We start from the raw sequence: 56,494 nt of genomic DNA on the forward strand, positions 1-56,494 counted from the left end.
TTTTTTTTTTTTTTTTTTTACAAATTTCACTTTGGAATAATTAATGTTCTTTCACATAGGGATGATAGTAGAAATATCAACATCTGATGTATTCATTGGACTGTGGTTGTAAAACTGGTGCTCGTGAACTAACCTTGCACAATTGAAGGTAAAACCCACCAAGAATAGGATTGGTCAGCATTGAATTACCAGTGTAAAATCAAATTCATATAAATATAATGAAAATTAGTGTTTTACTGTGTTCTCCTGAGGCACTGTGTGCTTTTTCTTTAATCTGGAGGAAACCTGTGTTTCAGAGTATAGGGGACTTCTCTTGCTTGTTGTCCTTTTCTCCCTACCCCCGTGTGGATCATACGTCTTCCTCCTTTGATGGAATAAGAAACAAACATTTATCAATAAGAATTGTTTAAATGGCAACAATGGATAGATGTGGTTTTGCTCTTTTACAAGTCCAGTTAATTTTGATTTGAATGTTTTTTTACTGTAGTTTTGGAGTACAGCATACACTCAGTTTAAACAAAGTTGTGGGGTTTTTTTTTGTCTTGAACTTTCTGTTTAGGCTTCAAAATGAGAAAAAACTGAAGAACATTTTTAAAACATCATCTTTTGGGCCTTGTGTCTAGTACACGTTGTTTTTGCAATGAACTGTTGTAGATCTCCAGGGACTGTTACAGAAAACTTGTGTGTCCGTTGGTGTTTGAGGATTTAGTTGCTGTGTGTTTGAAGTGGTGTGTAACGCAGTGATTTCTGTCCATCTGTTCAGATGTGATTGGAATGGCGTTGGTATTTCTCAGGTGGATTGAAACTGTGCGGAATTGTGTGACTCAGATGTCGTTGGCACCCTTCAGCGTTGTACAGGTCACTGTATTATGCAACGCAAAGATAGCACAGGAAGAGATTTCAGTAATTTCACTGGTATGGTTTTGGAGTGGGAGAGCCATTAAGTTCTCTGTACTAAAAATGCTGAATTATTTTTTCTTAGTGGTTGTGTGGGAGTTTGTTGTGTGCTAAATGACGCGATGGCACTATTCTGTTCTCCACTCCAGTTTTCAGATATTGTACTTCTTACACTTTCAGGGTGGTAATAGAAGGAAAAGTTTAGATTTTGATTTTTGAGGAGACTATTTTTCTGTGCTTTCCAGAATTCTTGTACATTTACAAAGGTCTATAGGGTCTGAATTAGATTTCACCAACCTAAAATGCTACAACTGATGTTTAGTGTCCTTCTTGCACAGAACTTAAATTTGCGAATCGATTCTTTACGCCTCTGTCTCTGAAGATATTGGAACTAGTTGATTATGTGGTAGGTCCTCGTGTATAGTCTCTACTCATGAAAACTTTCATCCTGATGTTGTTGTGTTCTTCTGGATTTTGCCTTCCGCTGCAAAAAATAATACTGAGAAGAACATTAGATCCACACTAGAGATTTAAATTACAGAGGTTTTAAACCTATGATATTAAGATTAAGTACCTACACTGTTTTCTGACTCCAGTGAAGTCTCTCTTCTGGTATGTGGCTTTAATCCTGTCCGGGGTTGGTTTTCAATCAACTGAGCTATAACCTGGCAGCTGTACGCCCTTTCATGCTCACCACAAATCTGTTAGAAAATATTCTGACGTTCTCAAATATATTTGTTTAAACTTTTTAACTAAAGAGTTCTTTTATCATTAGAGGAAGAAAAGCAAGTTGCAGTAACTATGAACAAATAAGTTTTGGGAAGAATGGTGAGTAGATTTTCAAATGATCAGTGCTTGAAAGGAACCTTTAATGTTCTTAATAGATAACATCTGAGATGAAAATAACACTCTTGTCCAGGCTTCAGCTGCCTCCCATCTTATTTACTGCAAGGCCTCCTCTCTGGCCTTGTATTCGGAAAGCTGTTACAAATATGATTTTCCAAACTCATCATTTTAACTCCATCATCTTCCCCTTGCACCCATGCACCCTCGTTAGGAAGGAAGACCTCGTCCTTTGCCATCTCCCAGTCACTGTTCAGAGTTGCTCTGACCTCCTCCGCCATAGATGCCAGGTTTCCTTGCTTGGACTGCTTTACCAAGAAACTTCCGCAAACAGCAGAAAGCAAAGAATGGATAATAGCCAAATACATTTACTATTTTTTTTGATAAATTAGTTTTGCTGCGATCAGGCTATTTTGTGTTTCCTCTGAAGGTGTTGAATTTTATTTTGAAAAACTTTACAAGAACTTGCTCTTCATAATTTCACATCAGAATATCGTTAAAAACAGAGTTTGCTTTTTAAATACATCTTACAGAAAAAATATTAAGCAGCTGCTTCAATTTAGCTCAACAAAGCTCAAATGTTGAATATTTTCTGTTCAAGTAAGGAATGACCTATCTAAAGGCACAGTGGTTATACTTGCACGCTTTAGGAGATATGATCGAGCATTATTTTGCTTAATACTAGATATTGCTTTCAAGATACAAGGGAAAAAACATAATAATACTGTTCTTACACATATTCGGTATATGGTAACATTTGAAATATTTAATCTGTGATTTATGGTACAAAGAAGAGGAGCATCTGTTCCTAAAACATTAATGCACATCATGTTATCCTTTTAAATCTTTCACAATAGAGTTACTGTCCTGTCTTTAGTATGGAAGGAAAAGCAAAGCAGGACCTCTCCTCTTTGTGGTAGAAGAATGTCCCATTCAGCGTTACTGTGCTGCTTTTAAAAAATGTCTGTGCTAAAGCCAAGACTTTGAAATGACAAAGAAAGAAACGCACTGTCCTTAGTATCTCCCAAGTATGTGAAATGCTCTTCAACATTGCTCCATGAAAGCTGTTTTTAAGTGGTATAAATAAAATGGGCAAGATCCATTGATTTAGAATTTTTTTTTGGTGAACTTTACACTTGATACACTGACATATGATGTTTGGCACCATCTATGATAGTTTTGTATCCTATCTGCTTTCTCTGCATTCCTTTTACTGCATTGTAAGACTATGAAAAACACAGAATTAGCAATGTAAACGAGTATTTTTTGAGAAGATAAGGGAAAATTGGTCCACATAGTGTGTTAATTAAAGGATGAATAATATTTTTCCAAAGAAAATTGTTTAGTCACATATTGTCTCTTCAACTTTCCATCTGAAACAGTCGTTTTATGATAGCAGTATTAAATAGTGCTCAGAATTTGCTTTCCAAATGTGAATCCAAGCAGCTATTTGTACGTGGCCCAGACCTATCTGTCCACAGGATTTTCCAGTTCACTGTAAGATCAAATCTCACATGTTATATGATCGTTTGCAGCACTTTGCTTTTCCAGCCAAGCTCTTTATGACCAGACACAGACAGCGAGAATGAACTTTGAAACAGCAAACTTTTTGTACCTTAAGACAATAGTATCTGTACCTGATGTGAAGACACTGATGAGACTTCAAGAGCTTCAGTGACTTGTTAAAGTCAAATAAAACTATAGAATTTGAATTGCCTTTTTTTTTTTTTTTGTAATTATTATTGGGAGCAGACAAATGAACACTGGGATCTTCCAGGTATCTGTCACAGTGATGTTTGGAATTAACAGTCCAGCCCACTGTGTAAAGTTAAATATAACAAAGAGGCAATAAACAAGAAAGTGGCAAAATCTAAATTAGAAATCTGATATTCTGGCATGAAACACATTTTCTAAGTGTTTAAAAAGCCCTCTAAGTCCACAGATTTTAATTTTCTCAATTTCATCTGGATTTTTTTTTTTAGCTGATTGTTTTAAATTACAGATGATCGCATAGTCCTCGTTTTCTACTTCTGTTGAATAAATTCCCTGGCCTTCCAGGAGTCATAAAGAGAGTGAATCTCCTCTTTCTCTCGTGGATTTAACCATGTAGTAAACCTGAGCCCTTATTTTTAACCAGCAAGCGATCTCTCTGATGGTCTGCTGAGACTTCTGCGCACACCATAGTATTTGCTGAGAGAAGTACTCTCTGGTACTGCGTGCGTGTACGTGTTCGTTTGTGCTGTGTGTTGTCTATCAGACAACTGAAGAAACCATGAGCGCAGGAGAGCGCAGGGTTATTTTCAGAATCTCTCGTATATTGTACCAGTCCTCTAACCTTAGGGGCTCAGAAGTTAACGGGAACTGCGTCTCTGCTAGCCAAGTCCTTTGTACCGTATGGAAGATTATACATCGAGCATGACATTCTTCTGGCTATCTTTCTTTTATATTTACATGGAAATTAAACCTTTTCCCCCCCCCCATGAGAATAGCAAGATGAAAAACTCCAGTTCTGTGTCCAGGGTTTGTGATATTCGTGGATGTGTGTGTGTTGTACGCTGCCTTCTGCCAGAACTCCCAGCGTCTTAACTGCTTTCTGCGGTGGGAGGAGGTTTTGGTGAACAGAGCTTTAAAGCCAGTTCCTCAACCTTCCTTTTAGCGCAAGCTTTAAATCACATTGCTGGATTTGTAGGTTAACATATAGCCTGGTTGTCACTCCCTTCCTTATATTTAATGATTGATAGTGAATAAAGTCAGAGCTCTGCGCTCTCTGTCAATCACCACCCCTGTGAACTCGTGCAGGAGCAAAGGACTCGGGATAATTGGCAGAAGTTCATTTAAAAAGATGATATTGAATCTCCTACATATCAGCCAAAATATTATTTCTCTAGAAATGGGTGTTTATTTTTGTAGGTTAGGATTTGGCATGTCTTGTTTTATTTTTTTTTCAGGTTAATTAATCTTTCTGCCTTTGTATCGCAGCTACCAGTCATTTCTCTCTGCTGCAGATGCCAGCTTTGCACCCAGCCTTGGTAGGAAAATAAACCCAGCGACTCCGAATAATGGAATGTGTTCATTTGAGTGTTTATATGGGCAGGTGTTTCCTTTCATTTGTCCTTGTTTTAAAGGAGTGACTGACAGCGCCTCGCGAAAGAGCGGAACCTAGCTTTGCTTCTAGTCTTACTGCTGGTGTTCACGGGTCCAACTGGGGAAGTGTATCCCAAAGGAAAGACGTGAGAAACAGTTCAGTGTCTGTCATCTCCCTGGGTGGGTAAACACATCCACGCATCAGGAGCCAGTCTGAAAGCCACAGTCACTCTCCTCTGATTTTTGTTCTCTTGACATAGGTTTTCTTGATGCTAACCTTAAAGCTCGCTCATCCTGTTTCCATAGAAATTCCTGTTTGCAGAGCAGCCCCAGCTGCCTCTTGTCTTCTCGCACGTGCCGCCCGAAACAGAGGAATGGTCAGCTGTGCTGTGAGATAAAAGAAATGGACTTAATACAGTAAAAAAAAAAAAAGATTTGAAAATAGCGTTGAAAAGCGAACTAGTTCTGGATTCGGTAGAATGGAGATAAAGGCAATTTTTCTGATCTTAAAAAAACATTGAAGAGGAGCTAGAAATGAGTCTGTCATTGAAATGAGCTTCTGAGTGCAGAGGGGAAATCAGATAAAAGTGTCAGGACTTTTAACAGTGGAAGTAGAAATGATCAAGAGCCACTTCTCTGCTATAATATTTGGCTTAAAGAAATGCAAGGAAGTACCTTTCCACATAGCACTCAGAATGCATTCAAAATGCAGCAAGGCCATTAGGAAGATTAAATGAAAGAAAAATACTTCAGGGCAAAACGAAAAAGGTGTGTGATTAACTGTGTTACAGATGAGTGTGTCCATTTATGCTTCATTATTTTTAAGAAAAACATGTTCTTTGACTGTATTCCTCTTCCCCAACCCTTCAAATGTTATTTTTGGTTGGGTAGCCTTTCAGGAATAGAAGCAGCTGTGTATGGTTGTACTCGGTGTTTGGCTATTACGGTGTATGGACTAAATAACCTGACTCAGCTAGATTCTATCTAGATATTGCAGATAATGCCCGATAAGACATGTAAAGAACCATTTCAGTAAGCATCAAAGGATGTTGAAGTGCTAGGAACTTTAAATGATGCATCTTGAATCAATAGTATTTATGTACTTAATGGTTCAGAGAGAACTTCATCAAACTCCTAGGTTTTTTTTTTTTCTCTCTTTCCTTGTTCAGGCTGTCTTCTCCCATGCCACACCGCTTGTTCAGAGGAGCTCTGCCTCCCTCCTATCTGGCGCTGTACTTCCTCATCTCACCAGTTTTCTCTGTGCCAGTCTCAGGCTATTTGCTCTATGCAAAGTGCCAGATGTGTTGGCAGGCTGGTAGGAATTATTTTTCTGGGTGATAAGGAATAGTTTAGCTTTTATGCCCTCAAGTAGCTGCAGTGAGACAGTAGAGTTGTGGTTAGCTTTACTCATGCGAGTTCCACTTAATGCAAAATTATTATAAAGCAAATTCCCTTTTTGTTGAAGCTTTTAAAGCAGGAGGAAAATGCAAGACATAATTGAACGTGAATCTAGTGTTCATAGGTCAGAATAACAAGATAGTGTCTTTTTTCGAGGCTGTTAGCAATAAAAGATGAGTTTCATGCGGTGGAAACAGTATGTTCTGGACTTTGTGCCAGTTAAAAAAAAAAAAAGAGATTATTTTGCAAATTGAAAAAAATCTTTTGTTCATGTAGGTTGATCGCATTTGTTAAACATGACTGCAGGTGAAAGGTGTTCCGTAAGCAGTAATGACTCTTCGACATAATTCTGTGAATGGGTAAGGCAGTAAGATTTTGGTAGGAAGTAGAATCATTTACTCAGGCTTCCTAGAATTTCTTTGGAAAACTTACACATTTATCCAGAGACGTTTTTGCTTTGCCAGCTCTGCCCAAATTTTTATAAAACAGTCAATTTATCTTCAGGAACAGACTGTTGTTTTCCCTGATAATGTTAACCAGACTTGCGGCGAGGCTAGACACAGTGGCATTCAAAACAAGTCATAATTAATCTGAACCACCTTATTTTTCAGATGACACCTGGTACTGTGAGCAGAAAACAGCTAGTGTGCCCCATGACATAGTTCAGGATAAAAAGTAAGGTTCAAATAAAATATATAGTAAAAAAAAATTGCAAGTGTATAAAAATATATTCAGAACAGAGCAGTAAGTTCTCATTTCAACAGAAGAAACTTTGAGAGACTAGCTGCTACGTACATCAGCAATAAATATTTTTCCTTACCAAGTATGATAGTTGATAATCTGATGTTTATAGTGATATATCAGTATTGCGTAATCTAACATTTGCTTCATACTGTCATTATTCATCGCAGTAAGCTTGCATCTAGCATGTGGTATGACTCAACCCAAAGGTCATGTTGGAAAAGTGTTTTTTAGTCTTTGAGTTGCTTTTGTGTTATATTTTATTGCATGCTTTTGGCTTGTAGCCTAGTAAAATGCAGGCTGCGTAATCCATGCCAGTATTTGGAAATAAAGATGCTGCTTGCTCAGGGGTCCTGGTCAATGTGAAAGGATAAGCTCCGCTGTCTGAACTCTGTCACCCTGGGCTGTGACTAGCAGGGTTATGGAAACCGGGAATTTGTGACTTTGTATATACCGTGAAACTCTCCTTGAAAGGCATTTAAGGAAAGATAAATCTTGTAAGTGAATGACTTGTCCACCTTTCTACCATTCTGAAGGTGTGTGAAAGAACAAGGAAACGCTGTAAAGCTCTGGGATGGAACCGCTGAGTGATCCCTAAGTTGGGAAGCTTTGTTTCACTCCACGGGATTGAGCAAACGTAGAAATCAAATCCAAATGGTTTGTGTCATGAACATTGAAATAGTACTGGACAGTTGTTCTGTCCAGTTCCTATTATCATGGTCTAGATTTGTACAGGAAATCTTGTTTTTTATCTGGAATGAAAGTCTTGTCCTAGGTCCTGTGTTGCATCCTCCACTCCAGCAGGGCTTGGTCATCCTTATGAACTCTCTTCTAGTTTCTGGTTAGTCTTGAATCCACTAACTTTTGGCGTTGTCTGCAAAGATGAATTTCAAGCGAGGGCTTAGTATTCCTCTTAAAATGAATAGTTTTTTTCCCACCAAACTGAGAGGCTGGGACAGAAATAAAAAAAAATTCTTGATATATAAAATGTGCGTGTGTATGCAGAAGAGAAGTTGGGTACAGTTCTGCTGCTGGTGACCTTACACTGGAATAGAAGGGAAGATGCACTTGGCAGATGATTAGCGATTGATTCATTATCTTTACGCTGGGCCTGGTAAACTCTGTGTTTAGGAAGTAATGTAGACTACTTTGAGAATACTGTGGGTTTGCAGTAATCTTCATTTTTAGGGGATGGCTGACTTGATGAGTGAGAGAACACTGTGAATACAGTGTGCTTGTTCAGCTGTTGGCCTCTGGTATGAGACACTTTAAAAAGATATCTGAGAGTGAGTTAGGCATCCAGACTGATTGCACCAGTTCCTCGTGTAGGCCAGAACATTAATGGCAATAATTTTTGGTCAACATTGGTGTGGATTTGAGAATAATTTATCTGTAGCAAATCTTGTGAGCCTACTAGTCATGCCAAATTTTAAAGAACTTGACGGAGACTATGAAGAAAACTGGAAGAGCTCATGATGACTTAAGAAGTGTTGACTGTAACTTGAACCTGATTATTTAATTCTGTGCCACAATTAAAATTTCCACAATCTCTGTTTTCAGAGGATTACCCCAATGGGACATGGCTCGGAGATGAAAATAATCCTGAGATGCGGGTCCGTTGCCCCATCACCCCTGCTGACATGCTGCACATCAGCACGAACTGCCGCACAGCCGAGAAGATGGCACTGACATTGCTTGATTACCTCTTCCATCGGGAAATCCAGGCCATCTCCAACCTTTCGGGCCAGGGGAAGCACGGGAAGAAGCAACTTGATCCCCTCATGATTTATGGAATTCGCTGTGAGTATAATACTGCAACTTTTGAGTTTATACTGTGTAGGTAGGGCAGAAACTGTCTGCTACTTGCAGTTAAACTGTTTTTTAAGAACAGGGGTCTGTCTGTATTGTTGTTACCAGACAGATGTTGTGTTAGCTTTTGTTTCTGAAGGAATCCTAATGGGCTGGTTTGGTTTGGTTTGTTGTGGGTGTTCACCAGAAATTCCTCAATCTTGAAATCTGAATTCAGATTTCTTTGCAACTATCAGCTGTGAGTGCACCAAGTGTAGCAAATATCAGAGAAATACTACTATCTCAGATAATGGAGCAAAAAATAAATTACACTAATTTGAATATTGTTTGAGTGTTCAAAACAGTATGGTATTGAATCTCCATTTTTTACTTTCTGTTTATATGTATTATTTCAAAAGACTTGCTGACATTGAGATGGAAAAAATTTGCAATCTCTACTAAAGGAGAGATTAAGTATCACAAAGTCTGTGGATTCATAACAGGAATGCATGCGATGCTGATGTTCTTCTGTCTGCTCCAGTCTGGTTATTAAAACTATTATGCAGTAATGGACAGTTATTACTTTCTATTGAAGATGCAATTTTTGTCAGTTTAAAAGGAATCAAATGTGTTTTGCATATGGAATAGATACAGAATATAGCAGACATAGCCACTAGTTTTAAGTGAAGAGAAGAATCTGGACATATGCATCTTGCTCTGATACGGTGACTTGTAGTAGAGGATTACTCGGTGAGTACTTTGAGGACAGCCAGGTCTGTTCCATGCGCTGTAGTGTAAATGTTTTCCAGTAAAGGAGGTGGGCGAACGCGTCTCAAACAGCCAAGTGTCTGACACAAGTGTTACAGCTCTCGTGTGATACCTTTGCTATGCATGTAAAGAGGAAACACAATTATTAGTGTGGAATTAAGAGAGAGTCTAAAAGTCACCCACTTGACTAATTGAACTGGATTTTCCTATACCACTAGATCTCGCTGTTAAAAGATTCTTTATAGTCGCATCTTATGTAGGTCACCAGTGGATTAGTAGAGTGGGAGTAATCTGTTATACTAGTGTTCTGTATGAAGCTGCCAATTTGAAATGCCAGTTCAGGCTTAAGGACATAGAGCTTATTTTGAATGGTGCTTGAAGAATTTGATGTTTTGTTTTTAGACTTCTGTTAGGGCAATGTGTTTGATAGTTACACGGATGAAAATGTGAAGAATATTTGAGGATGAGACTGCTGTGCTTTCTTGACCCTGAACTGAGCTGAGGAAATACACTCCTCTTGATCTGCTTTTGTTTCTAGTCGTTCGCTGGCTATCTCGGGGAAGCTGCTGGGCAGAACTAACCCCTTCAGTTTGCTGCATGAGGGCAATTTTTGTTGCTTACCTGAAGCAGAAGACTCTAGGCCTCTACTGCAAATATATTAAATAGGTATTTTTAAGGGAGATTGTGCTTCAAAGTAATTTTGATCTCCAAAACCTTTTTATCTGTTGATCTCATCAGTGTAAATGACCTTGTTCCATTGTGGTTTTAGAACTTAGATTTTTGTTGACCATAGGTTTTAGAAAGATGAAGAAATAATTCTCGCTCCAATGTTAAAGCAAGTCACTAGCAGCCCTTTACCCCATCCCTTAAATCTGTGAACACAAATCAAATGAGTGAGTTTGTAACTATTTGTGTAGGAAGAGCAGGTTTGTGAGAATGCGAGCATGGGGAAGGAATGTGCTCAAGCTAGGGATTATGGCATTCATATGAGGCATTCTGACTGTGAAGAAACTGGATTCTAGAAGTGATTGCTGCAGTTGGAAAAGGTCTGCAACGGCAGAAATGGACCAGCAGTGGGTCATTCTGATCGATGGGCACAGGAACCACTGTCTGTGTCTTGATGTCTGTCATAGGTGTGGTTCGGAGGTTTGGGATCCAGGTGTCCGAAACGTCTTTATTTCTTCTTCATGTTGACTACTTTGCTGCTTTCTTTTGGGAACCAGTCCATAACAAACTCTAGGGATTGTGTATGCCTTCTGAAAAAAATAGAACCCGTGTGAATTTGACCAGAATTTACTTTTTTGGGTACCTAATTGTTAATGGTTATTAAGATTCACGATTAGCAATGACAATGAATCCTGTCGCAGCAAAGGAAGAAAATGCATGAACTTGATGAAGCAGCAAATTTAATAGTAATGACACTGGCCCAGGAATGATGATGTCATGTAATATGACATCACTGCAAATAATTAAGTTGAAATTAAATTTGATTTTGGTAGCCTGTTTATGAATTTGCTATGATGGGAGTGTGCACATGGATAACTCCTGACTTTCGAGGATGAGATGCTGGCCATGTTCAGTTCGGTGGCAGAACTCCTTTTGAGGTCGGCTGTGCCACGATTTCATCTCTAATATTTGTCAGAGAGGTGCTGGGAAGAGCCCTGGCATGCCATAACCACTTTGTCTTACCAATCCACAGACCATCTGTTTTCTATTGGTGAAGTGTTGTTCCATAAAATCTATCAAAAACCGAGCGCAGCGCTAGCATGGGAACTAAATTAGGATGTTGTCCTAACAATGTGGTTTGCTTCTGCTCTGAGCAGTAATACTTTGATGCATTATTTTAAACTTAAATGAAAAATCTAATGTCATCAGCCTCGCATTTGCCAATCATAGCTAGAAAAGCTCAAGCCAATAGGAAGGATTTTGTTTTTCCTTTTGTTTCCAGTTTCTTAAAGTTTGTCAGTGGAAAGATATTCCTTTTCTTTTTTTTTTTCTAGAAAAAGAAGACTAACCAAATCTGTATTTAATAGAGAGAATATTTCATATAATATGCAGAAACTATAGAAAATGAAGAGATGTTTATTAAAAATTCTTGCTATACTGCATAAGGTTTACTGCAAGAGAGATGAAAGATTATCTTTGGAAGTATAAATTTTCACTTGCGGTAGAAATTTGCTTGTGGGGTAGCAGTGGTATTGAAGAGAGTTTTTGGGCAAGAAACCAAAATGACTTAAGCATACCATATGTCATTAAGTAGCTCATTACTGCAGCCCTACTGAAAATGTAGACATTTTCTGGTGAAATATGAGAACATCCACAGTTATAATTTTCTTTGTGTAACAGAAAGTACAGGTCTCTTTTGAGATTTTACAGCAATCTCCACAAATAAGTTTGAGAACACAGATTTCCAAATTCAGGATTTTGCAATTATAAGAAACTTTATAGCACAAAGGGTGATTTTACATGTCATCTTGGAAAAAAAAATTAGAAGGGATTTCTGAAGTTTATCAAAGAAAAGTTATCAATAGTTCTTATTGTTTAAAATAATCTTGAGTAATTAAATGAAAACAAAATACCATTAGTTGCTTCCTGGGTGTGTAACGTTGTTAGTGTGTCAGTGCTGTGGAAGCCTCTTGCATCTTATGAGTTAACATTTATTTCATCCAGAATACATCCCTGTTATTGTTATTACTATAACATAGGAAAAAAAGTGTTATCTGAAAATACCTTATGATAAAGTCTGATTTTTAACTGTATGGTAAATGATGTATATTCTGTTTCAAATGGCAGATGACTTGACTTTTCAAGATGCAATTAAAAACCTAGAGTAGAAGGAAATTGGTAATCAAAGCTTGCTGTTTCTATTGGGTCATAATATTGCTTCCAGGAAAGATGGGACCACCTTTCTGCCGTACTAGTTGAAAGAGACGTTAATAGACTTGGAAGGAGGCTGTTCAAATCGAGTTAAGCGCGGTACTGCTTCACAACATTCATTGACACCATACTGCTTGAGCAGCAGACCACCCAGGTTTGTTTAATAGGAAACACATTTGACTCCTTGATTGTGTAATGTCTGTCAGATCAGTGTGTGTCGGTATGTGTGTATATTCGTGCACATAACCCAAACATCATGCAGGTTGAGCCAGTTTGAGCAACTTGTAACTCGTGTTGTGTAAAATCTATGGATCGCAGCAAGTCCCTACTGTTCCAGCTTCTCATTTGCTTTTAATAAAGGTTTTGATCTTAATAGCAATGCAGGATAAACAAGAAATATACCACGCTTCTGTTCTGTCTTTTTTAAGTATGGTCATGGTTTGAAATACTGGAGGAAGGGTAGGAAGAGGAAGGGTAGTAAGTTGCTTCTCATAGACAAACTGTTATCTCTACTGTTGCTCGCCAGTGGATCTGTTTTATGAGATGCTGCAGACTGCTGCTGTTATATAGGATGTTTTATGTAAACATTGCAGTTCCTGAAAGTGTACACTATAAATACAGAATGTATTGAGTGTTTTCTGGGGTTTTTTTATTCTTCTGCTTTAAAAAAGCCTTTTTTATTGCTGCATTTTTATAAACGATATCCATTTTTCCTTTTATCTCGTTTTTTCCTTCCTCATATTTGTGTGCTTTTTTTGCACTCTCTCTCTGTCTTTCTTTTACTTCCTGCGTATAATGCTGGGCTTCATGTGTCTCATTTCTGGATATCGTGCTCGTCACTAACTGTCAGTGTGTAGTGTATATACAGTGGTATATAGGAGACTGTTGGAAAACTTCAAGAAAAATTCAAAGTTTTTCAAATTCACATTTTATCCTCTCTCTTTTACAGTGGTTTAAAGCAGGGTCGCTCCAAGTCCTGGTTATCAGCCATTGTAGACGTGCATCTAGACCTTGGATTCCATCAGGAGACTGTTGGAAAACTTCAAGAAAAATTCAAACTTTTTCAAATTCACATTTTATCCTATCTCTTTAATATTTAATCAGCACTAGAAATGGATTAATTTCTGTAACTTGGACTATTGTGACTACATTGCCAATTGTCATTTCAGTCCATCCCCCTGCCAGACCAGCCAACTCAGGACTCGGTCATGCTCTGGATACTCTGGGGGTCTGGGGAGAGGAGGAATGGGTTAGTGGCAGTGCGCAGGCTAGTAATTTGTTGAAGATCAAGATCTCTGATGTTTTCTGTTTAACCCGTGCTTCTGTTTCCTCATCATATAGGTCATTAACTAATCTTCCAAGCTCTAGTAGTCTGCAAAGAAATGGCATGGTTTGTATCCGCATGGATGAGATAATCTTGTGGTCCCTGGAAATACTTTTTGCCAATATTTTCTTCTCCTAGTAATAAATACCATGGGCTGTAGCTCTTTAGAAATAAAAATTTGCTTGAGCCTGTTCTGTTGAGGACTGCGGTGTTACCAGATGCTTTAGGGCGTTTCTCCTCCACTGTCAGATAGTGGCTTAGAGGTGAGACAAACTTCATTTGACAGTTTGAAGGGTTGGGTATAAGCAGACAAGAATTTGCCCAACTCTGCACCATCTAGCCTGTGGCAGGTTCTCCTGAGCTGTGTGCTATTCCAGAGCTCTGCTCTGACTCTTACACGTGGACCACTTCCATCTGACAGTTTCAGAAAAGCCGCATTGTGGTTCGTTCTGAAGTCCATGAGAGTGGTGACTGTTGTTAGGGGCAGAGCTTGGCGAGAGAGGAGGGAGAGGTTGCAGAGGTGTTGAACTATCTCATACTCAAGAACACAGTGAGAAGCAAAGTCTGAGAGCTCAGCACATCTTTAAATTGAAATAAAGCATTTCTGTCGTGCTTTTCTCATATCCAAAAAGCATTATTTTTTATTTTGTTTTGAGCAGCACCCTTGGGAAAGGCCTTGTGATGCAGCAGTGCTGCTTTTTTCAAACATGTTGTCTTCCTCAGAGCTGCAAAACTCTGGCTTCAGTTCCAAATAGCGGCTTCTTTGTGAATCAATTAAATGCTGCCACATGGAGGGAAGTGATAACCTCTTTTGAGGCTAGGCAAGAAGATAATACGAGAGCCCATTGAGTTTATCTCAGCACCGCAGTTCTCATAAATGGCATCAATGCTGGCACTTGCTTACTGACTGTATGTAAGCACTGTAATTTAATGCTGGCTGTTGTTTTCTTCTTTCCTGGGCACTTATGTTTATTTCAATTACTTTCCTGGCCAGTTACTGTTTAATAAACTGAAATAAAGGCTGCAATTTTGGGAAATAGAGTAAATTGTTGGCAGTGTGCTTTCTCTCTCCTTCTCACACTTCTCTTGTTGTTCCTGCATTATGAATTTAATTTTCCATTCCTGGACGTAAGCAGCTGCTTAGCCTGTCAGTTGCAACTGTGGTTGCACGTAACTTGGTTGTACATGATGTGCTGTCAAGCATTTGTGAGCTTATAGGTTCTACAGCAAGAAGAAAGCCGATGCGTTAGGTCACTTGGACCGTCTCGTTCCAGCCGATGCACAGTTCTTCCATCCTGTCAATGCTTTTCCGCTTTGGCCAGAATTATTTAAAGTACGTGCTGATGTGCGCTGGTCCTCACTTCTTGAGAGGCAGCTAAAAACATTCAGATAAGTCTGGGACCATAAAAGTGGCTTTCTCAGTGACTCGAAATGTTGTTTCAGGAGCGTATAATGAACAAAGGAGCAAGCTGTGTGATTTGTAAGAAAGAGGTGCTCCTTGGGAAAGTTACTGCTACAAATACAATAACTTAGTTGAGCGAGTGCTGGTTTTTTCTAGTGAAAACTAGGAGTCTTGTGTGGATTTCAGAAGTCATTACGTATTTGTGTATTAGCAAGCCTCAAGCCCTGATGTCAGCAAGAAGGATTGGACTGTTTATGATCAGTGTGCTGAGTGGGATGTCCAAGGATCATCTTTCTCAATACTGCAGATCCATCCCAGCTATGGAGTGACAAGTGAACTAGAGGACTCTTTGTGTCACAGTTGTACTAATCACTATTTTCTTTGGGCTGATTCCTCCATACGTGGAACTTCTCCTGTCTGCAGGGTAGTTCCTCCGGTGTGCGGTGGTGGTGTCCCTTTAGGGCCTGATTCAGGAGATTACGGAGCGTGCTTTGCTCTCACCATCTGTAGAGGAGGCTAGTGGTTACCCAGGATCACTCAGGCTCTGTCCCTGCAAAAACAAAATATCCTCATGAACTTCCAGTGGACTCCAGACAAGAAACATTTTCTTTACTATCGGAAGCCTATAAATGACAAAATTGAACTTTTACGGTGTGGTTTTAGAAGACATGAAGAGTCTAAGAAAATATTTGACATTTTGAGAGGAAAAGCAGCTCTGCCACCGAACACAGACTGATCAGTGCAGAAGTAACGTACGTTCATCTGGAAAACGCATTGCCGCGTTCAAGGAGAGCTGTGATTTCACAAAATCTCGTAAACGGAATTCCAGAAAGTTGCATAGCTTTTCCTTTCCTGGCATTGAACTTTCTTTTCTCCATTTCACAAGGGTTAAAAAGTGAAGTGAGGAGATGCCTCAAGCTCACTGCAAGTAAAATGTAAATAAATTCCCGCAGCGTTCAGGTTTCTGTCATGCCAGTTCTTTCCAAACCCACAAGCTCCTTCGGAAGGGGAGAAATTTTCGTTGTTGATTCATAAGTGAGTTTTTCTTGGCGGCACGTGTGGTGGCGTTTGCCATCCAGATGGGCTCCCGAGGCACTGCGGCGAGGGCTTATGTAACGGGATGTCTCGGGAAGGGGGTGGTTAAAGCAACAACCCTCCTTTTCCATCGGTTCTGCTGCCGCATCTGTCAGATCGCATTGCGCTGCTGGGTAAAAGACAACTGTTTAATCAACTTCTCCGTGAAATTGTGGCTATCAAAAATGACCTGATGTGTGGTTACTGGCAGCAGCTGCTTAAAATCAGAAGCATTTATTTCAGTCAAGTGTTATTGCTTCAATTTAGGTGATTCCATTTGTTTTGAGCATCAGACTTTGATTTCAAACAGTAAGTTGATCCTTTGGCAATAAACACATCGTATACTTTAGGTATATCCCATTCCAAAACAGAATGACGTCTGATAAACCTTGTGGGATTGTTTCTCCCAGTGAGTAAAAGAAGTAGTAAGGTCTTTGCCTGCTTTCTCTGATCATAAATGAATGCCCTGACATTCTGAATGTGCAAAACTAAAAGGTATATTTAACTGAAGGCTTAAAAGCATGGTATCCCATAGGTGCATTTTTATCATGCAAAAAGAAAATAACGGTTATCGTGAGTGCATTAAGTATTTTATTTGAAAGGAAATGGTTAGCGGCCGGGGAAGTCAAACAAGTGTTGGAGTCTGTAGGTCCTAATCTTCATGAAAAGCCATTTCAGATGAAAACGCTTGTGCAGGCTGTATGGAATGCTGCCACTGCAATTTTTAGCTGTACAGCTATAGCTATACGAAGTATGCAATTTTGCTTTCATACCAAGACCCAAATGTTGCATGAATATATGTATTTTGGGAGGAAATGAAACATAGATTTTTTTTTTTTTTTTTCAAGGTATCTGGTTTTATTTGCTCTGTCTTTTTGGATTTTTGCAACATGTTTTTTAGAGCAGGTCATGTGCTTTCTTTTAAAAAATGGGGAAAAAATGCAAGTGAATGTATGTTGTTTGTCAAGTATAATCGTAGTGGACTGCCTCTCGTGTAATTTGTTAACTGAGGCAAGCCTGTAGTAGATGACATGAAGGCTTTGCAGATTACAAAACCTCTGATTTGGTCTGGAATTATTTTCCTGCGGGGTTGATTGACTCATTTAATGAGTTAGTGTGTTTGATAATGATACTCTGGTTATTAAACTGTGATGTTTATGCAGCTGTTGATATTCTGTCACCACCAGAGAAAAGCCATCAAAAGATCCCCACGGGAATGCCTTACGGCCACGGCTGTAACACACTGCGTGGAACTCGCTTCAATCAAAGTGCGCAACCAGGAACATCACAAAACCTCTATTTCTGTAGCGATTAATCCGCTCACTTCCATTTCGCGGCGTATCTCTGGTTCTGCAGCTCTGCTAACCTTTTGTAGCACTTGGCGTGTGCTGTGAGGGACTCGGAGATTGAGCAAACACACATGCAGGATGGAAATGCTGTCGGTTCCTGGCAGAGCGGCCGAGGTCAGACTCCACTAGATGGCATTATCCGTGTGCTTATGGCTGGCTCCCGAAGAGTCCAAATCAACCAGGCTCTGCTCCTGGTAGAAGAGATAAAAATAGACTGGCTGCTTTTCCAGAGAGGTGGTAAGGTGTGTCTGAATGTAGGAGATCTGCTGTTTTGCAAGAGGATACGTTGGTGGAATTTGGAGATTCTAGGTGCTAATTAATTTTTTTTTTTTTTTTTTGGAACTTCTGGTAGGGTCCTGTCGATGCTGCATGGGTCCTTTTAATTTGTGAAATAAGGGCATTTAAAATATTTTTTAGTTTAATGTTTGATCTGGTTCTGTGATTTGTTAAAAATGAAATATTCAGGCAAATATTCTAAATAAATATTATTAAATATCAATGAAACATTCTGAAAAAAAACTTAAAATTAGATGTTAAATATTCTGATATTTCAAAGCTAGTTATTATTTCTTTTGAGGAACAGTACATTGCAAGAATTAAATCTGAGCCAGGTCTGCACATAAGCATCAAGAAGGTGCTTGCTTTTCTTGTGTAACATTTAGTTTCCAAATGCTTTAAATCTTTTAAAATACAAGACATTCTGTCTGTGTTTTAGAGAGCAAGAACAGAGATAGAGAAACCTCAAACCTTTAAGGTTGTACTGCTTTCTCATCACTTTTTTGGAAACAAACAAACAAACAATCTGGCTGTAGGAGACCACATATTTTACCCGAAGCAGAAAGACTTCTAGCAATGGCTTGTAAAAGGGGAATGGTCTCTTGCTGTGGTATACTTGAGACAAATGGGAAAAATAATTGTGGTTACAGATGTCTGTCTACACCAAATTGTCAGATCTGCAGCTTCGGATGGAGAGAAAGCTTAAGGACTGAAGCAGTGAATAATTCACTTTCCCTTAAATCTGCTGAGACACAAGCCTGTACCTGCAGACACTTCCCATGCTGTTTGGTTGATGTTTAAACCAAGTTCATTTCTGAAGTGTTTCCTCGACATGACAGAGGAATCTGACATTATTGAAGAAAGCTTCCTTGCCTGTTCTTTCACGTGGTTTCGTGTTCTGTTTCTATAGAATTGGAATCAGCAGATTGTCTAAACAGGGATGGTTGCTGATTGTAGTTTAACACTTCTGCTGGCTTGCTTTGGTGCTGGTACATCACTGCACCCTTTTGATCCCAGAAAGTATTCCTACCAGAATGAATTAATTCCTACAGACACTTAATCTGAACTTGGCTTTGTTGTAGGAGCTGAAATAAGATTGGTTTAAGTTGTTGGTTTTCTTTAAATAGCTAAAACACACTGTGCTCATATATGTTAGAAAGGACATTTTCGTTCTAAAGGGCAAGCCATGAGTGATAGGATCTTATCTCAACCCATCCTGTTCTTGAACCCGGGGAATTCTGTAGGAGTCACAGTTTGGGGCAGATGGTGTCCTGGAAATGGTAAGGCCCGTTACTGGGATTTTGGGGAGCAGTAATGAGGTGCTGACAGGCTGATGCCAGTCTGCAGAAATTTGTGTCCACAGTCTTGCTTCTATTCCAGTAACCTTGCAAAAGGTATGAAAATACAATGTTTAGAGTTTGGTTTGTTAATGTGTTGACGCGCGTATTTATATAACACCCACATCGTGATGGCATCTGGAAGCCAGGAGAATTACGCAATATGAGCAATACATTCCTGGAAAAAATATTTGGTTTTGGTGTCCCTAAAGTTGGTCCTTATTCCCTAAATTGTCTCATCACATGCGCACACTTAGGACCTCTGACTTCGCTGACGTTATTTACATCTGGAGTGTTTCCTCGAACGTGCCTGGCTTTTTCAGTTGTGCTCTTAGTGGTATTTATGAATTTCCTTACACTTGTCGTGACAGATTTAATTTTCTTACTGTAGGTAAACAATTTCTAACTATTTGTTTGTAAAGCAGCTGTTGTAAAATCAGTAATTCTGTGTTTTGTCATAAAGTTACCTAAGATAAGACTCCTCGTGATCTCTAGTATAGAGCTGAGTTCCCAAGTAAAAGGGATTTGATTAACATGGAATTTTGAGGTTCATATATTATTATAACTTAGTTGAAGAACATAATAAACTAACCTGTTTTCTGTGGAAACTTATTTGCAGAAATCCTTTTAAACCATGTCTTCTGCACCTAGGAAAACAGGACATGTCTTTTCTTTAGAAGCTGACAATGGAAAATTCTCTGGAAAAGTTCAGATTTGGTGAACATTTCATAGTATTTAATTTTACTCTTTGAGTGTTTAAAATATTCTGGTTACTGACACAGGTTTAGGAAACTCTTCGTTAGGTATGTGTAGTAGAATAGGATTTCAGTTGTATTTGAGGCTGTTAAGTACCCCCTGAATATAGTTTGTACTATAAAGTGTTGTTTCTGGAAGTCTATAAATGTATGAAAGTTTGAAAGATGTGAATGTAATAGTTAAACAAAGGAGCTGTAGGAATAAAATGGAAAACAGAGTAATTGCTTGGTAGCTGAATTTTCCTTCCCTCCTCCCTCTCTCCGTGTTTTTAACAGCTTTCCCCATCTCTTTTTGGACGTTGTTTAGCCTGTGGATGAGAACAGTGTTATGGAAAGTGATTATCTGCTGACAAGATTGACGTTCACAAGCATGTGACAGTGGAGGAGCTGCCAAGGTTCTGCCATCCCATCAACTGCAGCGAGGCGAGATTTCCTTGAATGAGGACAGTGCTGCCCTCCCCTCCTGCATCCCTTTGCCCAACCCTAAACACTTCGGGGTTTTGGAGAGGGACCCTGCCTCCCAGCTGTGGAGATCATACCCCCTCCCTCCCAGCTGTCAAATGAGTAAACAATTACTCTTTTTCAAATTGTTTCAATATGGTCAATGCTTTACCATAATTACGGTTGAAGAATTGAAGCCTGAAGGCGCAAGAAGCAACTTCAGAGGTGCTTCATTTTTTCAAAAAATATTTAGTACAGCAGATTTTGTTGTCATACGCTGTTCGTTTAATAAAAAGAACTCCAAATGTATGACCCTTATGTGAAAAAATGCATTTTGTTAGCCAAACCCCCAAATAATCGCCCCTCTTCATGATTCTGTGCAGGCAGAAGCTGAAGCCCTTGTTTTTCATAATATCCGTCATATTCTTGTCAATTAAAAGATTCTGTTCATAAATTTTTGACTAGGACATCCTGTTGCTTTTTCTCTAGACTTTAAAACTGATGCTGAATTTGGGACTGGAAGGAACAGTTAACCGAATCTGCTTGGATTACACATTTCATGTAAATATGTCTCCATTGGATCCACGTGGCTGTTAGATTCTCTGGGGGTAATGCTTTCCCTCATCTTTCAGAATGTAACAGAGGGAAAGTCCCTGCCGTCTGAGGAGAAAGGGCAGCAAAGGGAGCTCTGCCAAGTCCATGAAAATAATGATTTACCTTTTGATTTTCTAAAGAAATCTGGTATTCATGGAGGACAGGAAGCAGTACAACCTTGCAATGTCCAAACGCAAGCTACTGACATGAAGTTTGTGTTTTAGGAGGCTGATTTTGAAAGATGGAATATTTCATGTCTGGTTTTGATATTGCAAATGTCTTCTCTTCCTCCTCAATTTGTTCTTAATTAAATTTCTTTACAATTTCATGTTTTATGTGGATTGTTTCGTCTGCTGACTGACTTCTGACCTTTAAGAAAGAGGGCATTACTTTCTCAAGAACATTGTTTTCTTGAGGTTTTATTTTATTTTCTAATTAGCCCTGTTTTTCTTAAAAAAATCAACCTTTCTCTACTTATTTTTTGCATTAGATGCCCCAAAGGTTTAGGAATATCCAGTCATTATAGACATCAGTGCTGATGATCTTTGTGTTTGTACCAGATGATTTTCACTGCATTTCCAAGCTTTCTCTTTCTTTTTTCTTTGAACCACAGAAAGACTTATTTTGTGGTGCACAAGAAGCATTCTAGAACTTGTTATGTCAGTTGTCTTTTTAGTTTTATAGGATTTTATAGGATTTATATTTAGTTTTATAAAAATGTGCTCTGTTTCTAATCTAGGATGTGGAAGCAAAACTTGGCGTGATGCACCTGTTGGCTTTCAAAGCTGACTTCAGTTGTCCTGATGCACACATGCAGAGGTTCTGCAAAACCTTTCTTAAGCTTTTGCTTGATAAGATTTGGACATTGCTTCTTACTTGCAAACCAAAGTGGTTTCCTCTCTGTGCATTTCAGGATAGCCCGTGTCTCTGAACTCTTCGTGGGGACCTTTTTGTCTCCCAAGCTGCTGCTAGGATGTCTCTATCTGGTGTACAGAAATCGCTCGAGCTCTTGCCATTTATTAAATAACTGAACTATTTTTAAGTCTCTGGTGTGTTTTCTTAGAAAGCTTTGCTTAGGAAGTGAGGTTCCCAAAGAAAGCAAACTTAATGTTTAAAAACAAGCACATCTTTTGTCTTGAACGTTACCGGCAACTATCCATTGTCCTAAATAAAAAAATCTTCTAAAATCACAGTCAGCCATTTAGATGATTTAGATGATCTAAATCCTTTACTTCACTCTTCTTGTATAAGTGCATCTGTCTTCCAAAATACTGCTGTCTGTTTGCCAAAGCGATGAATTATATCGCTGAATGTATTTTTTATGTGTTTTTAGCAGGGTTGTTCTGTGGCTCGTGGATACCGTGCTGCTTACAAATTACTGTGCTTCATGCTGCTTTTGACTAGCAAATGTTGCGAAAAAGTCAAATTCCCTTCTCACTGAAGTATTTCTGTCTTCTCTAATATGGACTTGCTCAAGTTAAATGTCTCATTTGCAGTATCTTGCTTTAGTGCTGCCTTTCTAAGTATTTTTTTTTTTTGGTGTTTGACATACTCGGAATGAGACAGCTGAAAGCCCTCCTGCATGTGATCGTTTATGGATAGAGAACAGAAAGTCAGCACGCTTCAGTTTGCTAATATTGTTTGCACATGTTTTCGGGATGTATCTCTCTTCTACAGGTAAATCATATTTCTAATGTTATGGTGAACGTTTTATCTACTTCAAAAATACTCCACTGTGGTTAGCGTTAGATTTTTCTTTGGTCGTCGGTGGACTGTTGTGAAATGCGGTTGCTCAAGACCTGTTAGTAGAATAACATTTTAGATTGTAATACCAACGGGATAGATTTATACATCTGAAATGCATTTAACCTTTCTATCAACTATCTTTGTACTCAAGGGCTCATTTTTCACGCCTCATTTGCACATGCAGTTGCTGTGACGGAGTACGCCGTTGTGGTAGAAATCTGTGCAAGCAGCAGGCGTTCCGTCTACACCGGTTTTACACCTTTGGGCACCGTAACAGCTACGTAGGAATTTCATGACTAAGGGAAAAGAAATAAGTATGGCTTGGAAAATCTGTGCCTGACGTCTTAGGTCTCTCTAGCCTAAAATCATCATCTCTGACTCTGCCCTCTTTACCTTGTTATCGGTTTTCCACGCTTTCCTCTGCCGTCACGTTCTCTCCGTGAAGGCAGTGGTCTCTCTGTCCAGTATTTCACAGCCGTTCCTTATCACATCGATTAAATGATAGCTTTTGTGATCAGTCAGTAGAAGCAGGTCTTTTCCTGTCTTCCCTCAACAGGGCAATTTCTGGGATGTTTTATATCGCAGCTCTGGCACCCATCATCTCTCTCAAGCTCTTGTCCTCCAGGGCTTGGGTCTCAGTGTGAACGGCTCGCTGCACCTGAGACTATCTTGTCCCAAATAATTTATATTCCTTTTGATTTCTCTTGGAATTAAGTGACATCCTGGAACATCCCCTGGATTACACTGTAATGGTTGAATTTCCTAGCTAGGTTGCTTTGCCACGAGAGTTTTCAGTGACCTACAGTTGATCCAGCCGCTTCTCTAAACAGAGCAGCAGACAACATGAAAGTCATTAAAATGTATTTATGAATGAAATATGGACGTTTTTGCAAAATAACCACAGAGCATGTGACTGGGTTTTATTTAAGTACACAAGTGCTTTGCATGCACTGACAGCTGAAGTCATACAAAGAGTTAAAGCAGAACTTTTTCTGGGGCATTACTGCAAACAGTTATAAAGCCATTTCTCTGCAGCGCGTATTAGTAACAGATTACAGGGAGCAGTGTGGTCTGGGTATTTACAGTACAGAATGTGCTTTCCTTTTGCTGACACCTATGGAAAGGAAACTGTTGCACAGCAGCAGATGATCATTTCAGTGGATTTTCCTCCTTTCCTGCGCCCACCCCCTTTTTGGAGCCATAATGCGGGGGCTGTAAAGCCATCTCTACGTAACGTGCCAGAGAGAAATCCTGGGGCCTTTCGGGTGCTTTGGAATTGGCTTTTCGATGCCGGTGTTTTCCTCCTGTATGTTCTCTATTTTATTTCAAATTGCTTTTTGAACAGATCTATAATAAATAATGTAAGAGTATCAGGAAACAATGTGTGTAAGAAATGAGGATGACGTAAGAGATACAGTGCTCCACTCGACCGTGTTAGAGCGACCTGCAGATTTCCCTCGCTGAGGACTCTTGGCTCATTTGTAATACAAAGGAAAGTGCAAAGCTCTTCGTTTGTGCAAACTTGGAGTTTTGTGGCTGTAGGCTTCAAATCGTTTGTTTTACAGGAGCAAACTATACCCTATTCCTAGGACTACGTAACAGCTTCAGCATGTGTTCAAGTACCTCTCAGGATCAGGATCCTATTTGAGAGTAAGGTTGTAAATCCAGTGGTTGAAAAGATTATTTGATTTTACAGGGTATGGAAGGCAACTGATACCAAAAGGAAAATAAGAATTTTGAGAGACCCTTCAAGCATAATCACATATAGTACAGCTCTGGGTTGAGTTTTAATTGCACCATTGCACGTATAAATCTGAAAAGTGGAGAAGGGCTGAAGTTTTAGAGAATGTTAAATGTTCAGATTGTTCTGTTTTAATTCATGGGTTTTGAACCTTTGAATTTACTGCTTCAAGTGTTTTTTCTGCAGCCATGAGGATTATAAATTACTCTTAACATATGGTCAGTGCCCTCAACTGTTGATGCTTTAAGCAAAGTACAAACTGCTCTAAGGCTTAGGATACAGTGGTAGAAGCAGGTGGCAGTAGGACCTTGAAACAGCCGACAATGCACAACATTTCCTTCCCAGTTTTAAAACCAGGTGTCCAGACAAGTATTTCTTGTCGTACCTGAAACTGTCTTTTTGCTCCTGCTCTTTCGTGTATAACTAGGGTCCCAGTTCGCGTTCACCTGGTTCAAGCTGGCAGCAGGACTCAATCTGTATGAGCTTTATTTCAGCATACTCGGTTCAATTCACGAGTCAACGTTGTGTTTATTTAACAGTTTGGCAACTTAGCACCAAAGGCTGGAAAGTGCATAATGTGGCTCTTTAAATGACTTAATACTGGTAGTAACATTTTCAGAAGATTGTAATTTTGTATTGCATTTTTATTGGATTCTGATGAATTGTGAACTGAGCTTTAAAAGAGGGTCGGTGTTTTTTTTTTTTTTTTTTTTTTTAGAGGGCTTTATATGCCTTCCTACTTATCAGGCATATTGTGGAGCACTATCAGCGATAAAGCTTTTATCCAGTTTGGGCTCCAGAGCGCTGAATCCTTTTGTTGGTCGGTGTTGCACATCTCAAATGTAATAGTGCAGTTTCCACGGATAGAAGCGTAGATCAGGAAATTTCATAGACTACTGACATTTTTAAATACATAACCGTGCATATGTATGATGACTTAATTTTGTGTATAGCTGTTGAAATCACACCACCAGAGAGCTCTGGCATTTTTCTTAATGTCACTAAAACTTTCAGAGTTGGTTTCTTCACCTTGTGTGCATGACTGTGTGTCATCTGCATTTTCCTAAAAATACAGATTTATGCTAATTTTCACACCCTTTGTGTTTCTCTCTAATTACAGGTCACCTGTTTTACAAATTTGGAATCACCGAATCTGACTGGTACCGAATCAAGCAAAGCATAGACTCCAAATGCCGAACAGCTTGGCGGCGGAAGCAGCGAGGGCAGAGTCTTGCTGTGAAAAGCTTTTCAAGGCGAACACCTTCATCATCGTCTTACAGTGGTTCAGGTAAAAAAACCAAACACCTCCCTCCCAAACCACCAAAAAAACCAAACCAACCCCAACAGAAATGTAAAACTTGCGGTAATAATGCCATTGGTTTTTCAATATACCAAAAAATTCAGCAGGTGCAGCTTCATGCTATCATACGGTTTTTTTACCATATTCAGTTTTTTTGAGTAGAGGTTCTGCAACTGATGTTTGTAAGAGGAGTCAAGTGAATAAATCTTTCTCAGCATGTTCACACCATTTAGTAGGACCTGCTAAATTTTGTTCCTGAAGTATTTTTCTATGAAGAAATTAAATATGTTATAGGTGATTCTATATTTCCATATAGGTATGTAGGCATGAATAATAATAACATATGAAAAATACTGACCTATGAAGTGTTCTCATAGGACCTTTCTGGCTCATGCTTTTAATATAAAGCAGTGTTATGGGACATTTGTACATCATATATTAGAAACAGTGTTTTGGATGTGAGCCCAAAGAAAAGGAAGTAAGTTTATTTGCCTGCATAAAATTTTTGGTTGCATGTTAACACTAACCACTGTATCTCATGCAAAGAATGCCAAAATCTGCTTTCAATGGAAAATTTTATGTGCTGGAACTAGGAATCATGTCCAAAATTCTCAAATTAAAACAACTAATCAACGTAATGATAACCATAAGCCATACATGTTGATGGGATTTTTATTTTCAGTCTCTTAGCAATCAGTATTTTAGAATAAAAATGCAGTAGTAAGTGGATATTAAGGGCCTGTGCTTGTTAGACTGTACTCCTTGACTGTTGTTGAGATTTATTATTTAAAAATATTGATCTTTAATCTCCTGGTTTGGAGATTTGGGGAGACCAAGGGTAGAGATGTAAACCACAGACTCAGGCTCAGTGAATTCTTATCTTCAGAAGGAGATAAGATGATAAGTTTTGCTGGGTTATTTTTGTTGTGGTTGAGCTGTAAACTCGGGTTTTTCCCCCAGTTCCACTAACCTGATTGGTGAGTAAATTGCTCCGTGGGTACAAAGACACCTGGATTAACTCCTGGGATTATCTGAGCAGGCGGGGGTACTGGGGTACAGACACTTCTGCAAGAGCCACCTTGGTGTTTTGGGCTGTGTGCCCAAGGTAGCTCGTTCTGCTGGAGCGGAGCTGGCTGCCTTTGGTTTCCCCAGCAGTTGTTACGCCACCTGGGTCTCCCACTGTGCAGGGTATCTCATCTGCCAAGTCCCCTTGATAGCAAAGAGGTGTGTGCACGTCCTTAGAAAGATGTCTTTGGTCCTGAAGATGATGAAGGTTAGCTGAGGCACCTTAGCATGTCATTTGGCAGGACTGTGTGTATAGACTGTGCGGCCAAAAGTAGAGTACCGGCAATAACATTAACAGCTGCCTTTGGTAACGGTTTGTGAAAATGTTCCCATGGATTCAGGGTTTCTTTCGTTAATTTTCTTTCAAGTATTGCTCTCACTCAGAATGTCATTGGCATCGTTTTCTAGGAGGCTGTAAAGGTAACGGTATGTGAAAATGTTCCCATGGATTCGGGAGTCTTTTGTTAATTTTCTTTCAAGTATTGCTCTCACTCAGAATGTCATTGGCATCGTTTTCTAGGAGGCTGTAAAGATGTTAGATGAACTCACCAGTACGTTCACACCCACTGGGAAAAGGCTCTTAGAAAACCAGACCACTTCTCAGAATCAGGTGGTCCTTTGAAAAACTAATTTGTGTTCCACAATCAGGTGGGAGCAGTATTTCACCTGAAGAAAGAAGAGGAGGTATGAGAAAAAATGGGAGAGTGGATTGAGAGGCTGAATGAGCATATAAGGGAAAAGAAAAGATGCGAGGAAAAAACGTAGGTTCACACATGTTTAAGAGGGTAACTTTTGCATGATGAGGGGCTGTAATTCCACCGCTCTGTGCAGGTAACTTCATGAGCCGCTCAGACCTTGCCTTTGTGGTTTGACATCCCTGGAACCCCTCAGTGGAATTACAGCCTCATAATTCACAGGCATCTGTTCCGTATTAGACACACTGTCTAGTGGAGAGAGCAGGAATCGCAGGATGGAGAGGCAGTATTTCCCAGCTCTGAAGCAAAGAAGGTCTGTATTTCACAGTTCTGACAACATAGCTGTCAAATATGGCCTTTTAAAATGTTACTTACGAACCCAGACAGTTTTTATGGTAGCCTTTATTTCAGGGAGCAATTTAAGGTGAGCCTTGAACGGTTTGGAATTCAGCTACTTGAGAAACTGTCTCTCCCGCTATTGTTAGTTACAGCCATTAAAGATCAGCGGCGGGTGCTTTGTGTCAGGTCCCCACCCAGCTGTGGTTGCTGCTCTCCGCAGAATACCTGTGTTTGCTTTCACCGAGTAATGCGTTACTGCAAGTCAGTTCACATCTAACAGGCTTTCGAGTTGTTTATCTGTTGGGTGGAATATAGCAGCTGCTTCTCACAAGAGATGGAATGGAAAAAAAAAAAAGGGGGGGGCTCTTAAAAGATTGTGAGTGGCTCCCGTGTCGTGTTTCCACTGGGAAGGATGTGGGGGTATGCAGCGTGGTTTCTTGTATGATGTCCTCATGGGCCAGATCTGAGCTGTTCTGGGAAGCTCTGGCTCCACTCGGCATAAGACTGTGCAACTTCTGTCAAAAGAAGCTACAATGATTTAGTTTGATAAGGAAATTTGGTAGAGCATGGGTCAGTGACTGGTCAGGGCAGGTCACTGAGCACCTTCAGGTACGTGTGTCAGGTTCTCTGGTGGTTTAGACACCAGTGGTGTTGCACATGTGCGGCAGGAAAGCACTCTCACATGATGCCATGTGGGGGGACACATACTCCCCCCTTTTACCAGGTTAAATATGAGAAACCTAAGCTGTCTGTGGAAGTGCTTAAACCCACTGATTCTTTGCAACCTGGTCTAGTGGAGGGTGTCCCTGCCCATGGCAGGGGGGTTGGAACTTGATGATCTTTAAGGTCCTTTCCAACCCAAACCATTCTATGATTCTGTGATTCTATGATGATAATTTCCTAGGGAAGTTTTAGGGCTTACCTTACAAGATATTCCCATAGTCTTCAGAAAGCACTTCTTTAAAGATGCACTGTTGCCATCACCACATGCCTTGAGTAGAGGCATAGCATCACAGCGTCTGCCATGCAGCTGAGCTGTGCTCAAAACATCATTAAGCGGTTTCAATATGATTTCAATGTCCTGAGCGTGAATGAATGAACATCACGTTCCCTGTATCAACTTTTTCCACAGTTTGCTAAGGTTTTTCCACTTCTGAACTTTGTGATTGTAGTATTTCATATTAAAGTTGTGACCAAGAGGTGCAACAAAAAAAAAGGCTCAAATCTGAAACTGCTGTGTTTGCTTAGCTTGAAGTAATAGTTTTCATCAGCTATCTGTAGGAGATGATAATAGCAAAATAGCTGTTATGTTGTAGTATAATAATATATGTTTCAATCAGCAGAAATTTATTGGCACTTCCTTCAAGTGTTGCAAAGGAACACTGTTCTCTTGTGTGTTAGAGAATATTTTCTTAAATGCTGCTATGCTAGAAGAAGTCTAGAATAACTCAGTATTTTCTGTTTGGCAGTGAAAATTGTTGAACATCTCTGCATATCATTAAAAATAATATTTTTGTTAGTCCTGAAATAGTCTCAAATCAGCATGGGCAGTGCCCTGCTGGGCATCCTCCCCTGTGAATTAGTGGACTTGATTTTCCAGAGCTGCTTTTTAGCAGCAATTAATTTGCCTCATTAAAAAATGTGTGTGTGTATATATATATAGCAGCCTGAAACTAATCTGGCTGTGACCTGACTTTGATTTCTCTGGCTCTAGGGAGTTTTGAGGGTGCTTGATCACAGTTAACAGGTTGCCCAGCCAAGCTGCAGAGACCCCATCCCTGGAGACAGGCAAAATCCACCTGGACGCAGTCAGAAGCAACCGGTTCTGGTTGCCCATGCTTTGAGGGAAGGGCTTTGGATTAGTTATCTCCAGAGGTCACCTCCAACCTCATCTACTCTGTGATTTTGTGATTTTTGTGAGTTACTTCGCACATAATAAATAATTCAGAATTATTCGTTGTCTGAAGGGGATTGCTATTCTTGAGCTTCATTCTGATGTATTTGTTGGACATGTCAAAACGTTGAGGCTTTTTCTGCTTGTTGTGCATACAATCAAAGCCACATGCTGCATCAACTTTGAGTCGTGCAGTCAAAAATGGTAACAGATTTCCCCTCTGCTCGGTTTATCTTATGGAAAAATTAGCTATGCAAATGACACAGAAAAGCAGGAGGCTGAGCCCGTAGTCCTTATGTAGCCTCCCAAGTTTTTGGCGTTGTAAATCTGTGATAGTGTTCAAGTGTTAGGAGCTCGAGAGGAACTGGTCTGCAAACAAAAACATGACTAAGGAAGCTGGTAGGAAAACCGGAATGAAAATCTCTTCTCTGTCCTTCACCTCCAAAGATATTAATTGAGATTGTTCTACGTTTAATTGACTCTACAGCTTTACAGTAGCCACGAGATTTATGGGTTGCATAAACTTGTTGTAGCAGACATATTGAAGCAGAAGTTGGTTTTCCTTATTTTATTTCATCTGGCTCCTCTGTTTGAAGCTGTTGCCTTTTGTTGGAATCGAGGTATTCGTTGCGGTGGTTTGCTCTGCTCTTCTCAGAGCCAGCACTTCTGTCCTTAATGTGTGTTTTTCTCTTGGTTTTTTTCTGACAAGTGGAACACATGGCTGCCATGATAATTTAACCAGATCTTCTTTTTAAAAACGTTCGCAGTCTATGGAGGGAAGGCAGTAGGAAATGAGGTTTTGGGAGGAGGATTAATTGAAGAGTGCCTTCTCCCTTTCTTTTAATTTCTCTTAAGATTGTTAAAGCTGTTATCACAGTTTTCCATGTTGGAATTTTTAATTAGTTCTATGACTTTGGGATTTATATGTAGATTTAGGCTGAAGTGCTCAGCCTCTGCCGAGATGTCACATATCAAAATGAATGTGCTGCCAAATCTTCAAAGCTGTTCTGCAGAATTGGAGGCATTTAGCCCTGGATGAGTCAGGTTGAGATAATAGTTTACAGTATACAGTTTTATTTCTATTAATTGTTTAGTAGTGGTGGTTTTCCTGCTTTTTGTTTTTGAGGACTGCTTTGGTCTGTCTGCCCATTAAGCATTCCTTGCTAGGGCTGCACATCGAGGAAGCAAGGAAATCCATCCTCGTCTGTAAGCAGAAGTGTGAGGCTGGGAGGCCTGTATGCTGGGAAAACAATTGTGAATAGCAACATAAAAGGAGACTAAGCATGAATCTCCTCTGCTACAGGATCTGTACCTCCTGTATTTCCTTCCAAAACAAGAAGCCGGATGCTCGGCTGATAAATGTGAAGTAGAATAGGAAAGAATAAGAAAATGCCAAAGGTTTTGCCTTTGAAGTGAGGAATTTTAAAACTGATCTGAGTTGAGAATTAAACATACGTATTCCTGAAACAGTTAGAAATGACAGTTGTCTGACAAATCTAATCTTGCTTGGCAATGTCTGAGGAAGATTAGCTTTGAGAGGTGTGACAGGTGATTGCTTCGGTGGGGGTGATTTTGCCAACTCTTCATCATTGATCAGGCATTGGAACAGGCTGCCCAGGGCAGTGGTGGAGTCACCATCCCTGGAGGGGGTCAAGAAACGTGTCGATGTGGTGCTTCGGGACATGGGTTAGTGGGTTGGGTGGTGTGGGTTGGACTTGATGATCCTTGAAGTCTTTTCCAACCGTAGTGATTCTATGATTCGTCCGAGAAGACAGACTCATTTAGGCTAAGTTGTCTTTGACTCGTAATCACATGCAGTAAACAAATGAAAAATATAAAAGGTCCAATTTCAACTTGAGAGAAAGGCTTATTTCAGCAGTCCATTGTTGGTTTTTTTTCCCTCTGTATTCACACCTTGATAACCTGTGGAATGGTCAGTGCAGCATCTTCGATTTGGGAATGCCGCGGATAACGTGCCCAGCAGTCACGCTCCGTAAGCTCTTCGGTTCATGTCAGAGTGCCCCTTTGTCCCTATAACCAGTGCAATGGAAAGTTTCAAAGCAGAAGTTCAGCTGTATGGCTTCTCGATGCCAGGGATCTCTAATATATCAAAGTTGTAAATGTGAGGCTAGATAGTTTACATGATAGTGATTTATAACTGTTGACATATCCTCCATTCAAGCTGTGTGCTATTCACGTTTGTGTTTGTTTTTAATGGAGAATGTTTAAAAATGGATAAATATTACTTTTGTCTGGTCAGAGATTTAGAGGAGAAAAAACACTTATAAAAGATGTTTTGTTTTTAGACACTGTTGAATCCTCTTCTTTCTTCCTAAGAAGAAAAACCCCCACCAAAATCCAACAAAAAAAAAAAAGAAAGAAAAACCCAACTGTGGTTGTTGCAGTGAAGCCAAACTGAAATCTATTTATAAGTGACCGCGCGAGACGTACAGTATGATTGCATTCAGGCTGTGCCTCCTGTTCCCACCTCTGAAAAGCGTAATAATTTCTGGCATCTGTGAAGCAAAAAATGCTTTAGAAATACAGGCTTTTGGACTTTACGGTTAGAAATGTATTTCGATATGTGGTTATATACGTAATTATACATTTTTATCTGCTGCACCTCATATAGCAGTGATACTCTTATTGCGTAACTTAATCAGAAGGAAAATACTCCCTATAAATGCATCTTCATGTTTTCTCAGAAGTCCAGCACTGCAGTGTGTGTAATGGTAAGTGTTCTACTGCTAGAAGGTTATTAGATCTGTCAGCAAACACACGTCTTACCTCGCTTGTGGGAAGCGTGATGGAAAGACAGAATCGCAAGGGAATGGACTGGTGGTAGCCTGTAAGAAGCAAGATGAGTAGCAGCGGGCGTTCTTTGCCATTGAGTATCCTAACAAAACGCTATTTGTAAAATAAAATATACAGGAAATTAATTGCATGAAATATTATTAGGACTGAAGTAATGGAAATGAGAGAAGAAGTGAAAGACAAAGAGGCTTAGGTCAACGATCTTTCTAGAATATATTTTATGTTCAGTGACCGTGACAAAGCCACTGGCAAAGGAAACCATCACCTAGTGTCAGAATCTGAACAAATCACATTTTTATTTTGCTCGTGGTGCAGTTTCTTATGCTAGGTACAGGACTCCACTGCCAGTTGTGATTTGTTAATCCCATCTGGAATTCTGTAGAGCAAACTTGCATTGTACAACAGCGCAGGAAATACTGGAATTGGACAGTAACCAACAGGACTATATTTAAGAAATTATAAGTTTTCTGCAGTTAGTTACCAGTTAAATGTAAGGTATTAAAGATATATGTCCGATAGACAGCACAAACATGTTTTGTTTTGCTCGGTTAGTGCGTAAGTGTTCTGGTTGTAGTTATGTATTTGCAGATTGTTAACATAATTAGAGCTGTCTAGTTGAATTGTTAAGCAACTAAACTTTTCAACAAATAAGTAAATACTAGCTTAGTGGTTTTGAGTTAGTTTCCAGTTCCCACGTCTAGACTTAAAACTCAAAATTCTCTTCTTCCGCAAGCATTTGCAGACAGGATGAAAAAAACACAAATGGATGATTTTATTAAAGAACATTTCCATTAAAATATTTGTATGAGTGGATAAAGCACATTCTTGCAAAACAAAAAAATCTTTTTTCAATATAAATCTTAGAGTACTAAGTAGAGGTATTAACAGTTTATGAAACATGGCTTCCTGCTGTGTTGGTTCAAAACAACCAACCATCATTTAAAAAAATCAAAATGTATCAGCCACCAGTTGTCTCTGAGCAGGATGAAGCCCATCTAGTGCTTCTTTAAGCAATACATAAAATCTTGTAAGGCAATGATCTACAATGGAAGTAGAGTGACAATGTTTCTTAAATATTTTCATTCGAGTTTCCAGTACTTGGACAGCTTGAAAGCCCTGTAGTATTGAGTGTTCCTACGTGTTTGATGTTAATGTGTTTTACGTTACCTTGTAGCATAAAAGTCACTGTCGGAGCAATAAATAATTGAGAAAAATTGTAAAACACTTAATGCTTCAGAGCTGTAATTCAATGTGTTTTTGTGGCATAGCAAAAGAAAAATTATAAAATTGTTTACAGAAATACTGTATGTAAAAAGTATTTCTTCAAAAACATGATTCTGAAAGCCCTTTCTGACAGTCCTGTTCTCCAAGATGTCTCAAACTGAAAAGAGGATGCAAACTCGTACTGATGCTGAATGGTGTCTGGTGATACATTTACCTGCCAGTGGGGTCTCAGTCTGTGGAAGACCCATACATAGCGTTAGTCGCTGGTCCGTTGTATTCCATTTCCCCCTTTCTGTACAGAATTATTGCCATTTTTAGTCTCTCAGTATCACTGACACCACATGCATCAAAAAGTCGTGTTTCAAAAGAAAAAAGTATTTGAGTGCTTTTATGCTAAAAAAAAAAAATAAATTTTGCCTTTTGCCTCTTACAAGAATCCTTTCCCTGCAGCTGGAAATCCTACAAACGAATCTATGGTATGTCTGCTTCTAATGCAAGTTGTTATCCTCTTGAAATCATGCAGTGGTTGTCCTGATGGCTGTCACTGCTACCCACAGATGACACCTGGTGTCTTCTTTTTTTTTTGCTGGGGCATTTTCAGCAGGCTGGACTTTGCAGTGTGAGGTAGAGTTTAAATTCATCCAAGTCAAGAAATCAACCTGCCGTTTTGAGGTTAAAAAAAAATAAAATCCAGGCTTGTGTATCAGTATGAATTATAGATGATTGATTTTGCAAAACAATTGAGAGATATCCTTTATTTATATGATAGTTTCAATTTCCAGGATGGATTTTCAAAGGCATCCTCGTGGTGGTGGTCTACACAGGCTCACAGCTGCTTAGGAAATGTATGTGGTTTTGCTGTGATACGACTTTTACAGTTGTAGAATCTTTAATCTAGATTCAAAAGAAGGCTTTTAAACAAATGCTTTCTCAGAGATAAAATAGCCTTTGGTACTCCTTTGGAATTTGTAGCCAGTGGACAGGTGAGCAATGAACATGCATAAGAATATGAATGTATAGATGATCTCCATCTGCTCACGGACTGCATTGGTTTTCCACAGCTTAAGTATGCGTTGGTGCATGGCCACTGGTGCGAGATATACACATAATAAAGCTGGATTTTTGTCTTTTTCTTCCAGAGGGTTCGCAGAGTTCAGTTTCAGCTGCTAACGAGATGCAGCAGAACCAGCCGCAGGCGCTGCACTACGCACTAGCCAATGCTCAGCAGGTCCAGATCCACCAAATAGGAGAAGATGGACAAGTCCAAGTAGTATGTACTCAACTTTTTCCATTTAACCAATCTAGATTATTGCAAACTTTGCTTCAGTTGAAATGCAACTTTTTTATTTTAAAAAAGTGACCTATCATCCCTTAAGCATGATTTTCAGAAAATAAACGTTGAAGGCTTATGAAAAAAAATTAGTTATTTGGAAAAAAATCTTCATGCAGGTTTGCTCACGCAATTGTTGCAAATAAATGCACATTGATAACTGTGTATGGAATTGACTAGTCTCTCCCTTGCCATAGCAATAACAGCAGACCTGCTAATCCTGTGATTTACACCTCAGAGGTAGTTCTAGCTACGACTTTCCAAATGAGAATGCATTTCTTTATTTATTTATTTTCCTTTTTAAAGACTTGCATTCTCAGGCATTTTGGAACATCTGTTAGCTGAATCCTTTACATGTGTATTCACTTAAATACATGTATAGAAGTAAAAGTTATAAATATTGACATTTTTTAAGCCTGAGACTCCTACCATAACTCAGGCCATGATTATTTTTATATATGGTTTTAGTGTACTGGAAAAAAACCTCACCTTTGCGTTAGTTCCTGTGCGCCACAGTTTGACTACAAGGATTGTTTTAAATTCAGGTTTTTTTTAAAAATAGAAGAAAACCTTGAAATAATGGATTGTGTGGCATTTCTCACATGCAGCATTCAGAAATAGTGAATTATATCTGCACACTCATTCTTTAGTGGTAGAAAACTGAGAAGCTAATGTGTGAAACCTGTCTGCCGCTAGTTTTCAACAGCTTCAGGCTTTTATGCACAGTCATATAAGACTGACATTTTTCCCCTGATGGTATTAGTGTTCTGAAGGCACACACAAATCTGGGTATGGGCCAGCACTCAGAAAAAAACGTGCACGGGCTCGTATGCACCCATTCTGCGTGCTGATCGCATAAGCCCACATTCCTTAGAGACCAGGCTGAAGAAACAGGTGGAAACAGGCAAATAACCAACATGATAAACTGTAGTACCCAGTGGTGTGACTGTTGCACAGGTTTTAGTCAGTGCCATTGCGAAGAAGAGGATAATGAAGAATCTTTATTCCTGGTATTGATAGTATTCTCTCCCCAAGTAGGAGAGGCAGCGCCGGGAGAAGCACCTCTGCCCAATTGAATAATTGACACGGGAAGGCTCAAAACTCTCTCTCGACACAGGGAATACTCGAGTCTGGTCACGTAGAGCTGCAGATTGTCAGCGTGGGAAGGGAGAAGTTGCTCAGAAGCGTGATGAAGAAAAAATGGCTAGGAAGGGCAGATGTTCTTGGAATGTTATCAGAAAAGACATGGCTGTAACGTTTGCTGAAGCGTTACTGGAGCAGCAGTAGAAGAATCAGAGGGGAAGTGTCGTGGACATTGGGGAGAATTTCAAGGTGTGTGGCACAGTATAGAAGGCATCTGACAGAGCTGTACGCATTCCTTGAGAGGAGGACTTTAATATTAGCCTGAATATTTTTTAAGGAGTGCATGGAAGTGGAAGGGGTTTGAGATGAAAGTGATGGAGAGGAAGTCCAGCCAGCAACTGTGAGAGTTGTGGAGAGGAAACTGCACCAGGGAGCACGTTTTTCCAAAGTGAAGAAGGTTGCTTATAAAGTCTGAGAAGAGGAAAAGCTGGAGTGTGGATGTGAGGGATGCTAGGAACCAGTAGCTGTGGGATGCAGATAGGGCTGGAAAGTCCAGGTCACCCCTTTTGTTTTCCATATGGCTTAAATGGAAGTTGAGGAGATAAATCTGGAGAGTGAGTGCTTCGTGGAACTGGCCCCTAAAGGCTTTGAGTTACTATTCTCAAACTTGGAAGAGGACTAAACAGAAGTTCAATAAATTAACTTGCAAACTTTTTTTTCTCTCCTGTCAATTGGGAGCATCCTCAGTGAAGCCGTGCTCTTTCTGCAGGAACTGCACTTTTGCCATAATTTTACAGTATTATCTTATGAATTTCTTTGTCTCTTGGTTTCCCTATCTATTTCAACAAGCACATCTTCTTGACTGCTGTTCAGATCTTTTTATGAGATGTAATTGATGACTGAAAAGTGTTTTTCGAGTTTTGAAAGACAATGTAGCAGGCACAATGCTATGAGATGCACGGCTGTGATAGGCAAAGCAGCTATGTTTGCAGATGTAAGTATGAAAGTTCACCTCATTAAAAGATCTGGACCTGTCAACTATCCTTTAAATTGATTGTGGAATCTGGGAAAAATCCACTGCGACCCACAACAGTCATTAGTAAGGTAGTAGTTATTTATACTGTGTATATATTTTTTAAAAAAAATCAGTATTGAATTGAATTTGTGAACAAACTGCAAGGACTGTCGGTGCTGGCCAGCTATGTACCTGCGAAAGATGAGTGAGCAGTTCTTTTTTGGAATGCTGCATGATAACAAAGGTGAATAAAGTCACCTTCTGTCCCCTCCCTTTGGTCAGAAAGGTTTGCTTATATTTGAAAACCCTATAAATGGATCTTTTAAATGTTCAGTGCTTTTTCCTGGGAGCCCTGAGAGCTTGATGTTAAGGAGGGAAAGTGATTCTAATCTCAACGTGGGCTGGGCTGTGCTCTAATTTTATATACAGTCCCTATTGTCAGAAGGATACTTTCAGTATGTTTTTTCTCCCTATAAATAGACAGTTTCCTTCCAAAGGAAATGAAACTGTTTGAAATAGAGGGATCTGTGTTTCTTTGAAAATCACATGCAATTGTTCTTGTGTTATAAAATAGGAAGAGCCTTTGACAGAATTCCAAATGATTATCTTTAATCTCTGGCTCATGCAGGCATATTAAAATGAACACAAAGCCTTATAAACCCTGAAGTAGGTTATTTAGAATCCAATCTCCCTTCAGGTAAATCACAGTAGCAAAGACTTCGCTGGGCTAGTCAGGATGCGCGAGGAATTGCGTCCACCCTCTTATCCCTGTTTTGATCAAATGCTAGGCTTGAAGTGGGGGGTATGGTCAGCAATACAAAGTATTACCATTATGAAAGCTGCTTGGGCAGATTCCCTGCTACCATAAACCAGCGTACCTGCAGTCATATTGATGCCTTCACGCCAGTTTATAGCAGCTTGGGATATAGCTGTTAGCAGGGTGGCTCACCAGAACTGCGTGAATGTACAAAGATCTAAGGATACTTAGAGATACCTTTTAAAACCTCACTCTTAGTCTCGGTGTCTCTGGTTTTAGAACTGAATTTCTAAGGTCTTTAAATTAAATTAATGTTTCAGGCACAATGCTCATCTACCAAAGCAAGTTAGCCCCGCTCTTTGTGTGTCAGTCAAAAATGCAGACACTTTGTCTACAGAGAAATGCACTACGTAATGGTATTTATTATTGTGCCTATTTTCTTTCCTCTTATGCAAAAATGAACCCTTATTTCTTTCAAAGTCACTCTGCTTATACTTTGCATAAAAAGATGGAGAAATGTGGATGCACTTTATTTTTTTTAAAGCTGTCTTTAATGGTTCTCCCTGAGGAAGCATTTTGCTTCCATACGTTAAGCTGTATTGGATCACGTTAAGCTGTATTGAATCCAAGGTAATAGCTGCTTCTTCTAGTTACAATTTTCTTCTGATGCTCCTTGGTGTTTTCTTTGTTGCGGATCCCACAGGGCCATCTCCACATAGCCCAGGTTCCTCAAGGCGAGCAAGTCCAAATCACGCAGGACAGCGAGGTGAGCCAAAAGTTCGGGTGCCTGTGGAGCAGATGTTGGCCAGACCATAATGCCCTGATTCTAAACCCGTACCTCTGAGATCTGCTACGATACAATACAGAGACCAGTGCGGGTAGAACTGAGAGCATGTGTGGTGTTTTGATTTTTTTTTTTCCCTTCCCTTGACCAGCCAAGCCAGCTCTCTGTGCGTGTTACACTAACGATTGTTGTATATGGCTGATGGCCTTCATGGAAAATTTAATTCTTACAGAGTGTTACAGGAAACCAGCTTAGGTGGTTGCACTGCCATGGAGAAATGAAATTATTTGAGTTAGGTTTATGAGCTAAATGTGTTCAGAGTACTCAGTGTCTTTAATTGTGGGAACTGTTGAACAGGAGTTGGAGAAACCTTCAGACAGCATCTAGTAAAGATTTATTGCAGCAAGAAGTGACCTTACCTCTGTTACTGGTCGAGTAATCTGGCACTGCAGTATTTGCCCTTGATAATTTTTTCCGTAAAAACAGTACAGTAGAATGGAAATGGATAAACCCAGTACTGAACCCTCTGATTTTGACTTTCCCCCCCGCACTCAGGCAGAACAGCCATTAACGCCAGCCGAGTTTACCCGAGTGAGAGTGCTATTGGTGGTTATTTAAGAACATATAGAGACTCCCAACTGCTGTTAGGAGTTCTTGTGCACTTGTTTTGCATGGAGAAGGAAAAGAAAATCATGTTAAACATAAATGCAGACTACAGTTTTAATCTGTGTGATTTCCCTGTGGAGTTTTTTTACTCAAGTGTATCTGCTTGTGGGTTAGTTTAATCCATTTCCAAAGTACCCTAAATCACATCTCATAAAACCACTTTGGTGTGGAGGAATACTGTTAACACAGGGAGCTATTGTAGAATAAATATTATTGTAGATATTATATAAATATTACAGTTAAAGGCAGTCTCCTTTGAAGAGCTTGTCAGACCTAGAGAGAAATAAGAAAGGATCAAAATGTTCTGGGTCTAAAGGAACGGATAGTGTGCAACAATAAAACTGAAGCTGGTCTTGGGTAAAGAGCCACTGGAAAAATTATGATTCAGCAAATACTAGTTGTAATTGATCCTGAGCTTCAAGCACACCCCGGTGTCCATTGGCTTCCTCTGAAGTTCCCGTTTGTAAGACTTTTAAGGACTGCAGTTGTCCGTGACAGATGAAAACATCTGGTTTTAAATTTATTACAATGTACATAGCTTCAAATAAGAGGAAGTGCTGCCAGAAAGAGAAAATGCAGAAAACATGCAAATCAAAGAATTGGTATTTTTTCCTCAAAGAAATGTGCTATTTCACTGCAGCTCTCTGTGTGGGGGAAGCTGTTTTTTCTCAGTCTACGTGTACTTTTGAAAAGACATCTCTGAGCGTATGAATAGAAACTTTGTTTTGTAAAGATACTACTTTCCTTTTTAGACTTTGTTGCTACCATTTCCTTTGAAATACTTTACATTATTGAGGATTTTTTGTAAGAGACATAATTCCTGTAATGGAACTACGTTGGTCTTTATTGAATTTTGATAAAATAAAAAAAATAATCTGTTAGCCCAGGCAGTAACTGTATAACAGCAAACAGTAAAAATTTTACATGGCTAATTCTAGTTTAGGAAAGGTTTGACTTAAATTTGTAGTTTTATGTAAGTAAGGAAAAACAAAGATCTCACCTCAAAAGCCATATAAACAAACTTTGCATAAAAATACTGTACGTTAACTTCCAAAAAGCAAAGCATGCTGGTGCTGAAACACCTCCTAACTTTTTCATCTGTTTATCCTCTGTGGTCAAAGTGCTGACCATCGAATTGTAGCTGGATTGCCAAAGTAACCCTCAGCAGAATTTCCTAAATTAATAGATCTCCTTAATATTGAAGTTGTTTCATAATGAGATGAGAAACAGACCTTTTTCAGGATGGAGCAACTCTTTCAATTCCAAAGTTGTGTTTAATGTCAGTGCTCTTATCTTCCAGGGAAACCTGCAGATACATCAAGTTCACGTGGGTCAGGATGGGCAGGTAGGAACAGAACTGAGTTTTAAGCAGCATTTTACTTTGCTCTTTAAAATGAATGTTGCAGTTGGGATGATCTCACATTATCAGTGTCCGTTTCAAAGAGCAAAATCTGTTCTGGTCTTTCTCTTTAAATAAACAACTTGCAAAATGATAAAATGTAAGCTAAGTATTTTGTCTGTGGATTCAAAGTATTTGACCGAGCTTATTTCACTACTCCGGGAAGATCTTTTCTCCCTGTGTTTTATACCTGCTTGTATTTGGCCTCTGACTCGTACGTTCGCTAACCGGACAGATCATATTGTGTACGGTATGTTCCCTTCTCTGTTATCGGCTGTCACTGTGGCCAGATGTGGACTGCACTCCACGAAACCTAAGAACATTTATTGCCGAGGTTTAAGCAGCTATTTTTTCATTATATGGCTGTCTTGGGAGAAGCAGATCTTTCACATCTGCTTTTGTTCTTTTTGATAAGATGGCTTTATTAGGTGCTTATGCATACATGAGGTAAGAAAAAGAAGCTTTTACTTTGAGTGATGAGTCAATAAGTGATTAAATTAGCAGAATTTCCATGTCAGGTGTCAGCAAAATTGCTAACATTTGATCTCAGACACTTTACTGAATGCTGAGCTATATTAAAATATCCACAGCACAAAAATATTCCTGTAAGAAGCTTTCTAGCCACGCCACTTGAATAAATGTGTTATGAATTTTTTTTTGTTCCTGTTGAATATTAATAAGTTGTGAGACATATGGCTGGAAGTTGAACACTGCCCTGGACTGAAAAGGCTCACGTCGTGGAGGTTCTTAAAGCCCTTGAGAAGGTACCAGTGCTCTGAACTTCTGACCACATACAGTATATGTGTGGGGAAATGATCTCACTTGTGTTCAAAAATGACAATAAACACTTAAGTGTTCTTTATGGAGACTTTAATCAGAAGTACCTTCACAGAAGTGAGACTAGGAAAGGTGATTTTTGGAGACACGTCAGAACCTTTATTTCAGTAATTACTGTTATTTTTCCCTTTGTGAAATGCTGCTGTCCCAATCACATCATCTTAAGAGACTAATAATGGTGGTGTTATGTCTCTCTGAGAGTGGCATGTAGATTAAGTTATGCTTTTTAAAAATTATACCCTAGTACCATTATTTTTCCCCTTGGAATATCTATCCATAACAAGTATTCCACAAATTGCATCTCTCTTTCTTAAATAGAACCAAAGACTGTAGTTTAAAGCATTGGTGTGAGTTCATGCTGGTTTTAAGGGAAGTGCTGGGGTGACCCTATTTCCTGAAACCCCCAATGACAGGCAGGGAGAGCTGAGTCCTTTCATACATCACCCAGCCGTGGGATGGGTGGGATCGTCTTGGGTCTGGCTGAGTGGTTGTGGCTGTACATGTGTATGCAGGAAATCAGTTCAGCATCCAGTTTTTTTTTTTTTTTTTAACTAACTGCAACTAAGTGGTGCAAAAGAGTAACTGCCTTCTCTTGGGAGCCAACAGCCAGGCGTTGTCACCCTTCAGCTGGCATCTGTGCGGACTCACAGGGACCCGCCAGCTCCTCCAAGAGCATCTGCTGCTTTACCATGTTCCAGTGGACTGAAAAAATAGGAGCAAGCAAATATTTAGGGGACTTTTATCTCCTTTCAGCGTTAGCTATTGAAACCTTCCCCAGCAGTTCACGTGGGGCTGTTTTGCTCTGCAGCGGATGAGCAGCACTCACATGATCCCTTGCAAACAGCTCTGCGGGTGTGTTATTCCAGGGGGTAGAGGAGAGGTCTGTGGCCCGACTGGTTTCTGCTCATCAGCTGATCTGTGTTAAGTGACCGTTTTTTCAGCTATTAGCTGATAAAAATCGCAAAGGAAAATGAGTTAAACGAAAACGTGTTAGTGATTTAAGAATGGAAGTTGAAAGTAATACATTTTCCTTGGCACGTGTAGTGGGATAAGAGCACAAAAACCTGTCATACGATACGGTTCAGTGGTAGTGTAAGTCATAACAATCCAGTAGCTTGCAATCATCTGTACAAGACCTGTGATCAAAGAGACTTCTGTACTTTTCCCACCTGTCCGTTACTTTGCAGGAGAGGGGCTTTTTCCTCTTGTGTTTTGTACGCTAGTCCGTGCTGCCAAGCAACAGTCAAGAATTTTGATAATAAGGGAAGTGAATAACGTGGCACTTGGAGACTTCAATTATCAAATATCCTTAGTGGACTAATATATACTTATTAATGGGATTAGATCTTAGCTTGCCTGCTAAATATTCCCTTTGAAAATTCATCTCATGCTGCTGTTTCCCTGTGTTATCATACGCTTACCATATGTCCCCAGGTACTCTCTCTGCTCAGAGGAGGTTTAGTACTGCCACCTGATGCAGGCTTTCACTCTGAACCACAACTCAAAGGTTTACAAGAAGCTGGGACTGCAAAGCATAGAGTTGTTAACTTCATATGAAATGGTATAAATCTGCTGTGAAACTTTATCAGTAAAATTTCCAAAGTGATAGATATGTTTTAAGCTTGATAATGCTAGTCATAAATACTAGCCTCTCTGCAGAATGCTGCCAGTTACTGATTTTCACTTTTCCCCCTGTCTTGAATTGTCTCTCCTGGTATTTGCACTGAATTTTAGATCTTGTTTTTCTGGCATCATTGTTTGTGGAACTAATGAAATCACGCCAATAAGAACACTCTCTACCTACACATGTGTTCTATTAGCTGAAAGGTTCATATTTCAGCACACGTTTAATAAAAATACCAAACTGCAAATATAATTAGACTTCATGTTAACTAACACTTGAAGCCATGGACGAGGGGGAATTTTTTTTGGACTTTGCATTTTATACTTAGAATTACCAGAATGTTTCTTTCCTCTGATTACCTGCCCTTCTTTCTCTGTCCTTCCTTTGAGCGTCAGTGTTCTGCATCCCGGAGGTGTTCAGTGTGTGTCCTGCGCAAGACAGGCTGACGCAGTGCCACCGTGTTCAGAAACACACGTGGGGTATAAAGAGATAGAACAGGACAGTTTCAGTAGTTTGGCATTCCTTGGTTCTGCGTTTTAGACACTGGTTTTTTTACATTCTCACAGGCAGTGTTTCTCCAATTTAGAAATTAATTGAAATGACACCAAGCAAATGGTCTTCAACTAATGGCCTCAGTTCTTAAATCAAAAAGTTAATGCACTTTAAAATCTCAAATATGATCATACGTATTCCTGGAGAGCTGACAATTTGTTCTGCTCAATGAACAAAAAAATTAATAGCAGTGGCAGCATTTAATTCACGTAGACTCGGTGTCTGTAGGTAAGGTAGAAGCAGCAGGAGAATCCAGAACAAACAGCATGTACAGGTTTAGCGGGAAGAAGCTGGCTGCTGTAAATTGCTGGTGTAGTGTCGGTCTTTTTACTGTCTGCATGTGAAGTAAACATGCAGAACTGCTTCAGGTTTCAAGAAAGAAGTGTGTCACAGAGTTGCAGACACAGTCTCTTCCAGATAGTTTGAAATTGAAGCGGTGCAGTGAGACCCATCCGTCCGTAGCGGTGGGGTTACATACACACAGAGAGCGGGGATCGCATCAGTAGCACGTGTTTCTGCTGCTCAGTGAGGGGTTTGCATGGAGCAGCGAGTGCATTATCTTTTCCTGAACTTTTTCTCTGACCTTGCTGCTCTGGGCTTTACGGCAGCTCTGAGGTCTGGGAGAGCGCAGGCACGGGGCCGTGGAGCAGCTCACCGAGTAAGCTGCAGAAAGGCATCCTCGTGTGTAGTGAGCGTATCAGGGCATACGAATCCACGACCGGAAAAGATGTTCTTGGAAAACCGCTGCAGTGATGGAGGAAACAGGGCAGACACGAGTGCTGCGGGGTACTGCTGTTGGGTGGGGAAGGTCGGGGTATAGACGTGTGCGAGAAGGAGACCAGTGAGGGTTTGTCGTTCGTGTCCTCGGGAGGAGTGTGAATGTGATGTCTCCCTCGGATCTGGTTTCAATACGCATCGTGCGCCCTGTAGCCCAGCTCAGGAGGAGATCTGACCTCATCGCCTGCGTTTGGAGCAGCTGTCCTGTTCCTGGCCGCTGCAGGCTGCGCTGGCGGGGAAGCTGTTACATCGGAGCGGGATGGAAAAGGGGGAGAATGGCTCCAGACGTTCAGGGGAAAAAAAACCCAAAAAAGTTCTAGTAATTCCCCCTAATACCCAGTGAATCTTATTTATGAGTGGGTTAAACTAAAATCAAAACAGGTTTGTTTGTGGAGGAAATTATTTACAAACCTATGGGACAGCCTGTAACCAACTCTGTTAACATCTGGGTTTTGTATCCCTGCTCACCCCCTGACCATCCCGGAGATTTTCACACCTTGCTTTTCCGTGAGGGCGCCGCAGTTTTTTAAGGACCAATTCAGTTCATAACTCGAGCGTGATTTTCAGTTATACAAACAGAGATGTGTTGACATACTCGGCTTCTGCTCACTTTTATGCATTTTGCAGATGTCAGTTTATTGGGAAAGAAGCTGTTTAATATATTTTCTAAATATGCATTTTAATTGCCTTTACTACGCCTTTGGAATAGATCCTGCAGTTTCTATCAATAGTAACAACTTCAATAATAATATATTATTAAACAGAGGAAAGAACCGTCTTCCACAGTTCTTAATTTTCATTTAATGCATCTAATTGAAAAGTTCTATATTTAAAAATACTAAAATTCTTTATTCAAGTTCCTCAGTCAAGAACTAATACCATGTCGGAGTTTTTTCCCTGTCCCTGATCTTTAAGCAGTAGAGGGCAGTAGCATTAAGGTGATTGTCGGTTACTTTCGGCGAAAGCTTGAAGAAATGAGGAGGAAATTTGAAGTGCAAGAAATGTGCTGCTCCGACATCACCCTTGTAAAGTGTCGTACCGTGGGGACAGAGCCACGTTCACAGCGTGAGTCTTTCTGCATGCGTTGCTGACATGGGGTCTGTGTGTGCACGCGCGTGTGCTTGTGTGCAGACGAGACCGTAACTCCTGCGCCAGCTGCTGTGGTCGGTTGAAAAGGCTTTTTCTTCTCTCAGCACATCTGCTTTGAATAATGTGCACGGAGAAACAAACAGGATTGTTAGAAGAAAAACAACAAAATTAAAAACCCAATATAGTTCAGCTGGAACTTAAAAACTGCTTGTATGGTTTTGAAAATATAATTATTATTTCTAACTGATACTTCTGCTGATATAGGTCTGCTCTGTTTTTAGGAACAAAAATTAATAGTTTTGAAACAGAATGTGCTTTATGCAGATTTCACATAGAAGCACAATGGATTTATGGATAAAGTAAGATTGCTTAAAATACTTAAGCGTGAGCATTTTAATTACAAGATTTTTTTCTTGAAGATAGTCCTTTGTGCACGTGCACTCTCTAATTTGATGTTCCACAGAAGAGGTGCTCTCCACTGTTCCTCAAAGTGGATCGTCAGAAACACTCACCAGGGTTTTTAGTTCTGAAAACTTAGTTTGCTAGAGAAAGTAGTGTTGTAGCAAGTTAAAATTCAGAATTTAAAGCAGTTAAGTGTATTAAAACTTACAAATGTGCATGGAGTAAAAAAAAAAACTTGGGGGAAAACCCCCTACTACTTAGGTGATCAGTAACATCCAAATTATCCCTAGAAAAATTGATATTATAAGAAAAACAGTGACATATTTGTGTTATGAGGTATGGGTAACCGAAAAAGTAGCTGTAGTAAACTATGTTAGGTGTAGTTTAACTGCAGAACTTAAAATGTGTTTGTAGAGGGTTTGTACCTACTTTTTCGTTGCAAAATGGAGTAAGGCACTGTCCAGTAGGACAGCAACTGACCTCCAGCGGTCCTTGTCATCATTCTGTATAAGGTTCCTGAAACAATTCTGTGCAAATTGTTTACTCCGGGTTGTTATAATTGATGATAGATCAACAGAATTCTGCTACCCCAGTATGAGGAGACAGTGCTCGGGGGAAATGCAGTCCTTGAGGGCAGTCAACAAAACATAACCAAGGAGGAAAAAAAACCACAGAAGGGGAAGTGCTGCTTACGAGAGCGTGATGGGGAAATACATCCTCTGTAGTGACCGAATGCAAAACTACTTCTGAGGTTGAATTGAAAATACCAAATGTTTTTTACTATGTAACATAGTTTTTCCACTTCCAGGGAAAATGATGAGTGATTTAGAAGCTCACTGAAAGTCCGCAGGACTTGCTCTATACGTGAGTTAACATTTTTGAAAAACACCTGCGTTGCCCATCCTGTACTCTCTTGTTCAGACTTGAATTCTCACCCAGTTACAGTGACAGGACCGTTTCTTCCCATCTCTGTGCCACTGAGCTGGGGGATCCTTCTGCCTTTCGGCTGTCTTGGAGAGCTGGATGTGAATGCACTGTTTTTATAACAGTATCTCTTGTGTTCTTCTCTCTAGTGGTGCTTCTGTCCCTGTTAATTTTGTAAAATTTCAGAAATGAGTTGTCGGATGCCTGAGTTCACTAATCAGTACAGAAAGCTGTAGCAGATACTGAAAGTCACCATGACTGGAAAGTAATTTCCATTTTTATTCTTACAGCTTTACATTTGAAAATGTGTAAAATATGTTCTTTGTTTTCTTTAAAAAATGGAAAACCTGAATGTTTTGTTGGCAAATTTTTTAGCCTTCTGTTACTTAACAAGTGATTAATAGGGGTTTTTTTATTCTTTTTAGATTTAAGTTAAAGAAAAAAGGCAGGAGTCTTTTTTTTTTTTTTAAATTTTGCTGAGAGTTTCACTGACCACATCCAGTAATTCTCATTATTTTTTTTATTTCTTAAAGACGTAACCCTTTTCTTAAGCTAAGATTTGTTTGAAAGTGGGAGGGAGGGACAACCCCGGCAAATTTTGAGCAATGTACAATCTTCACCTTGTTGAGATTTAACTTGTTTTTCTGCCCGTTGTGCCGTCTCCATCTTCTTACTCATCTGTGCTGCATACTGCTGGGAAAGGAGTAAAAAATATCTGTTCAACCAGAGAGTCAGCGGCATCAGATCCCTGCAGATGTTACTGGGTCGTAAGTTTTGCAAACTGGCTGCGTTTCGTTTTCTTTCAGCGCTGGTTTGTGCCAGAAGATACTGCTTTAGTTATGGAGAAAAGCTGCTACGTCCGTGTCTGATACATCACCAGGAACAGTATGCTGAGCTGGGTCAAGAGGAGAAACTTTTTTCCAGCAGCATGGCCCATTCTCAAATGCAGTAATAGTTACACCTGACTGCCGTCAGTACTTCAACATTTTCCACTCCAAGAGATATTTATTACTGCATTTTCTGTTCCAAGATACAGCAGGTATACATTGGCACTCCTTTGAAGTAGTTTAGTCCTCTTGAAATTGGACTTTATTTCATTCGTTGTGGTGGATAAATACTTCCCCATTTTCAGAGGGTTTAGCAGGGATGTCTACAGCCTCTGCCTCTTGTCCGTATGTTATTTAAGTTCACGTGGAAGAGCAGAAAAGATAAAACGTGTCCTTGCCTTGGTGTATGCAGAAAATCTGCAGCTCTGCTTTTTAGGAGTTTTTGTTTGGTTTTATCAAGTACTAGTGTCACCATTTCATGTCCTTTTCAATACTTCACTAACAGTAGCTATCTAAATGCCATGCTGCTAAGAAAAAAATCACAGTGCGGATGAATTTACTTTCTTTATGCTAGCTCCGGCTATTGAAAAGAACCTTTCGTTGGCTGGTTGCTGATCCTGAATGCTGGGTTCACTTGGTTTCTTTTCATCAACCTTGAGTAGGGACTGATGAAAAGACTCTTTGCAAAAATAACAAATATTTTCTTTTCTCAGTTTTACAGCAGCCTTTCTGTGATGATGAAATAAAAAGCAACATCATTGTGTAAGTGTGTGGCTGTTACACAGTTGTGCCCTTAACGCACAAATGACCTGATCTGGTACGTGGCGAAGTTTTCATCTAAATGTAACAGAGGGTGGAAAGAGTGCTTTGTGGTGCTTTTCAGATAAATGTACCCAAATAGACGTTACGTGTGGGAAAGGAAGGAAACAAGGAAGAGAGAAACGAGCTTAACTGAAGTTTATCAGAAGTGAAAGAAAGGAATTGCTACTTTGGTGATAAAGCCAGTATCAAGTCATTTCAGTGTACTCAGGGTTTGGTGTGTAGATATTTATATGTTGTAGTCTATCAAAGGTCATTAATTGTTGTTGTTAATCTGCAGTTCCCCACCTGCTTTAAAAAGTGAGTTTAGGAAACCACGGGCACGTCTGCTGCCTGTCCCCCCAAAGCTGGCTAACGCTCGCCGGGGGCCTGGTGCTGCTCTGGGGCTTCTAAAGCCGTTCGGGTTTTACCGCTCGGTGAAGGGACAAGCATCTTCGGTCCCTAGCACTTCTTAAAAAGTGCCTGACTTTCTGTTGACTTCCTCATCAGCCACCTCATGATCATTATTTGCTGGCATTTGCTCTGCTTTTTCGTGTGAAGTCATGTCTTGTGGGCAGCTGTAATTGTGATGGCTGGAATTTTATTGTGATCGTACTTTGTCTCATCCGGGATCTTAGTATGGCACCTAAGAGACAACATCTAAGGAAGTTTGCAGTTGCCTTTCAAGTCAACTTAAGAAGTTTTCCCCCATCTACTAATTATCACTAATTACCATACATCAACAGCCACATAGTGGTGTCTTTTTTTTTTTTTGTGTGTGTGTGTCTTTTCTAATTTGGGACCCAGCCTACCTTTATATGCTGGGGAAAAAAAATAAAAAAAATCTCTGCTAAAGGCAAAGTAAATAAAGTCTCCGGCAGCAAAATCTCATATTTATGGTGGTTTTTGGTCACTTCAGCTTTTGGCAAAGTGTACCAATAAAGAAATAGCTTCCCGTTAATAACAGAGGGTTCAAATTGGAGCCTGCTTTCATGCTTCAGTTCGGTGACGCAGGTAAAGATTTGTTTTGGGAGCAAACAGTAAATTCCAGCAGATACTTGGCTGTAAGCACATAATATAATGTCTGTGTTTTAAACATAGAATTTTTCCCTAGCGCTTCTCAAGATTGAGACATTATGTCACACAACTATTTTTGTCTTCAGAAGTCGCAGCTCCCAATACAATGTCTCTCTTAATGACCTGTGAAGTTTTGCGCTGTTACCTTTCTCACATCGCAGACTTGGGTGTTTTTCTTTGGCTCACTGATCAAAAGTAGTGAAATGTACAGAGATATGTTAAATTCAGACATTATTTTCATACTGATATGTAGTAGGTGCTTTTTTTTTTTTCCCCCAAATTACTTTTTTCCATTTGTAAAAATGTTCTGACTGGTGGAAAGAATTAATAAAGGTGATTTGTTAATCTCTTATAGGTACTTTGTATGATACGGTCCCTGAGTGAAAGACCATAGAGTGATCTGTGGTGGCTGTAGAGCAAGGCTGTTTAATGAAGGTTTTGGAAAAGGATAATATTTTCTCTCATCTTTTTTTTTTTTTTATTTTTCTCCTAAGAGGGTGGGTTGTTCCATTAAAATTCCATTCAAGCATACAGGAGCATTTATAATGCTCCAAAGAATATGTTCTCTATTTTGGAGTATATTATGTTCTTTATTCACCCAAATCTTGTTTTAATATTGCTGTAAACTTAATAAGAAGAGATGAGATATGAAGTGATAATCTTTTAAATATAAGGAAAAATAATTTTCTCCACCTTCATAGAAGGCATAGGTCTAAGCTGTCTCTTATTAGAGATTTTGGTAATAAAAATCTCTGCTTGTAGAATAGCAGTCATCACAAAGCTATCTTGCTGTGCTAATCTAGAGAAATCATTTCTTTTTTGTTTTGTTTATTTTTTTTAGTGCTCTTCATTTATGATTTTTCTCATCATGTGATATGAGCCCCATCTTTATGCTGCAGATTTGCCCTTATCCCATCGCTGTTCCGCTTTGTATGCTCGAATAGTTCCACGCTCGCTTCTTTTGAATATTAGGGCTGCCTCTAGCATCATGGATGTGCGGTCAGAAGTCACTGTCCCACATTCCAAATTCCAACCCGGGAAGGATTTGGGGAGCAGCTGGTACAGTTGGGCTGTCAGTGCTCCTGGTGGGTTGGTGCTGGATACACTGAGAGTGCTGATACCCTTGGCTGGATCCCAGCTGCTTGCTTGCAGCTGGCAGACCCTGATGATTGCTGAGCTGCTCAACGTGGAGAGATCTCGTTTCATCCTAATGAAAAACAAAACAAGCGTGTGCACGCGTATGTGTTGTCAGGTTACTAAACGGCAAGTTTAGAGTTCAGGCCACTGACATAATTAATCTTGCCACTATGTTAACCGCAGCAGTAAATCTCGGCGACTTAAATCTGTTTCCAGATTTCTGTATTGTCTGCCTAGCTTGAATGATCAGTGGGATTTTGGGGTATTTCAGAATGGTGGTCACGATTTAGGAAGTCCTTTGTAATTTAAATATGTGGGGATGGGGAGTGGCTCCCCTTTTTGCCTCCCCTCCGTTAAAACAATTGCATTTTGTCAAGTTTGGTCACAAAAACTAAACCACAATGGCTCGATTGCAAATGAAGGCTGAGCTTACCTTTTCTAGAAGAAAACCTGTGTGATTTACAGAGTTCTCAGGGTTTTAACACGGTGATGTTAAGCATAGTGGGATTTGACCAGTGGATTGGCTCTTACGTCTGTTGTTCGTGTCTTTAATTCTTTCCATAGTTCATATTTTCAGTCCAGTTTTCCATAAACCTTAAAATATTTCAAACTAGCTGAGCACACATCCAATTAATGGATGCTCAAAGAGCCTAATTTTGTGATTTCTATGCTGACTTGGAACAAACCATGTAGGAAGCCATATAGTTCAGTGTATTACTTAATCGTTAATCCATGTTTCTATTTCAAGTGTTTACTTAAAAACCTACAAGATGACCACTTTGTTGCTCATTGTAGACACTGAAATCCCACATCAACAGCAGAGTTTGCAGTTCTGATCTCAGATGCTATTTTAATTAGCTGTGATATATTCACTTTATTCAAAGTACATCTCGGTATTACTGCGAGAAACATTTGGAAAGTATGTTTGGAAAATCATCCTCTGTAGCTTGCCTTAGCCATTTCTTTAGTGTTATTGAACAAAATCCTTCTGTGCGGAATAAGTACTTTAAATTATAAATTTGCTTTGTTTTATTTGATCCAGTCTGCTGGGATTAATTGTTGTATGCTGGCTCCATCAATTATCCAGCTAGAGCTATCCGTTCCTGACTGGTCTGGAAGGAAAAAGCAGTACTGCTGTAGATGCAGATATTCTTTTCCTTTGGTGGAAACTCTGGGATCCAACCAGGGTTGAGCTATGAATGAATCTGTTTTCTAAATTGCTTCATTTTTTTTTTTTACAACTACTTTTATTCCTGAAATATGTCATTCCATGCTTCTGGAATGTTGCTAAATATTTGTGTTAAACGGCAGAAGTGTTACAGAGTTCAGAAAATAGAATTAAGTTATTTATCATGTTAGTGTGATTTTCTAGTTAACTGTTTCGTTATAGGTGGCTCATAATGACACTGAAAATGGGGTATCTCAGTCCCACGGTAACGACACAGGAGAAGTACGGACTCCCGGTCCAGCCTACCTTACACCTCGTTTGTGAATGGTTTCCAAGACGTGCTTTGTTTGGTTCTGAGTTGGTACCACAGTGCTGACTCCAAAACTCAGTTGGTTCACGGGTTTCACTGGTAAAGATGCTGAGGGTCGCAGGAGTTCCTCTAATGCATCAAATTCCATCAGAGGCAAAATGTCAGTGGTGCCAGTAAATAAGCAGCTGTAACAGCTAGCAATGGAAAAATGCTGATTGATTTTAAATTCCAGAACTGTGTTCTGAGATTTTTGAGTTTTTCTTGTAGCAGAAGGCGGCAGGTGTGACAGCATTTCACATACAGAGCAGTAGGAAGACAATAGTGTGGAGTTCAAGGGTAGGCCACCTGCTGTGCTCCAGGTATGGAGAAAGGAGATGGCCATGGAGAGAGCTGTAAAAGAGACCAAGCCAGAGACCATGCTCTGGGAAATGAATGAGATTGTTTCAACAGCACCACAGTGACTTCTGTTGTTGACTTTGGTGGGATCATGTTTTTCTTCAAGATAAGTTTGTTTTACAATAGGTCAGGACATAAAAAAGACCTTGTGGGGTGGTAGAAGCGGGTTGTAGGCGTATAGAAATGAGAACGTGTCCCAGTGTTGCATACAGAGTTACGCCAAAAGGCAAGAGTGAAGATAAAATGTTTGCCTGTGGTATTCGCTCCGTGTGCTGGAGGCTTGCTTTTGGTGTGAACCAGGGCTCCTGAAGGAATGACTCTTTGTCTATCTGTGCACTACCGGAGAGCAGGACGCTGATATTCAAAGGCATATGGTAAATACCAAATTATTTTACTTCTGGTGTGTATTTTTCATTGTCGATGGTGATATATCAGAGAGACACTATCTGAAACCTGAAGAAAGGAGTGATCAGTGCATCATCTGTTCTGAATTAAACGAAAAATGACTTAGACTTGCGAAATGGGAATGGAACTGTCAGAAACATTTGTCATTGGCCTGTTTCTTTTCCAAGTGAGGCTAACAGTTTTCCCATTATTTGGAGTCTATTTAGTCCAACACAGAACTCTTAACAACAACAACAAAATCACTCATGATGCTCCTTCTCCCATGGAGATTCTCCAGATTAAGATGATTCTCCTTTGGGTCCATGGATGTTATCTGGAGTAGATAAGTAGTAGTTGAGCAAATCCAAAATTCTGAATGATTGACCTAGAAATGGGTAGATAAAACTGCTCAGGGGGCACTTTGTTCTTTTAGAAAACACCAGTATAAAAGAACATTTACTAGGTACCTCGGTTGTAAATGTCTTCATTAGAAATGCTCCTTTCCTTTGGGAAAATTTAATTTAAATCACTTGGCTTTGAAGAATGCAAGTCTTGGCATACCAGTATCTTGGACTTTCCGGACTTATTTTATTGAAGATACACAGATGCTTTAGTTTTCAATGTGTTGAATAGCGGGGTTTTTTTGATTATTATGGGAAGATAGTGGAATATATTTGCCGACTGCTGTCAAAGTTGATTTTTAAAAAATCTGTCACTGACCTTTAAAAGAGCGGAATTTTGTCTCACCGATGATAGTGTTGATGGAGACTGACTTGCTTAATGAAAAAAGAATGACCCCCTTCCAAAGTCAGAACATCTCTGAGGTCAGAATCGGGCCCTCTTTTTCTATGAACATCTCTTTTTTAAATAGTAACACAACACATTTAACAGCTTGCAATGCTGCTAGAAGCCACAGTTAAATATCACTAAACAGTAACTGTCCTTCTCACCGGCCAGTAATTCCTAACCCTGGATTTTCTGGAAAGCTCGCAGCGATGCTAACAGAGTCAGAGGAATAATAAAAGAATTCCTAGAACGTTGCAGAATAGCTGACCGAATGGACAATATTACTGCTCTTGATCTCGTTGCCAGCAGCAGCAGCGCGAGTGCATTAATATCAGTCTCTCGTTTCCTGCAGCACTCTTAGCCCACGATCGCGCTATAGCGAACCGCTCGCGACGGCGGTGCTTTGTTAGCTTTGGTCAAGGCTGATGACTTCTGTGGTGTGCTGGCAGCCAGCGTCTTCCAGAGCGAAGTACCGACATTCCGTGTTTTTAACAGAGCTTTAATCTGATTTCCTGTTCCATTACATCAGACTAAGCCAGCTTGTTTCACAAGTATTTATTGTTCCTTTTATAATTTTTTTCCCTGCCTGAAGTGTTAAGTAGAAAAGCTTTTCCTTTCAGCCTCTGTCTAAAGTCTATAGAGATTGTAAAATTATAACGGCGGAATCCTTCTTCTCAGACTTTGTCAATATGACTGAGAGAGATTTTTGGCCTTCCTTATTGTTTCTCTCTTTAATTAATTGACATTTCCAGACAAAACTGTATTTTTTTTCTCTTCAAAATTTCCTGTAGTGAGAAACTCACATTGTTTTAACTGTGGACTAGTGCATAATTGTAAAAAAAGGGCAATATAGTTCATAAAGGAAATCAGTGCTATTGAAATTAGCCCCTGAATGTGTATAGTATCTCTTTAAATCTGTTTTGCTTAGACCTGCAAAACCCAACTGACAGCTCGGTGGTTTTCCCCAGCTCCAAGCCTCTAATGGCACGTGGCATCCAGCGGCTCTCCTTCTGAGCGTTTGCAAACACTAATGAGCAAGAAAAGAGCTTAAAAGTCACCGACTTCAGCCATTGCGGTTAATTGGTTTGTTTTTTATTAGTCAGACCTTGATGTCAGTACAAGAACTGACATTTATTTTGAATTTTTTCGAAATTCGTACAAATGCCATATTAATTCCAAATGTTGAATTTGTTGGGAATTGCGTTTTCCATTTCAAGTAAAACATTTTATTCGAATGATAAATTGATTTGTCATGTTTGCATTTTTTACTGTAATTATTATTAAAGCAGAAATTGTGCAAAGTGTTTGAATGAAATAAAAATCCTTGCATTTTTTTTCAACCCAACCAAGTGCAAAAATCAAAAGCTAAAAAAAATCACCAGACTTCCTCCTTTCTGATTTGGAAGGTTCTTGCTGTATTTGCTTCAGTGAGAAAAACTGGAATAGAATAAGCAGTAAAAGCAGGGAAATGTAGGAGTAAAAACACACACAAAAATACTTCATCCTGCGGTATTCAAACCAAAATATGTCAAAATGAAGTGTTTTGTAAGGGGAAAAATAACAGTAAAAATTGCTTTCAGTGTTGAAAAAATACTAAAAAATCCAGCTTCAGTGTCATCTTTTTTAAAGAGTGTGAACTCGCACAGTGATAGCAGCGATCGCTGCCTCCCGCGAGGCCGTGATGAGTTTTGTTTTATGGTCCATGAAGTTTTATGGTTCGTGTGACACTATCTGCCTGGTCGTCGACAGCATCTCCTGCAAGGAGCGGCTCGTGCCAAGCTGTATCCGCAGCAAGAGCTGGTCTTTGAATTGTCTGGGTTAAATTTGACCAAGGTCTGTGATCCTCGTTGCTGTGAAGCTGGTAGTAGGTGCAGAGGCGGGTTTTCTCCAATGTAATGGTGCTGTTGTGGGCGCTGGGGAGGGTGAATTAAAACAAAGCAGAAGAAAGCGGCGGTGGCTTGAGTTGTGACCGGGCTCAGCGTAATGCTCGGGCGTGGAGTTTGTGATGCGTTCTTGGAGAAAATGACTTGAAAATTCTGCTTTTTCCTTCTTCTCTGTAATTGTTATGGACAGTGCAAAAGATTTAAGTCTCTAGCTAAGAGGAGAATTGTTTTGAGAGTAGCTACTTTACAAAGGAAAAAAAAAAAATTTGGAGGAACAGTTCCCATATGCCTCTCTCTCAGTGAAGCCTGTTAGTGAAATATTGTTGGGGAATGATGGTGTCACAGCCAGCGCAGTAGTTACAAAATTAAACACACTTAACATTATTTTCTCCGGCCAATAGATGCTGTGAGGAATTACAAGAACAGTTTAAAGGCATCATTTGGTAGCTGTGGGCTTTCTCAGACTATGTACTGTAAAGGAAATCCGCTGTTGAAGAAAAAACATTTTGTTTCAGTTAACAAAGTTTTACAGTCTAATAATAAAAAAAGAGCTGTAGGGCAAGGTTAACAGCAGAGCGGTGTTCTGGAGCATCCCGAGACGTTTCCTCAGCAACACAGATGATGCTGGCTGGGGTATTGTCGCACACACATAAACCGTCCTTCCGAAGCGTCGTTGTGAAGCCTTCACCCGCAGTGTGAATGTGTCGTAGCTGAGACCAGCCC

General features: G+C 39.7%; 1 protein-coding gene across 1 annotated transcript; it reads left to right on the forward strand.

Moving 5' to 3' along the window:
* Window positions 1-8,523: 8,523 nt before the first annotated feature.
* Window positions 8,524-40,746, forward strand: LOC104461228 (protein BANP; the record flags this gene model as incomplete). The annotated part of the gene is made up of 5 exons (XM_010072738.1): window positions 8,524-8,763; window positions 25,556-25,723; window positions 34,906-35,036; window positions 38,655-38,717; window positions 40,702-40,746. Coding segments are annotated over 5 exons (647 nt in total), but the record flags the coding sequence as incomplete, so codon positions are not given.
* Between the last annotated feature and the right edge of the window lie 15,748 nt (window positions 40,747-56,494).

This window comes from Pterocles gutturalis, unplaced genomic scaffold (assembly GCF_000699245.1).
Source record: "Pterocles gutturalis isolate BGI_N339 unplaced genomic scaffold, ASM69924v1 scaffold20901, whole genome shotgun sequence".
In the NCBI taxonomy this organism is placed as follows: domain Eukaryota; kingdom Metazoa; phylum Chordata; class Aves; order Pterocliformes; family Pteroclidae; genus Pterocles; species Pterocles gutturalis.